Source organism: Lathyrus oleraceus, chromosome 1 (genome assembly GCF_024323335.1).
Source record: "Lathyrus oleraceus cultivar Zhongwan6 chromosome 1, CAAS_Psat_ZW6_1.0, whole genome shotgun sequence".
Lineage (NCBI taxonomy): Eukaryota > Viridiplantae > Streptophyta > Magnoliopsida > Fabales > Fabaceae > Lathyrus > Lathyrus oleraceus.
Window position 1 is genome coordinate 76,533,137 of NC_066579.1, and position 72,089 is coordinate 76,605,225.

A 72,089-nucleotide genomic window follows, 5' to 3' on the forward strand; every position below is an offset into this window, starting at 1 on the left:
GTCTTATTGAAGCTGTTACTTTGAACCTGTGACTAATGCCTATCTCTGAGCCATTCAAGGAGTATGTCATCTGATACATGAGAGATTTTGAAGAAGATCATGAAGTTGCTAAGCTTGGATGTGTATTGATGCCTTGCTCTTTATCTTGCTATTTGTGTATTGATATTGCTTGATTCTAAAGTCCAAGGGAAATTTAGGTTTCTATATGACATTCTTGTCTATTGGATTGCATCCCATTGGTCAGATCTTTTCAACTCTTAACTTTTAATTTTTGCTTAGGATTAGTCTCTTCATCTCCTCCCACTTCTTTAATTTCAAATCTCTCCCTCTTTTTAAAAATCTTCTTTGCTTGTGTTTTCTAAACTTAGACTTTATTTCAAATTAGAAACTTTGGCCTTATGTCATTGCATTTTCAAACTCTTTTCTTAATCAAATTTGTTAATGAACTTAACTATACTTGACTTAAAATTTCAAAAGGCAAAAAGAACTAACACCCATTCAAACTCTTTTAGGCCTTTTGTGCCTTTGTTAAACCTAAACTTTTATTAAAAGAAACTCATTCACTTTGAAATTGTTACCACGAACTACGAGGTTTTGATCCCTCATTTTGTGTTGGTACGTAGGCACAAGTCCGAAGGTCTTGTCAAACACAAAAATATAATTAATTTATTCTTTTCTCATCCCCACACTCTATTTATTGCAAACATCTTTTATACCAAAACATATGTACACACAAAAAATGGCTCCCTAGGAATACCTATGACACTTTGGGTGCTAACACCTTCCCTCTGTGTAACCAACCCCCTTAGTTGTAATTTATGGCATTTTATTAGTTTTGATTTGAAAACTTCTTATCTTTGGGTTTTGTTCGTACTTTTCCCTTTTCCCTTGGAAACAATAAAAGCGCGGTGGCGACTCTGGTTTTAGTGACGTCAAGCTTATCCATAGCTTGATGGTCATGAATTTACCGCTACAACTTTCTCAAGACATCTAAGAATTGATTGGTCTCATCACCATTTAAGGTAGCACTACCTATGACTAGACGATTTAGTCCGTCATCCAAAAACTCGTATCTCAGATTCTTAGGTAGTTCCTTAAGCTCTATTGATGGTTTCTTAGGACATGGAATATGGTTTGGGGTGAGTGCTAAGCATTCATAAAGACTGTAATCTATATAAGGTTCCATTAATCTTTTGAATCCGTCATCCTCCATTATGGGGGTCGAGGGTAATTTAATTGTTTCGGTGGGTTCTTCTTAGTCTAACTCTCTTAGGCACCCATCAATGATATCGATGAAATAACATGAGTCATCTATGGCTGGTGCCATTAGGAATTTGGATAGTACAAATTCTACTTTTTCATCACCTACTTCAAAAGTCATCTTTCCTCTCTTGACATCTATTATGGCTCCAGCTGTTGATAAGAATGGTCTACCTAGGAGGATTGGGATTTCGTCGTCTTCTTTAATGTCCATGACAATAAAATATGTTGGAATATAGATTTGGCCAATCCTAACTGGAATGTCTTCTAATATGCCTATTGGATATTTAACAGATTTATCGGCTAATTGAAGGGACATCCTAGTTTATTTCATTTCTCCTTGGTTTAACCTATTACAAATGGCTAAAGGCATTAAGCTTACACTGGCTCCAATGTCCCGAAGTGCTTTATCGATAACATGATTTCCTAAAACTCAAGGTATAGAAAAACTTCTAGGGTCTTTCTACTTTTTAGCAAGTTTATTTTGAACAATATAGTTGCATTCTAGAGGGTTTAGGATCATCAAGTCTAGGTTTGTTGGTTAAGATATCTTTAAGGAATTTAGCATAAGATGGTATTTGGGTAATAGCTTCAGTTAATGGAATCTCAACATGGCGTTTCTCAATCACTTTTACGAACTTTTTGTATTGGTTATCTAATTTGGTTTGTTTTAGTCTTTGTGGATATGGAATTGGTAGTTTATAAGGAGGGGATGGTACATATACTTTGTTATCCTTCACTCTTTCCTTATCCTTAGCTTCTTCATCTTTTTGTTTCTCAGGCTCTACTGGTTCCTCTACTTGTTTCTCAGGTGTAGTCACAACATTTTTCTTTGGGGTTTCTGGTTTATTCAACCTAGGGTTTACAAGTTTATCGTAAGTGGTTCCACTCTATAGGGCAATAGCGTTGGCGTTACCCTTGGGGTTGGGTTGAGGTTGTCCATGAAATTGTCCTCCTGGTGTAGCTTGAGCATCTTATTATTGTGCCACTTGAGAGGTTTGGGTTTCAAGCATCTTATTATGGGTAAGCACATAATCGACCTTGGTGCCTAATTGTGTAATCAGTCCATTTATATGAACGTTCTGGTTCATGAATTCTTTGTTTTGCTAAGTTTAGACTGTAATGAAGCTCTCCATGATTTTCTCAAGATTTGATTTCTGAGCAGTAGCTAGCATAGGCTGGTTTGGTATTTGGGCTTGGAAATCTGGTGATCTTTGAGGTGTAGAGTTCCGAGTAGGGTTGTTATTCTTATAGGAAAACTTTGGGTGATTCCTCCATCCATGGTTATAAGTGTTTTAATAAGGGTTTCCTTGGGTAGAATTGACCTGATCTGAGTTTGACTCAGCTAAAATATTGCATTGAGCTATGATGTGTCCTTGAGTTCCACAGATTTTGCATCTGGGTTGAATTGCAGCTACCATAGCTGTAGGGTTAACAGATAAACTTTCTACTTTTTGGGCTATGGCGTGCATTTTGGCATTCATATGATCTAGGAAACTAACTTCGTAAATACCTCATTTGGTTTATTTCTTTTCTACTGATGCTCGTTCCTTTCCCCACTGGTAATGGTTTTGTGTCATATCTTCAATGAGAGCGCAAGCTTCGGGGTATGGTTTGTTCATCAGGGCACCACTGGAGGAAGTTTCGATGGTTATCTTTGTGTTATAGATAAGTTTGTTATAAAAGGTATGAATAATAAGCCATTATTCTAAACCATGGTGTGAACAAGCTCTTAATAGATCTTTATATCTCTCCCAAGCGTCGAAAAATGATTCTCCATCTTGTTGACTGAATCTAGTTATTTGGTTTTGTAGGACAGCGGTCTTACTCGGTGAGAAGTATATATCAAGGAATACTTACTTTAGGTTATTCCAAGTGGTTATTGAATTTGCTAGAAGGCAATCTAACCATTATCGTGCTCTATCTCTGAGGGAAAAGGGAAATAGTCTTATACGTATCGCCTCAGGAGAAGCACTATTGGGTTTTAAGGTATCAACTAATTGGATGAAAAATTTTAAATGTTGGTTCGGGTTCTCAGTAGGGAGACCTGCAAACTAGTTTGGTTGCACTATTTGCAACAAATAGGGTTTTAATTCAAAGTTATTAGCTGGGATATGGGGTGTACAATACTAGAATGGGTTTCTTCATTAGAAGGTAGGGCGAAGTCTTTAAGAGGTCTTTTTGTTCTTCGGTCATTGCTCTGCTAATCTTTTGGAGCAAAAGACGAGCGTGAGCGTATATTTTGGGTTATTCTATTAGATCTACTAAATTTCTGATACTGTGAGTTATTTGCATTGACAGACGAAAAAAGGGTGTCTTAATCTAGACGGTGTAACAACAGGGTACAAAATACTTCAGAGTAATATAAAATATTATCGATCCCACAGAGACCAATGACAATCTATCTATTACTATTGTTACGGTGTTTATCTAAGGCTAATCAAACAGGTGTATAAAGTGCACATGAATTAAAAAATAGTGAACATAAATTCAGAGAAAATGATACTGGAATGTAATTCACATCGATTAAACAGTACCCCTATTGTTTCTAAATAAAATTACTTATGGGGCAATATTTTCTTCCTTGAAAAAGAGTTAATTAAAAATGAACTGTCGCGCTAGCGTAACAGGAACCAGACCTAACCTCTAATCTATACCAGTCGCTCACGTTGCACCGGTCGCGTGTTGCGTTAAAGTGAAAAATCCTTTTTTATATAATTACCTCTATGGCTCAGTTGAAAAGTGCTTTTGATTGGAAACTTTTAACATAAAAGGGTTTCCGGCATATGCTCCGTCAACCAAATCCTAAACCAATAAACGCGTCCGAAAATAGTTTTAAAATCACTTTCTAATAATATTAAAATCTCCTAATTAATTTAACAAAGCATTTTTCGCTATTTTTATCAATTAAAAACTAACCAAGTTTTATCTTAAATGTCGGACGAATTTCGATCTTACCCGACTTATCACGGATCTACTTTCATAGTAACCGATCAAATTAAACACAAAAAACTTGTATTAAAATCAAAACAGCCCCTAAAGTATTCCTACAAATACAACATGCATAATATCTTTGAAACGACGGTCCTCACATTCAAGCACTAAGGATTTACCTAGACATGGTTACTTTAAACAACATAGCATATAATTGATTCATGGAATAAGTCATTTGGGGAAATAAAGTGTTAAGTGTGCAAATGGTTTTAAAAGTAAACAACAGGAATGATACGTTAAAAGTATGGTTTGAAAACGAATCTTTTGCGATGATAAAATAAATCTGACAACTAATCGTGCAAGGAAAATAAACAAGATAAAGCAGAGCAATGAAGTAAACAAATTAAAGGAAGTGCGAGGAAATAAACAATTTAAAAGTGAAGCGAGAAATAAATAATAATAATGAAAATTGTATTAAAAACATGCTCCAAATCGGAGACTTGAATCTTGTACAAACTTGAAATAAATCTGACTTGAAAGTAAAATGACGGCAAGATTAACTTCTACTCTACGATGCTCCAAACCCGATTACAACAATGGTGTAATAATCATCCGATGTGAAGAATTATTGCTTTAACAATATGATTTTATGTCCTATGCTGCAACTAGACTTGGATGCCTATAACTAAAGATTTAAGTCATATTTATAGGGTAACAATGCCTTGGAAGTTGCATAGCATCTTCAAAATTCGTGTGGAGGAAATGTCTCTGGTCATGGCCACTTTCTACAACCGTCCTTGACTGGACGTGAAATGGGAAGATGGCGCCCGCCATCTAGGAATGACATCTACCATGTGTACAAAGGGTGGAAGACGTGCTCTAGTGACCATTGGAACATGGGTAAGTGTTTAAACATCATGGCTACCCCCATGGCCAATGCCATGTGGAATGGCATATGTGTACTTTCCACTGAAAATATCTGATTCTTGCTTCCTTTTTCTGTGAAAGGCTTTATTTAGGCAATGCACCTAAAAACAAGACAAAAGACAAGCATAACAAAGTAAAAAAAAAATAAAACTATAATAATCATGTGCAATCCGAGTCAAATACGCAGTTTGTTTCAGTGTTATTGCGTCACAGTCCCCTCTTTGAACTAGGCCGCCCCAAGGTCCTCTATCTGAACTGGGAAACTCTGAAACTCATGAATGCATGTAATGCAACTCAACTCTATCAATGTTCATCACTGCCTCTCTTTTAACTGGACTCATCACTCCTCACCCACTACTTTTTCATGGCCACTCACCATGAAACTCAATAATTCTCATTATCAATTAATTGATCACAAATCAACATAAACTCCACCATCTCATGCATAATCATTATTAATTCAATAAAATGCATCAATTCACATCAAACAGAAACACATAATCTCAAACAGTACTTGACAACACCTATTAATCGTCAAATAACACAGTGTTACGAAATTAAATTGAAATAGCTGAACTTTATGTTGTCACCCTCACTAGATGAGCTCTTCTCTCGCAGACCGTGCATCTCAGAGACCAAAATATGTCACTATGCATATCTCGATGGGTGAGACATCACTCGTTTGGCGAGTTCTCACTAGGGGCGAAGTTCATCCTTGCTGGGTGAGATTGCTCAGACCAGAACCTAGAAAACACGATTTTCCATCATTGAGGCCCTATCAAAACTTCGATGTCGACCCCAATCGATCCCATACACATCAAATTCAATCATATATGTTAATACCGCATTAAAACACTCAAATAGGCATATATTAACATACAATACATTGATTTGATTCAAAATCATCATCAGCTTCAACAATGGCAACACAACCCATAAGAACACCAAACTTCAGAATTCAATCAGGTAGATTGACACGAAATTGACATGAAATCAGTACACTAATATTCATATCAAGACACAAAGATCATGCAAGAGTTCTACAAAAAACTATCTCAAACTCTAAACCATTCAACAATGGTGAAAAGGGAAAAAACCCAAAAGGAAGAGGGTAAGGAACCCTCTTTATCCTCTTTGCCTAAGCACCCACATATGAACAATCCTCTCCCCTTACCTTAGAATTGCACACTCACTAAGCTTTTTAAATGGTGACTTATCATATCTCTTCCTCTTCGAAACCCTTATTTGCCTCTTTTCTCAAAATTGCTATTGTTTCAAGTACTGTAAAAAAACCAATTATCTCCCAATTTTATATTTAAACAAAACAAATAAAACCTAATTATTTACTTATAATATTTTCCATGATACCCTTATCTCTCTTGCCAATTACTCCCACATCCAAAATTTCAACTAACTTCTAATTTTCATACAAACTCTATTTTTCTCAATTTAAATAATTAAATCAATTAAAATTGAATAAAACTCTCATGTTATTTCTAAAGGGCATGCTCTCTCCTCTTAGGTCCTCTACCCCCAAACACATTAAAAAGAATTTACAAGCACATCACAAATTTAATTAAAATAACACATATTAATCAAATACAAAAAATGAGGCGTTACATTTGTAATCACACATCTCTTGTATAACCCACACAAATCATGAAAACTTAGGGCCCTCCCGTAAGCCTAGCACCTGGATCCAATATATCATACTTCCATCCATAAGATCTAGTTTGTGCATAACCCTAACATCTGAGAGTGAGTCGGGAGTGTAACCATCCCCTCTAGCTCGTAGTTCAATGGCTACACATGTAGTACACTAATGTTAAGTGTGATGTAGATACCATTGATCGTCGTACATTATCTCATGAAAACTCTACTCCTATTATATTCGAACATAAATCATGAATTATACTTTGTGACCAAAATCATCATAAATCCCCAAATGAATAATGAGACAACTCAATTATCTAATGCTCTATAGATATGTCATTGCACTACATAAGTCTAGTAAACCCATGTTATCTAAGTGAATCTCCCAACATTATTCATCATATGACCCACCCATCCTCTATAGGCGTAATAGAAGTCAATTGGACAAGTATCCTTGAGGTAGTCACCTAATAAGCCTTCTAGTACCATTCCTTATGGATCTAACATCCCATCATAGTGGCAAGTACTTTCATCATGTAACCATAATCTCCCGGATTATGTTACTCACTGCGATAATAACCAAAAAGGGTTTATCCATCCCGAGCAATTCCAGTCATATCCTTAGTGATTTCAAAGCTCTTGCTTACTTCACAGGTAGGACTTATTTTCAATCATTAACTAGATGTCACCATTGAATATCAACCTGAGTAATCGATAAATCTTACATGACACATTCCATCCCACTAACCAATAATTGTCCCATACCTAAGCTTATGGTTTATGATTGGTCACTCGCCACTTAATCGAAATCCTACATCCATGATGACCTCTTGAATCCTATATATCCTCTCTTAGGGACAAGAGTAGGATAATATTTTTCCAAACCCATATAAATCTATGTGTCATCTCTTTAATCGTATCTCTTTACTTTATGTCATTTACTGTATTCTTTTGTTTCTTTCTGTTGTTTTTCTTTATGCTATTTCAAGAATAATGCAAATTATTGTTCTAAGTAAATAATTTATAAATTAATTCACCAAGTAGCTCACTGAAAATGGTTTGAATGAGTTAGTTCTTTTTGGCTTTTCTGAAAGTTTAAGTCAAGTATAGTTAAGTTTATTTATAAGTTTGATTTAAGAAAAGAAGTTTGAAAATGCAATGACATAAGGCCAAAGTTTCTATCTTTTTGCAAAGTGGTCAAAGTTTAGGACAAAATAAGTTCAATCAAAGAAGATTTTGAAAAGGGAGGGAGAGATTTTGAAATTAAAGAAATGGGGAGAAGATGAAGAGACTAATCCTATGCACAAAATTAAAAGTTAAGAGTTGAAAAGATCTGACCAATGGGTAGCAATCCAATAGACAAGAATGTCAATAGAAACCCAGAATTCCCTTCGACATTTTAGAATCAAGCAACACACAAATGCATAATTATATTATCTTAAAGAGCAAAGGCATCAAATAAAGATAGCCACATACAAGCTTTAGCCACTCCATGATCTCCTTCAAATTAGCCCATGAAACAGATGAATTCCACAAGTCACAGGTTCAAAATGACAGCTTCACAGTGATCATGTTGTAGATGAACTCAGAGGGATCTTGAATGATGTATCAGATGAAGTTTCAAATTGCAAGCACTTGGTTTCACAGAAAGTTGGTATTGGCCAAGTTCTTGTTTGTGTATACTTTGCTTGTTTGTGTGGTCTTTGACCATTAATGTACATAATAACAACAAAAACCCTAAAAAACTTTTGTGTGGACAAGATATATCACACAATATGGTCCAAATAGACAAAAATGAAAATTGCATTAACATAAACAATTAGAATGGTATGAATAATGGCAAATGAATAAATACTAAAATTAAACGACATTAAAGTAGATGGCTTGAAATTAAAAGTTAGTTGTTAATGAGTTAGAAGTTAGTATTGTTTTGCTTTTGCTTTTCATTTTTAAGTCATTCTTTGGAGAACACTCAACCCACTTATCACAAGCATGGATCCTTGAGCCAAGACATCTTCCAAAGGAAGGAAAAAAGGCCATGTTTCCACACAATACCATGAAAGAGGGGAGACTTACAATCTCACTAACTAGAATGATATGCCTTTTGTGTCACAAATTTAGCGCTATGTTAAGCAATCATAATTGGAATTATGTAGAAGTCATAACTATTTGAGGTCGGGCAATAGAATTTTGGTGTTAATGCATGTTAGAGACATAGTATAATGGACTATGCTCATGAAACATACCACACACAAAAAGAATATGCAAAAGAGATGGCTTAATCTCATCCATACTTATGTTGATTTTTCAATCAACTAGCTTTAGGACTTTGAGATATCATAGGCCAAATGAGATTGGTGCATAAAGAAGGGGAATAAGATGAAAAGGGAGGGGAATGGATCAAAACTCAAATTGGTCAAAGGAGGACTTTTACCAAATTAATATCATCCATTCATTTTGGGAGATGGAATTTACATTCCATCAATCCCCTAAATCCAATGATATTAACTTGATAAAGTCAAATCAACCTTGACCAAGGCCCAACAACAAAAGTCAAACTCAAACAAGTCATCACAATTGGTCAACAAAATTATTTGGCATTTATTCAAATTAAAAATACTAAAATAATACATTTAAATTAAATATGGTTTTCCAAATTCCTAAAACCTCATCAAAACACCAAAGAAATGGCCATGAGATTTATCATAGGTCAAACAAGGTCAAAGGACCTTGGAGAAAAAATTTCAGAATTTTTAAAGACTTAAAAGTATTTTTAAACAATTAAAAATAATCACAAAATCAATTAAATCATGAAAAATATTAATAATGATCCAAAAAATAATTTTAATTCAGAATATGAAAGAGGAAATTATTTGAAAATTTTTGGTGAAACTCTCATATCTTTTGGATCAATATTAAAATTAATATGAATTAATGAAAATAAAAGGCATAAAACAAAAAATATGAAAATATGAAAAAACGTGAGCCACTTGATCTCCCTCATTAATTGAGGTGGCGGATCAAGTGGCCTGGAACGTGCATTCCATGATGCACGCTAGTCAACTCATCCACACGCCTGGTATTCACAATGGACGCGTGAGATTAAAACGTTTTAAAACAGATCAATGGCTCTGAACACTTCCAGCGCATCGCCGGAGTCTAAAGGTCGGTCATCTTTTCCGATGACCCTGGCCGGACTGGTTCAGTCATCACCATTAAGAAAATGAAAAAGGAGGACATGATCTGAAAGAAAAAATAGAGTAGAGCATGAATTTGACCTCAATTTCAACTAACTCCATATATATAGAAAGATATGAGGAGTTGAATTTTGAGGTGTGTCATCTGAGTTGCTTCAATTTGACCTCTAAGCAACTCAATCTTCTTGCCTACATTGGTAGGACTTCATACAACCAAAGATCCAAGAGAATTGAGTAGAATTGAGTGAGAATCGAAGAGATGAAGTTTTCTGAAAATTACCTTCAATGTTATGTAGTTCTTGATGTTGCTTGCTCCAAACACGATCTGATCACACTTGAGAAGCTAGCAGGAAGTGATTAGAGAGGTTGCAAGGCTTTGGATCCTAGAGTTCTTGAATCTCCAACAGTTGAGATTCAAACTCAAATTTCAAATTGAAATTTATCAGGTTTTCCTTTGGAATGTGAGGTTTTCAATGGGGGCAAAGTTGGCGCGCAAGGGGTGATTCAAATGAGCACAGAGGTCATGTATTTATAGCATGAATGAATGATATTTGCACACTTCAAATTTTATCCAATTTTAGCAATGTTGATGGCACGAGTGCATGGGCATATGCAGGCCCATGATGCAATGCAAAAAGGTCCAAAATGATTCTAAATGAAGTCTGAATGGAAGCTTGATTGGCGAGGCAAAGTAAACTGAAGTTTTGAGTTTGATTCTTTCCAATTATGCAGCTCTATTAATGCCATGCGCAGACCTAGCAATCTTTGTCCAAAATGCATGAACTTGGGTTCTTTGCAAAGCTTCGATCAAGGGGAACAAGTTTGATGTTCATAACTTTTTCATTTGGATCTTGGAACATGGATAATTTTGAGGTGGAAGTTTGGAAATTTCAACATGTTGAAAAGTTTTCTAAGCGTCAAGCCATATATCTCAATATTCCACCTTGCTTCACTTTTTATGTGAGCTTCAAATGAAAAAAGTGTATTCATCAAAGTTGTAGCTATTTCAAAGACCTTAAAAATTGTCACAAATTTCATGTCATTTGGATTTGGAATGACAGATTTATGAATTTTTTAAGTTTGGAAAAATGACTTGTTCGACGGTATAGGTAAAAAATGACCTATAATGTAACCTCATATCACATGCTCATAAAAGTTGAATTAGATCTCACTCCAAGCATAAGAGTTAAAGTAGACATCTTGAATTTGATTGTGCAACTTGGAAATATTTAATCTCATAAAAATTGAGAATGTTATGGCCTTGGGAAGTTGACTTTCAAATTAGGGTTTGGACAAAATGACCTTTAATGTTTCAACATAGAAAATGATTTTCAAAGAAAAACTAGATCTAGGTCTTAACATGAAAGTTGTTTGGAATGTCATTTAGAGTAACTTTGCTCTTGGAATAATTCTAATATGGTGAAAAGTGTAGGAGATAGGGTCTAGGGAGACCTAGTTTTGATTAGATGAATTTATCTGTCCAACCACCATCAACCAACTTGCTAACCTTCAATTCTTCGGACTTTATTGGCTCATGGTAGATCATATATGAATAAGATGATGAAGTTTTAAGCTTCCCTTGAGAAGTTTGATCAATTGGTGAGATAGCTTGTTGGAGAAGTTACTCAAGATACCCAGTCAAATTAGGGTTTCCAAGGCAAATCACCTCCACACTCTTGAAGAAAACTTGATCAATATAACATGTAGGAATCAATGGAACACATATATGATGCTCATAACCATTATTGGATCAATTCATGGTTGTTCTCTTTGTCATGAGGGTCTTAAACCCTAGATATGAACTTGATGAATCAATGGAGATCATGCCCTACCTACAAAAGAGTTAGGCAAATGCAAAAGACATATATTTTTGGCATTTTGGTTTGTAAAATGATAATATACAAGTATGATACAATCACATGGTGCTTGGTGATCTCTCCCAAAACAAACCCAATGAAAGAGGGGTAAGGAGGATACCAAGGTATGATCCTAATGCTAATGCTTATGATGAAATTGCATGAGGGATCTTAGGGTCAAAATTGGGGTCTTACAGCTGCCCCTATTTAAGGACATTCTAACTGAGGAGGCGAAGGTTAAAATCTTCATGTCAACTCAGTAGATTGGGCTTAAATAAGAACATATAGAAATAAATTTTGGTCCCTAAGAGACCTCATGGTTCATATGATATGAATGCAAAAATAAATTCTTTATGGGGAAATATTGCCACAAAGGAAAAGAAATCCGAGAGACCGAAATTCTGCAGGAGTATAATGTATTCCGTAAGGAAAACTCACTGGGGAGACAAAGACTTTGGAGGATAAAGGAGTTATGTGTAGGCCAGGCTACAACTTAAAACTGCTGAGGGACTCGAGGAATTCCATACAAAATGGAAAAGACTCAGTCGGGGAACAACAACATCTGCAGGGGATACGAGTAAGTCAGGATAAAACTGAAGTACTTGAATCATGCAGGTGTCGCAACCTGAAAAATGGAATGTGAAAAAAAACAACCGGCAAAGAAATACAGGAGAGTCGCCACCGTGCGTTATTTATCCCAAAGGAGGGAAAGGAAACGCTTGAAGTAAACCTGGAAAAAGGAAAGGACAAGACAGGGTCTCGGAACCAAATCTTGGGTTCGGGAGTCGATTATGCGAAGGGAAGGTATTAGCACCCCTACGCATCTGTAGTACTCTACGGGATCCACTTTTGTAGTTCTTGTCTAAAGGGTGTGGGTTTATCTAATGTGTTATTTACTCAAAAAGGGACAAAAGAAAATGACTCGCACGGATGTCGCATCCACTGCATACGTATCTCATCTGAATATGAAAATCAGAGTCTTCGTAGCTCGGCTACCTAGGGGTTAAGGGTAATTGTGCTCGCTAAGACATCGCGTCTTATGCCTACGTATCTCATCTGGAATGAGAATCAGAGCAAGCTATAGTTCGGCTAACTATGGGGTTATGGATTGGGTTTTGGACGAACGACGTCACTAAGCAATCTACCGGATGCTCGACCTTTGGAGACTTACTCGCCTGTAGTAGAAGGAGATAACGTGTTGCTTTGGGTTTTAGGGTTTGGGATGCTTATGCAAAAAGGCAGTCCTCGACGAAGGAACCGCGCTACCTGTTGGGATACGAACACATACAAAACAAACATGTATAGAGTAAACGTGCCAACAAGGCAACAAGTCAGTATAGGTAATAGGAATAGATTTCCCAAATGGTATCCCTGCAAAAGTCATGTGAGCCTTCACAAAAACTCAACAAAAGGGTTAGAGTAACAAGATAGGGATCATGTGAAAACATGCTATGACAAACACAAAACGGGTTAGAGCAAACAAAAAAACAAAACAAAAAACAGTTACTGCCACACTCGCTGCTGCATCGCCTAGCGAAGGCTAGGCGAAGCTTCGCTGCAGGCTCGCTTAGCGAAGCGGCTAGCGAATTCCTGCGGGTTTTGGGTTCTTCATTAATAACAGTCTAATCTCGGCAACCCCCAAACCCTATGGTATCCATCTTAGAAAACGAAATGGTTAAACATTCAAGGTATTGTTAATAGTCATGCATACCTAAACCCGTGGGCAAAAACAAACGATACCTCATACATTCATAATTCAAATTGAGAGCATAAGAGTAATGGGAATATGGGCAAACCTGGTCGGAGAGATCGGTTGAAATCGAAGGGCACGGCAGGGTTTGCAACGCACTGTTTAGGGTTTGCGTGAGACGGAGGTGAAAAAGTGTGTGAGTCAGAGTGAACTTCTCAGAGCTGCCTGAAGGTTGCTACAGATTGGTTCTTAGGTTTCTCCCTCTCAAGCCTTTTCTCCAATGAAACTCCAAGGTTTTGTCCACTGTTCTATCCAAGGCTTTTGTTCTACTGAACCTCTAGTATTTATAGAGTGATTTTGTGACTTTGTGGGCTTTTGAGAGAGGTCCAAGTCTATTTTACTGTCTGTTACTTTCTGAAACGCGTGCCCTTCGCCTAGCGAAGGATCTACTCGCCTAGCGAGCATGACAAGTCAGTTCGCCTAGCGAACCAAGCTGCTCGCCTAGCGAGCATGACAGCTCAGAAGCAGATTTTTGCTCCTTCAAAACCAGTGTTTGGAATGATGAATAGCTTATATTTGCACCTGTTGGCAGTAACTCAAGTCTTTCCCTTGTGTGGACTACTCACCTGGATAGATCCCACAAAGTGTCCTGGATGATGTTCAAGCTTCTTGGAGCTAATCCCGATTGACATGATGAAATGCAATGTATATAATGTTAAATAACCTAAAAATGAATGCGTGAATAAGGAGGGCAAATTTTGGGGTGTTACAGCTGCCCCTATTCAGTCATCAGCTAACCCGAGCAGGATGAAAGCGTACAGCTTATCAGACAAACAGGGTGAGCTGTTATTGAATACCAAAGACAAACCAAAAATTTGCGCTCTGAGAACACCGCGTTGTTTTATTTTTCTTCCGATCCTCTGGCTGAATCTGAATCAGTCTTCTGACTTAATCTGGAGTTTCGATCCTCTGGCTGAATCTATACTCAACTTAGTCCTCTAGTTGGATATTAACTTTGATCCTCGGGCTCGATACGATTTTGATCCTCGGGCTGGATACGATTTTCGGTCTTCGGGCGACTTCACTAGGGATCGATTCTCTGGCTGAATCTATTCTCGGTCTTCGGGCTAGACCTGACTCGATCTTCTGGCTAGATCCGGATTGTCGTGATTCTCTGGCTGAATCTATATTCTGTGATTCTCTGGCTGAATCTATACTCTTTGATTCTCTGGCTGAATCTATTTTCGGTCTTCGGGCTAGACCTTACTTCGATCTTCTGGCTAGATCTGGATTGTTGCGATGATAAATTCCCATCATCAGGATCTCGCATCTGAGGCATGCGCTGGTTGACCCTCTTTCGGAATCTACAATCTTCATGTTAGATATGCAGTTTCGAGAATATCCCACTTTTGGGCTTCGTACATATTCTTCAGGTTAGAACATGTTGTAACGACTCTTCGATTAGACTTTGTTTTTTTAATGCGATCCGCGGGCTGGATCCTCTTGTAGGTTGATTTTCTGTTGAGCTGCCAATCTACTCCCCTAGCTGGCTTGCTGGGGAAATGACGCTTGTAGGCGACTCTCTGGCTGAATCTTCAAAACGAACCTTAGGCTGACTCTCTTGGGAAAACGATTCTCAGGCTGAATCTTCAAAAATGACCCTCAGGCTGGATCCCTGGAAAACGATTCTCAGGCTGAATCTTCAAAAATGACCCTCAGGCTAGATCGCTGGAAAATGATTCTCTGGCTGAATCTTCAAATGACCCTCATGCTAGGTCACACACACACTTGATCCTCTGGCCGAATCTCATGACTTTGGTTGTAAAGTAATTTTTCAGTCTACTTTAAAGAACCTGTTTATCAGCTTATGTGTATGTTTGATATGCATGCAAATGCAAATGCAAGTGTTATGCATGGTGCAAAAAAAAAAAGAAATCTGCTTGGGGAAGCAACTCTGGCAGGGAGCGGATCGCTGTATCAATCCTTGAATGCTCTTGTGGGGAACGATCCGTCTGCCAGGACCGGGGAGCCACCGAAAATAAATCAGCCTTTTTCGAAAAGTTGACCTTGTTGGGGAAGTATCAACTATGGAAACTTTGCTTGGCGAGGCTCTGCGAGGAGAGTCTGTGAGGAAAGCACTTCCTGGGGAAATGTCGTAGGAATCGACCTTTGTTGGGGATATGAACTTGCTAATCGTCCTCAGGCTGGGGATTAAAACAAATCTGTTAAAAATAATAATCTACTCGGGACGAGATGAACACTGGGAACACCACCCTCTTGTCTGTTGGGTATGTGACTACTCCGCTGTTGTTGGGAAGATACAGTCTGGCACTGTCGACTCCGCTAGGGATATACAGTCTGGATACTGTCAACTCTACTAGGGATATACAGTCAGGATACTATCAACTCTACTGGGGAACCTGCTCTGCAGAGGAGAGACTTGTCAACCGCTTGGGGATGAGGATTCATGACTTGGCATCCGGTTCCTGTGATCTGTAACAAAAAAATACACGTATGCCCCGGGGGATTACTCGGTTTGAATTCACCGTCCGGGATTAAGCACATTCAAAGCAATTTTGACTGTTTTCCTGTGCAAATCACCTGTAAAAGCCACCATTACATTCAGATGCAATATGTTTCCTCAAGAATTCAGACATCTTTTGCAAACAAACTGATAAATGAAAAGTAAAGAGGCTTTTTAACTGAATTATTCGACTTTTGTTGGTTGAAAAATTTGTGCCAGGAATAGGCGAGTACATCAGGAAGCTGATCTCTGGAAAGAGGCGATCGCTATAAATTGAACAAGAGAAACTATCCTAATGGCAATGTGGAAACGGGGTCCCACTGAGTTTTGACTCTGCTATGGCTCGTATGTCCTCAAGACGCTCTGCTCCTCTTGCTTTCTGAAGTGGATGATTAGTCGATCTTTTACCTTCGAAGATTGTCGGATTGAATGAAACGGTGATATAACACGGATCAACTCAGATCGCAGTTATTCGCTTATTCCCTAGCTTTTGCGTGGACCGCCCTTTTGGGTTTTCAATCCACCGGGATACCCTTTTTTGCCTGAGCCGCCCTTTCGGGTTTTCGACTCACCGGGTGTACATTTTTTATTTTTATATCCCTAATTTTTGCCCGAACCTCTTCATTCCTTCTTTTTTTGGTTCGTCGGGATGCCCCTTTTTTGCCTGAACCATTCTTTTTACTTGTCCAGCGGGTCTATTATGCGAAGTATTTTTTAACTGCGTCTGAGTTGACAGGGGACGGGAAGTCTTCGCCATCCATGGTTGTTAGCATCAGAGCTCCGCCAGAGAAAACTCTTTTAACCACGTATGGATCCTCGTTGTTCGGTGTCCATTTGCCCCAGTGATCTGTGTTGGGAGGAAGAATTCTTTTGAGTACCAATTCACCGACTCGATACTCCCGAGGGCGCACTTTCTGATCAAATGCTCTCTTTATCCGTCTCCGATATAGTTGGCCATGGCATATAGCTGCTAGTCTCTTTTCCTCAACTAGGCTTAGCTGATTGTATCGAGAACGGACCCATTCTACTTCGTCCGGCTTCATTGTTGGAGCAGGGAAAAGTTATTCTGGCACAAAATGGCATATGAACCCCCTCCGGTGTGATCAACACTGCACCAACTCCGCGACCATTGATGTTGACCGCCCCATCAAACATCATAATCCATTTTGGATTCAGGGTCAGGCCCCTTCTCCGGGAGTGGTTCCTCGCAATCTTTTGATTTGAGAAACATGATGTCCTCATCAGTAAAGTCGAACCTCATAGGTTGGTAATCATCAATCGGTTGCGCGGCAAGATAGTCTGACAAGACACTTCCTTTGATGGCTTTTTGTGAAGTGTATTAGATGTCATACTCTGTCAGCATCATTTGCCACCTAGCAACCCTGCTGGCTTTTCAAAAATATACTTGACTTAATCCATCTTTGATATCAATAGAGTCGTGTGAGTCAACATATACTGTCTTAGTCGGCGAGCAGCCCATGCCAAAGCGCGGCAAGTTTTCTCGAGCAGTGAGTATCTTTGTTCACAGTCGGTAAACGTTTTGCTAAGGTAGTATATTGCATGCTCTTTTCGACCTGACTCGTCATGATGATCGAGCACACAACCCATTGACCTTTCTAACATAGTCAAGTACATGATCAACGGTCTTTTCCTCTCGGCCTGTAGACTGGCCCCGATCTTGATCTCTTTCTTGTCGTCTTCGGTACCAATGTTGATGGTCTCAACCACCTCCTGATAAGGTGTGATAGCTCGGTCCTCCTGTTTCAACAACCTGGCTAACTCCTCAGGCAATTCACAATCTTCCTCAACCCCTTCTTCGGCTTGATAGATAGGATTGTCGAAGTCATACTTGGCCATAGCAGTGTCGTTAGCAGTGAGATCCGGGTATTCAGTTTTACGAGGTGTTTTTTGGAAAGAAAAACGAAAAAGAAACATGAAAAAGAAACATGAAAAAGAAACATTGTCGTTTTTGTAAAAGTAAAAATAATTGAAAGAAAGAGAACACAAAATTGTTTGCAAAAGTTGTCCTTTATTGATGATGAAAATAATTGCGAAATGTAACTAAATGGATGGCCCTACAGATGAGTCATTACACCTTGGTCAAAGTGTAAGACTTTGTTATGCATGTAATAAAAGGAAAACAATAAAAATTACTCCTTCAGTAGAGTAAACTGGACGACTTTTTCAGGCGACCAATTGTCGAGCTTTTCTCCTGGGACACATGGGCGAATCCAGCTATCTAAGTCACAGTCGCTGTCAACCTTGTCTTCATCTGCAGCATTGACGGTGTGGGGAGAAACCAAACCCCCGCTGGAGAAAGTATCAGCTTCATTCTTCTGAGACCACGGAGTATACCCCAATCCAAACTTGTCTTCTTTTATGATTGGCTCCACAAATTTGGCCCAGCCTTGGGCATTACCAGCCTTAACCACTTCAACAGCTTGCTTGTATGAAGAGATAGAAGTCCCGACCTTCTCAGACTCAGGTGAAAAGACAGCTTCGGGCGCAACCTCACTGATGTTTATGGCTTCGAAGCCCTGACACAGCATCTCATGCATCTCGCCAACCATCTCCACATACTTAAATGTAGACAGGTGGCTAACAAAAATATCCTCTTCACCACAGACAGTGACGATCTGACCTTCTAGTCCATATTTGAGCTTCTGGTGGAGAGTAGAAGTAAAAACACCGGCAGCATGAATCCAGGGTCGACCTAGCAGACAACTATAGGCAGGCTGGATATCCATCACATAAAAGGTACTCTTGAATACCTGCGGTCCAATCTTAACTGGCAACTCAACTTCGCCACAAACAGCTCGCTTAGAGCCATCAAAAGCCCTTACAACTAAATTACTCGGCCTCAGGGTGGCGTCATCGCAAACCAACTTCGTTAAGGCTTTCTTTGGGAGAACATTCAGAGAAGAACCTGTATCAACCAAAACATGGGAAAGCACCGTCCCTTTGCATTCCATTGTGATATTCAAGGCTTTGTTGTGATTCCTGCCCTCAGATGTTAGGTCATAATCGGTGAAACCTAGCGCATGGCTAGTGTGTACATTCGAAACTACCGACTCCAGCTGGTTAATAGTTATCTCTGGTGGAACATAGGCCATATTCAGTACTCTCAACAAGGCTGCTCTGTGTGCCTTAGAGCACATCAATAGTGAGAGAATAGAGATCTTTGAGGGTGTCTGATTTAGCTGGTCGACTACCTTGTAGTCACTTTTCTTGATAATCCTCATAAACTCGTCCACTTCCTTCTCGAACGCGGTCTTAGGAGGAGCTTCCTCAGTAGTAACCTCTTCGGTGGATACCTGTTTTCCTTTAGCCTTGGCAGCTGCCTTAGCTTCAGCGTTCGTGCGCAATGTTGATGGTGCAAATAGGCGTCCACTACGAGTGAAGCCACCAACTCCTCCAACATTGTCTACAACGGAGCTACCAATGTCAATGTCTTCTTCGTTAACTTTCTGCCCCTGGCAGTAGATATCAGCCCCATAGTGCCACGGGATAGCACTGTCTTTCTCATACGGAACAGGTCCTGGTACCGTGATAGTGACCGGACCAATCAAAGTCGGTTGAAGGTTGTCAGAGTAAATTGGTGTTGGACTTTCTGGGAAATATATTGTCATCGGAGCGGGTCTCTCGGGAACATATATTTCTTCAGGAGTGAAATAAAACGTTACTGTCGACACATCATTCTTCACCGGACGATTCTGATCGAACTGAAGACAACCTTCATCTATCAGTTGCTGAATACCCCTTCTCAAACTATCACATCCGTTCTCGGTGTCTTGACAATTTCTGCACTCTTCCCCACAGCCCGGGAAAATCTGTCCTTTCAAGAGCCGGTCTTTGACCACCGATAGCGAAGTCTTCACTTTAGTCACATCAGAAACCAAATTCAAAGTTTCCCCAATATCAACAGCATTAATCCTCTGCCCGCCGTGAGCTGGCATCGGGTTTTGGATAACATTAGGCACCGGTGAAAAATTGATAGCCTTGGCGTCTCTCAAATATTGCACCTTTAGCTGGAGAGCCTTGCAATTATCTGTAGTATTGCCAGGTGCGTTAGAGTGAAAAGCACATATGGCGTTGACATCATAACCTCTAGGCAAATTATTGGGATCGATTGGTGGGGCCAGAGTTCTCAACGTAACCAGATTCATGTCAATCAGCCTGGGAAGTAACACAGAATAAGGCATTGGGATTGGCTCAATGACCCGGTCCGTTTGCCTTGGATGTTATTGATAGTGTCTCTGCTGACCCAGGTTACCTCCTTGTTGTTGATTGTTGTACCTGGGTTGCTGTTGCGGATGATACTGCAGTTGATGAACAGGTGTTGGAATAGTGACTGCGGCCACTTGATCTTGATAATAATTAGGGCGTCCTCTGCCCCTGCCTCTGCCGGCATATACAGCTCATCCATACGGCGAGTGGTCTCGTGGGCCTCGTCGTGCACAAAAAATTGATCATACTGACAATCTTTAGTAACGGGGCGCCCGTTAATCCGAATCCCTTGATTCACATTGTGTCGTCCGCCAATACCATTCCCAACATTTCTCGTGTTGCCAACATTACCCGGGTTTCCATCAACATTTGCGTTACCCGCGTTTCCAATGTTCACAGGGTTATAGCGTTCCCCTCAGTATTTGGTATCTCCACCTCTGGATCGGGCCTCGGTTGCTCAACCAATTCCCTCAGCTTCGCCTGGCCTTCTGCCATACCAGTCATCAATGTCATGAACTGATCCATCCTTTCACGCATATCAGCCAATTCTTTCTGTATCTGGTCCATTGCTAGTCGTGGACGGTTTTCCTTTGTCGGGTACCTGTGAACTCGCTTGGGACCAATACTTCCTGAAACAGGGAACAAACATTAGACACTGCGGTGACACCTGTAAAACAAATAAGGGTTAGTATGTATGGTATGCGATGCACTGCTTATTCGATTTTAAGGCCCCCCGTTAAAAAGGGAATACCCTGCAAATGAATAAGCATGAGATGTTGGATTTAAATATGCAGATGATGTTATGCAATGCAATGGCATGTCAATCAGGATGGCTGGATCCGCTTGAACATCTGTCAGGTTACACTGCCTGGATAGAAATTAAGCGGATCAAGCAAAGCACCCCAAATAAAGGTCATGGGATGGATCATGTTATCCTTAATATCAACCATCCATTTTGGTGGATTATGGTTTACACCTTATCGGCACCCAAGTTTCATTGATATTAAGGATACCTGAACGGATCAACCATGAATAAAGGGTTTGTTGCAAGTCACGAGCATGGAGTTTAGGTTAAGAACCACCCAAAGGGAGTGTACTAAGGTTTAAACCTGCCAAACATGTTCTACAAAAGGTTCCCATAGTCATAATCCCATCTTTCGGATATTATCGGAGGAACGACTACTCGTATTCCAAAAATATTCTCAAGAGAGACTCTTATGAGTGTAGTATCGCGTAACAATCGTATCAAATCTTACACTTGAACGACTTTCGCACTACGTCCTACGAATAGGCCAAGATGGGTTTGGTAAACTAAGGTCCTTGGCTTCTAAGGTCTATATTGGAAAAAGTAATGTCTAACCACAACTTACTTGTGTGACATTATTGATCCCAACATGACCTCCACCAAGTGAATGGGCTTGCAAGTCAACTTGCTAAGGAATAACTCCACACAAGTCGACAAGACTATGTCATTCTCCTATCCTAAGTGCACTCGAGTTCGGGTATAGAACTCATCTCACAAACAGAACCAGCAGATACGACAGTCATATGTACACAATGCAATAAAGCAGGTAAATGCTGAAAGATAAATAACTGTACAAAAGAATAAACACCCAATAAATAAACAACCTACAAAAGCTAGGAGGGACTCGCTTAGGGAAATCGTATGTCCCCAGCAGAGTCGCCAGTTATCGCAACCTGAAAAATGGAATGCGAAAAAAAACAACCGGCGAAGAAAGACAAGAGAGTCGCCATCGTGCGTTATTTATCCCAAAGGAGGAAAAGGAAACGCTCGAAGTAAACCTGGAAAAAGGAAAGGACAAGACAGGGTCTCGCAACAAATCTTGGGTTCGGGAGTCGATTATGCGAAGGGAATGTATTAGCACCCCTACGCATCCGTAGTACTCTACGGGATCCACTTTTGTAGTTCTTGTCTAAAGGGTGTGGGTTTATCTAATGTGTTATTTACTAAAAAAAGGATCAAAAGAAAATGACTCGCACGGATGTCGCATCCACTGCATACGTATCTCATCTGAATATGAGAATCAGAGTCTTCGTAGCTCGGCTACCTAGGGGTTAAGGGTAATTGTGCTCACTAAGACATCGCGTCTTATGCCTACGTGTCTCATCTGAAATTAGAATCAGAGCAAGCCGAAGTTCGACTAACTACGGGGTTATGGATTGGGTTTTGGACGAACGACGTCACTACACACTCTACCGGATGCTCGACCTTTGGAGACTTACTCGCCTGTAGTAGAAGGAGATAACGTGTTGCTTTGGGTTTTAGGGTTTGGGATGCTTATGCAAAAAGGCAGTCCTCGACGAAGGAACTGCGCTACCTGTGGGGATACGAACACATACAAAACAAACATGTATAAAGTAAACGTGCCAACAAGGCAACAAGTCAGTACAGGTAATAGGAATAGATTTCCCAAATGGTATCCCTGCAAAAGTCATGTGAGCCTTCACAAAAACTCAACAAAAGGGTTAGAGTAACAAGATAGGGATCATGAGAAAACATGTTATGACAAACACAAAACGGGTTAGAGCAAACAAAAAAACAAAACAAAAAACAGTTACTGCCACGCTCGCTGCTGCATCGCCTAGCGAAGGCTAGGCGAAGCTTCGCTGCAAGCTCGCTTTGCGAAGCGGCTAGCGAATTCCTGCGGGTTCTGGGTTCTTCATTGATAACAGTCTGATCTCGGCAACCCCCAAACCCTATGGTATCCATCTTAGAAAACGAAATGGTTAAACATTCAAGGTATTGTTAATAGTCATGCATACCTAAACCCGTGGGCAAAAACAAACGATACCTCATACATTCATAATTCAAATTGAGAGCATAAGAGTAATGGGAATATGGGCAAACCTGGTCGGAGAGATCGGTTGAAATCGAAGGGCACGGCAGGGTTTGCAACGCACTGTTTAGGGTTTGCGTGAGACGGAGGTGAAAAAGTGTGTGAGTCAGAGTGAACTTCTCAGAGCTGCCTGAAGGTTGCTGCAGATTGGTTCTTAGGTTTCTCCCTCTCAAGCCTTTTCTCCAATGAAACTCCAGGGTTTTGTCCACTGTTTTATCCAAGGTTTTTGTTCTACTGAACCTCTAGTATTTATAGAGTGATTTTGTGACTTTGTGGGCTTTTGAGAGAGGTCCAAGTCTGTTTTACTGTTTGTTACTTTCTGAAATGCGTGCCCTTCGCCTAGCGAAGGATCTGCTCGCCTAGCGAGCATGACAGGTCAGTTCGCCTAGCGAACCAAGCTGCTCGCCTAGCGAGCATGACAGCTCAGCAGCAAATTTTTTCCCCTTCAAAACCAGTGTTTGGAATGATGAATAGCTTATATTTGCACCTGTTGGCAGTAACTCAAGTTTTTCCCTTGTGTGGACGGCTCACCTGGATAGATCCCACAAAGTGTCCTGGATGATGTTCAAGCTTCTTGGAGCTAATCCCGATTGACATGATGAAATGCAATGCATCTAATGTTAAATGACCTAAAAATTAATGCGTGAATAAGGAGGGCAAGTTTTGGGGTGTTACAGTAGGAAAAGCGATTTCACTAAGGAAATGCACACTCAACTCAACTGGGGAAGAAATAAACTTCAACACAGGAGGAGAAACATCTATTATCTACTACCTGTTATTGGGTAAGGAGATAATAAAGATCTGACAGAGAGAACATCCGTCATCGGTTAGGATGAACATATCAAGGATGACTCGTTGATAAATTCCAGGAGGGAGTACTCAATACCGGTTACTGCGTAAGAATAGCCCTTCTGGGGAAAACTGCAAAAAATAGGATTTACAACTACCAGTTACTGGGTAGAAGACCAAAGATGAGAATATCAGTCATCGGTTAGGATGAATATATCAAGGATAGGCTCAACAAGGAAGAAGATCCGTCATCGGTTAAGATGAACATATCAAGGATAAACTTGCCTGGGATTGTCAAGGAGGATACCCGTCATCGGTTAAGATGAACATATCAAGGATAAACCAACTGAACAAGAAGTAGGAATTACATCTATCGAATGTTGGATAGAAAACCATCAAAGAGAAAATTTGTCATCGGTTAAGATGAACATATCAAGGATAGACTCTGAGAGGGAAGAAAATAGGAATTACATCTATCAGTTACTGGATAGAATACCATCAAAGAGAAAATTCGTCACCGGTTTGTAAGACCCCAATTTTGTCCCTAAGATCCCTCATGGCATCATATCATATCATATCATTGCCTCAAGGATCTTTGTGCACCTTTGCTTCCATCCTAGTGGGTGGGTTGTCTTGTGAGTTTGATTCTTGATCACCAAGCATGTTTTGCATTTGTATATCATTGCTCTTCATCTGTCTATTAACCAAAGGTACAAAAATATTGTCATCTAACCATGTTACTTGCAGATGAAGCAAACTAGGTCAAGACAGTCAAATCAGCCATTGAACAGTGGATGGTGGCCATTCTTGAAGAATTTGGGCACCATGATCATTCATCAAGAGTTCATATGAGTTGTGACATCCTTTTGAATCAAGATATCAAGTGATTAGGGGCTTGGAATTCATCAGAACATGGTTCAGTCAACCAAAACCCTAGCAAAGTCAACTATGGTCAACTGTGCATTTAATCAGTGATTTGATGGTGGGAATTGGTTTGAGAGGTCTCATCCATGTCCATATAAGCCTCATATAACATGTCAAACATCCACAGTGAAGAATTTGAGGTCAGACAAAAAGTTGCCAAAAATAGAAAGTTGATCTGTAATTGGAATTTGCTAAAAATGGAAAGTTCTTCTCCCCAAAATTACTTCATCATACAAGCTTCAAATTAATTTTTGTCCAACATGAAAGTTGAAGATCTTGTTCTCCCATTTCCAAAAAGTCCAAGAACACTCATTTCTCATGTGTGGTTGGCAAGTTATGATCAAATCATTCTCAAGAATTTTTGAACTTCAAAGTGGCATAACTTCCAAACCATTTGGCCAAATTGAGTGAGGTTTTTTGCTACAAGTCATATTTGATATGCTCTATCCAAATCCTTCATCACATTTCACCAAAAACCTTCCAATCAAAATGGCCTTTTTTCAAGTGCATTGAATTAAAATGAGGGAGGTGAAAAAGTGACTTTTCAAATTAACCATTTCCAATTCATTCTACCAATTACAAGTGTTCAGAAATCACATTTGGAGATTGGTTTGGGCCCATTTCGCACTGTAGCTCATGCACATGCAACATTTGAGTGAATTTCACAAATTGTCAAAACACTTCATTAAGCTAATTTCCAATTACCACTTCATTAACCAAACTTAAGGACATTAAACAGAGTATATATTGCTCATTTTCTGATAGAAAACCCTAGCCACATTTCACAAAACAGATCAAAACTTCATTTTCAAAGAAAACTCTCATTTTCCTCACTTGAACTTTTTTTTCTGAAAATCTCAAAAGGACCCGTGTTCTTGAGCATTGTTTCATCATCTACCAACCTTTTGGAAGCCATTGCAAGCACCATTTCATAACTGTAAAGCATCAAAGCACCACTGTTCCATTAAGCTTTCTACCATGGCAGTTTTCGATTTGAGCTTAATCCAGCATTGTTGAGCTAAAATTCTTCTTCCATTCATCATCTGGAACTTGAAGGTGCATCTGTTTCAACTAAACACAACCAAAGAACCACGAATCAACACAGTTCTGCAAATCTGGTAAGAAATTCGAACCATGCTTTTGATAAAATCATGCTATGCTTTATAAAGATCTATCCATGCTGGTTTCAATGAGCTTTGAATCATAAAAAATGGTTGAATATTAAGGAAGATACAGTGATTTAAAGTTTGATGTTTAGATGTTATTTTGCTCAATGCTTCCATGATAGTTTGATTTAGGTTAAATGATGGTTGTATTGTTGATGTACTCTGTTAGATGAACACAATGGTATGTCGATTTTTGATTTTTGTTGCATTTCGTTCTTGCTGAAAATCTGGAAATGATGATGATGAACTGTAGCCCATGAACCCTAATTTCCTTCAACCCAGAAATCGCGTTTGGCTGTGTGGAGTTTTTGTTCTGCATGAGCTCACTGTTCCATTCCCATGTGACCATTGGCTGCGTGACACATCCTTAAGTGAAACGCAGAGTTTCACTTAAGGGACCGGCTATTTACGGTTTTGCCACTGCCGGTTTTATTTATTTCATTAAATCATTTCATTTTGCAATTTTATTTCATTTTGTGTCTCAATCTTCAAAAAATCATAAGTCACTCATTATTTGTCCAAATTTGCTGGGATTTTTGGTGAAATGCTCCTCTTGACCTCTAGTTTTTCATGGTGATTTTTCCAGATTTTTTGCATTTGTGGATTTTAAAATGTACTAGGGTTTGTTCATGTTGTCCATTTTGTGTATGCTATGCCAATTTGCTTGTGAAATGGTGATACTTTATCCAATGCTTCTCAAATTTTTTGTGCTTAAACTAGACATGTTCATGGTGATTTTGGTGTAAAGTTTGTGAATTTATCATTGCTGGTTGTGGAGATATGATTTTTTGAATAGGGATGTGACAATTTGTGTCACACCATTCATGTCCAACTTCGTGATTTTAACTACCATGCTTTTTGAACTCAAATTGGTCTGGATTTTTGCATGAATGTACTTGTGTATGTTGAGAATACATGTGATTTTTTCTGGAATTATTGATGTCATTTCCTATTTGATTGGAATTTTCTCCCCTGTTTGGTCATTTGTTGACTTTTTTGTGACACATGATGTTATATGATTTGTGAAATCCTCATGCATATTTGGATGGACTTGAAATTTTACATGTGAATTGTAGACATCTTAACGTTTGTCATGGTTTTGGTCCCATTCATTTATCATGTGTTGTCACTGTTTTATGATTTATTGAAGTTGGTGCATGTTTTGTTGCTTTGTATGAGTTTGCTTGAACTTGCTTTGACTTTCTGATTTTCATTGACCTACTTCCTTTGATCCAAATGAGCTGAAATTTGGTATGCTTATCATGTTATGGATGATGTTTGATCATGAATTATTTGAGAATTTTTTGAAATGTTTATGATTAGATTTGACTTGAATCTTTCTGTTGACTTCTTTGAGGTTCTATATGACATGCCTTGGCCTAATTTGTTTGTGAAATGATAATGATGAATGATATGAACATGAAACCACTTGGGTTTATTTCTTAATTGTTTTAACTTGATGTTGGATATCTTTCACTTTCTGTTTTGGATTTCTTATCTCTTTTTGACCCTAGGCTTGTCCTAGTGGTCTTGTTTCTCATGTTTAAGTTTGCTTTCCAAGTTAAGAAGCAAATGCCTTAAGGAGACTTATGCAAGTGATTAAGTTTGATTGATTACCATGAACTAATTTGTTTGTTTTGTAGGATGCTTAGCTCATATGCTTTGAGCTATGTGCATTGCACATTTGACTGATTGTGTTGACTATTGATCCTTATCTTATATTGGTTTTGAGTTGAATTGTATACTGATTTTGTTTGACTGGTTTCAGGTACCATTAGTTGCTCAGTTCTTTTAAGAACTTGCTTTTCTTTGCTTGATAGCATTTGCATTGAGGTAGAATCTCTTTTCTTCATGTAGTCTGGAAGACCTGGCCTGTTACTTGGCCAGGCAACTGTCTGAAGTCCTCCTTAAGAGGCGATGTTTATGCTTGTTTACTTTTGTCCCAAGCAGGAAAAGTCCTTTAAATAAGGCAATTGGTAGAATCCAAGAGATATGTAACCTATCTCCTACTATTCTGTGTGTCACTCACCTTGCTCACACCACATGTGTTGATGCATAGTGAGTAAAAACCCAAGATCTATAGAGTCTAACTTGTGGAGAGAGTTCCTACCTTCTGAACTCCCACACTTTCTGATATTCAATGCTCTCCCTGACCAGGGATAAGAGTGATGAGGCACACCCCTCATATCCTTTCATCTGCTTCACCTTGGCTCTCAATGTCAAGGTTAAGAGCACCATTAACCCTATTCCAGTTGGCTTTAATGCCTAACCTTTTGTATGAGCCTCATTGTTTGGTTATAGAGTGTGCTGAATGACTTTGGTTGATTGATTACTTAGTTCATGTGTACATGTATGCTTGCATGCTTTGTGCATTTATCATCATTAATTGCTCATTAGTGCATGATCATCTCATCTGTCTTTGTGACATATCTTTGTTGTTTGCCCATTGAGGACAATTGTAAGACCATTCATTGGCCATTGTTCCTATGATATGGAAGTGAGTATAAGACCATTTCATTGGCCACTCATCTTCTCTTTGCTTGATGCATTTGTTTGATTTATGTGAGGATGCAATTGTAAGTCCATGCAATTTGGCATTTGTTTTCCCATGATCATATGTTGGAGGTTAGAATAAGTCCAGATAGATTGGCATCTGACATCCAAGTGTTTGCTTCGTTGTTGGAGATTGGTATAAGCCCAGATAGATTGGCATCCGGTATCCACTTTTTATTTCTTTGTTGAGGAGATTGGTATAAGTCCATAGAGTGGCCTCTGATATCCAGTTTAGTTTTAGGAGATTGGTATAAGTCCAGTGATTGGCATCCGGTATCCGCTTTTGTTGACTTTCTTCCTTTGCTTCGCTTGTTTGTTATTGCTCATTGTCTATTCCAAAGGACACACTTGAGTCATCTTCTATATGATTTCAAGAGGTGAACCTTCTAGGAAGTTTTACACTCCATCTTCATCCATTCATCCATTTTGTCCTAAACCTTTTCACACATTGCTTTCAAAACTTGAGATAAATATTGTGCAAACATCTTCATGCTTTTAAATTAAAACCTGGACCCCAAGTCCTTGACTTTTTCAAACTCCATTTTCATAATACTTCTTTTGAATTAATCTTAATCATACTTTGACCCTCCTTTTGTGAATAATCATAATCAATTAACTTCACCAATTCAATTGTTTTGTGGCTTTGTCCATTCTTGCTAAGTTTTCATACATTAGCCGTAGGTTTGATTTATCCTAGTTGGTTGATGTCAATCTCACCTATTTGTCCTTAGTTGATTGAATTGTAAGTCTTCCTTGCTTATTATAGGGTTAACCCCTCACTAGCAAGTTGAAGCTTTTCTCACATGGTGGACTTGTTGTTTGTATAAGGTTGAGTTTTCTCCCGTGGATAACGTAAGACCTTAGGGCTTGTGTTTAAAATTGAATCCACTAACTTTTGGAAATCTTTTAGCCGAACTACGGCGTTTTGATCCTTACCTTTGATGGAAGGTACGTAGGCAACGGGTTCATCCGTTCGAACACAAAAACAATAAGGATTGTATATTCTTTTCTCATCATCCCAATCATGTTTGCACAATAAATATTTCATAACAAATAACAATTTTATACAACAAGTGTGAAAAGGGCTCCCTAGGAGTACCTAGGACGTGATGGGTGCCTAACACCTTCCCATTGCGTAATTTACCCCTTATCCAGATTCTCTGATCTTTTCATTAGTTTTCTATGTGTAAAACTTCTTAGGCTTTTGTTCGCTTTTTAGCCAGTCCTTTGGATAAATAAAAGTGCGGTGGTGACTCGAATTAATTGTATGCTTTGCTTATGGTTTAATCAATAAATCACATAGCGACGAATACACCGCTACAGAAAAGTGGCGACTCTGCTGGGGATATCGATCCTTGGTAGTATTGCCTACTTTTCACCCTTGTTGTGTGATATATTATTATTTGTTATATGACATATTTTTGTACCATTTGGGATAACTGTATTGATTGTAATGTTTGAATTGCTTGATATACAATTGTTGTTTGCTTTGGTGATCTGTGAGATGAGTTCTGTACCCGAACTCGAGTGCACTCTAGGATAGGAGAATGGCATAATCTTGTTGACTGGTGTGGAGTATTCCTTAGCCAGTTGACTTGCGAGTCCATTCACTTGGTGGAGGTCATGTTGGATTAATAATGTCACACAAGTTATTTGTGGTTAGGCATTATTCTTTCAATCATGTGCCGCAGAAGCCAAGGATCTTAGTTTACCAAACCCATCTTGGCCTATTTTTTAGGAACGTAGTGCGGAGGTCGTTCAGATGTAAGTTCTGATGCGATTGTCACGCGATACTACACTCATAAGAGTTTCTCTTGAGACTATTTTTGGAATACGAGTATTCGTTCCTCCGATAATATTCGAAAGATGGAACGATGATTATGGGAACCTTTGGTAGAACATGTCTGGCAGGTTTAAACCCTAGTACACTCCCTTTGGGTGGTTCTTAACCGAGACTCCATGCTCGTGACTCTCAACAAACCCGTGATTCGTGGTTGAGTCGTTCAGACAACCTTAATATCAATGGAACCTGGGTGTTGATCAGGTATAAAACCTAAATCCCCCAAAAAGGATGGTTGATATTAAGGATGTTCGAGCCGGTTCATGTACCGTTAATATCAATGGAACTTGGGTGTCGATAAGGTGAAAACCTAAATCCACCAAAATGGATGATTGATATTAGGAATGCAATGAGCTTTCCCATGACCTTTGTTTGGTGTGACTTGTTTGATCCTTGAGTGTGATTGTTGCATTCATGCATTCATGCATTCATCTGCACTTCATGTCATCAAAAAAAAAGGAAAATTTTCAAGGAACTTAAAAAGGGTTTATTTGCAAAATTTTCAGACATGGAAAGACCAAAAAGGCATACGAAGAAGTACAGCTTTAGACAGCCCGATGTAAAAGAGTTAAGGAATCTGACATCTTATGTATTAGATCCCTTGGGTTTCAAAGCTCGCTATGGGAAGATTCTACCTCTGCTGACTACTCAGGTTGATGAAGGACTGATGAGTACTCTAGCCCAGTTTTATGACCCCTTGTATCATTGCTTCTCATTTCCGGACTTCCAGCTATTGCCAACCTTGGAGGAGTATTCTCATCTCATTGGGATTCCGATTCTGGATCAAGTGTCGTTCAGTGGCCTAGAGAGTATTTCGACTGCTCGAGAGATCTCCAGCTTGTTGCACATAGATGAAGATCTGATTAGGGCTAATCTGACTACCAAAGGCGGAATTCAGGGTTTTCCTTCCGAGTTCCTCATCGCTCAAGCTACCTTTTATGGGAAGGCCATGAGTGAGGATGCCTTTGAGGCTTTGTTTGTGCTGCTCATCTATGGGTTGGTCTTATTTCCCAACTTCGACAAGTTCGTGGACATGAACGCCATTAGGATCTTCTCAGTTCTTAATCCCGTTCCGACTTTGTTGGGCGATGCCTATGTCTCTTTGCATCTGAGGAATGCAAAGGGTGGAGGAGTTATTGTCTGCTGTCTACCCCTGCTGTACAAGTGGTTTATTTCGCACTTGCCGCAGACAGTTGCTTTCAAGGAGAACAAGGGATGTCTACGGTGGTCTCAGAGACTCATGTCTCTCACCAATGATGATATCACTTGGTATGATTGCGTGTATGATACCGTCCAGATCATTGACTATTGTGGTGAATTCCCTAATGTGCCTCTTCTTGGCACATGTGGTGGAATCAGCTACAATCCCATTCTCGCACGACGTCAGCTTGGGTTCCCCCTAAAGGATAAACCTAATAACATTCTGTTAGAAGGTGTGTTCTTTCTGGAGGGTAAAGATCCCCAAGGCCCGAAAGCCAGATTTGTCCGTGCTTAGCGCAGTATTCGCAAGAAAAGTAGGAACGAGTTGGGTCCAAAGAACTGCATTGCTTTGGAACCATACACCTCTTGGGTCAGACAGAGAGCTGCCGTGTACTTGATGCCATATGATCATCCGAGACCTACACCGTTGGATGTGGCTGGGCCTTCAACCCTCCCTACCCAACGTGTAGAGGAGTTGAGAGAAGAAGACCTTTCACGTGCTTGGATCCGTGAAAGAGAAGAATTGCTTCAGCAGCTTAAGGAGAAGGACGCTATGATCGAGTTCCTCGAGCATCGAGTGATCGACGATCCGAACGACACTTGGACCTCTCTACTTCCTCAGTCTTCCAAATTCTGGAAAAGGAGGTATGATCGACTTGCAAAGGAGAAAGCAGACATGGAAGCGGCCTATGAGAGAGAGATCAAGAAGCTGTGCACTTCTCGTCTTCCAGCATCCCGAGCTTCTAGGGATCCATAGGATGTTTATTTCCCTTTTCTCTTTGTAATGATAAAAAATGTTGTACTTCTTTGTCTCGATATATTGAATGAAATATTTTCCGTGAGAAATTAAAATGCTTTAACTATTCAAAATATTGCAAATAATACCCTAAGGGTTCCTTGAAAATAAACAAAGCATCTGCACAAGCATTTCATGCATCATTTTTGCATAAGCAGGTACCCTTTGTTTCTGGTCTTCTTGTCCTAACTCTGTGTTCTTCATTTATTTTGAAGACAAGCTGACTCACCGGTATTATACGCGAGTCAATTCTGCGAGAGTTATGGAGCAGCTAGAACAAGAGAACAGAGAACTGAAAGAAGAGGTCGCCAGACTTGGCGCTTTGATAGAGCAACTCCTCGCTGCTCAAAATCAACCTACTCAATCGCCTGCAACTCCTGCCCAGAGGACGGTCATCTCAGAGGTCGTCACTTCGACTGTGCCAGTCAGTGCTCATCAGGTGCCCAATGCTATGCCACCCGGTTTCCCTTGGGGAATGCCTCCAGGTTTTATGCCTGATCAGCCTGCGCCAACCTTTGCTCATATGCCGGCATCTAGCCCGGTCCCTGTTCCCGCTCCTCCTGTCGTGCATACCATGCCAAGGGTAGACAACATTATCTATCACTCCGAGCCATCTGAGGGCTCAGACGTTCATGAAAAGATGGATGCCATGAACGACCAATTCCTGGAGCTGAGAAAGGAATTGAGGACTCTTCGAGGTAAAGATTTATTCGGCAAGTCTGCTGCCGAGTTGTGCCTTGTTCCAGGTGTGAAGATACCAATTAAATTCAAAGTACCTGACTTTGAAAAGTATAAAGGGAACACCTGTCCACTCGCTCACCTGGTCATGTACGCCAGGAAGATGTCTACCCAGACTGATAATGATCAGCTTCTGATTCATTATTTCCAAGACAGTCTGTCTGGTGCCGCACTCAGATGGTACATGAGCTTAGACAGTGCCAATATCAGATCCTTCAACGACCTTGGCGAAGCTTTCGTCAAGCAATATAAGTATAACGTCGATATGGCGCCTGACCGAGATCAACTCAGGTCCATGTCGCAGAAGGACAAGGAAACTTTTAAAGAGTACGCCCAGAGGTGGCGAGAGCTGGCAGCTCAGATCACTCCACCGCTGGAGGAGAAAGAAATGACCAAGATCTTTTTGAAGACTCTTGGCTCATTCTACTACGAGCGGATGGTGGCAAGCGCTCCCTCTGATTTCACTGAGATGGTGAACATGGGGATGCGTCTTGAAGAAGGTGTCCGTGAGGGACGATTGGCGAAGGATGATAGCTCTTCCTCTAAACGATATGGGACGTTTAAGAGGAAGAATGGGGAAGCACATGCTGTGCAATCCCATCCCAAGCACAGAAGACCCTCTGCTCAGAGGAAGCCTGCACGTCGTGCCGGTCATCAGCACCAGGTGGCTCATATAGCACCTGTCTTTAAAGACAATGCTTAGCAACATCAGCAATATCAGCATCAGCAACAATATCAACAGCCTCAGTATCAGCAACAACATCGTCCACATCAACAGGCCTACCAGCCTCGTGGCAGTACAACCAATCAAGCTAACGTGAATTATGATAGGAAGAAGATCAGGTTTGATCCAATTCCTATGACATATGCAGAGCTTTATCCTTCCTTGTTGGAAAGGAAATTGGTTTCTCCCAGGGATCCCCCTGCCATTCCTGCAAATCCACAATGGTGGTATAAACCAGACCAGCATTGTGTTTACCATTCCGGTGCTCCAGGCCATAACGTCGAAAATTGCTATCCACTCAAGACTAAGATTCAGGACCTTATGAGGTGTGGAATTTTGAGCTTCGAAGATTCAGGCCCGAATGTCACCAAGAACCCATTGCCTGCGCATGGGAAATCAGTTAATATGGTTCAGGAATGCCTTGGGAAGTACAAGGTCAGATATGTAAGCCACATTAGGCAGGCGTTGGTTGAATTACATCGTTTGCTGTGTCAGTACAGCTACTTGGAGCATAACCACGACAAGTGCCGCGTCTGCTCGATTAACCGCTTGGGTTGCGATCAAGTACGAAGAGAACTCCAAAAGTTGTTGGATGAGGGTACCATTGAGATTCTGCAGAATCGCAATGTTGATAAAGACGAGCCTGAGATTAATCTTATATCTCCAGTATTCAAGTTGCCTGAGCCTGTTGTTATTCGTTACAATAGCAGCAAGCCGAAGGCTTCCCCTTCTTTGGTCATTAAACCTGCAGGCCCTATGCCCTATTCATCTGACAAAGCCGTTCCCTTCAGATACAATCCTGTCGCTGTGCAAGATGGGGTAGAAGTGCCTTTGCCTTCAACTTCTGTGACCAACGCCGCTGATGTAAGTGGGTTGACCCGAAGTGGTCGTGTGTTTTCTGCGCCTCCTAAGGCTGTTGCTTCTGATACGGTTGAGCGTCCGGTTGGGACCGCTGTGAATGTTCAGAGTCAGGCACGTGATGTTGCCAAACCATTCTCCTCTGTACAAAAAACTCCCATTTCTTCAGTTGGCCCGAGTGGCATTGTAGATGAAGAATCTGATGAGATGCTGAGGCTCATCAGAAAGAGTGAGTACAACGTTGTAGACCAGCTTCTACAAACGCCATCCAAGATTTCCATTCTATCTCTGCTGCTGAATTCAGAACCCCATAGGGAGGCTCTGCAGAAAGTCTTGGATCTGGCGTATGTTGATCACGACGTCACCATTGAGCAATTTGATAGTATTGTTGCAAACATTACCGCTTGCAACACTTTGAGCTTTTGTGACGCGGGTCTCCCTGAGGAGGGACGAGACCACAACATGGCCTTACATATCTCCATGAATTGCAAATCAGATGCAATGTCCAATGTGCTGGTGGACACTGGATCTTCTCTTAATATATTGCCAAAGACCACACTCTCCAGATTGTCATATCAAGGTCCTCCTATGAGGCAGAGTGGGGTTGTTGTGAAAGCATTTGATGGGTCGCGTAAGACCGTGATTGGGGAAGTGGATCTCCCAATCAAAATAGGAACAAGTGATTTCCAGGTTACTTTTCAGGTAATGGATATCCACCCATCTTATAGCTGTCTCTTAGGCAGACCATGGATTCACGAGGCTGGCACCGTGACATCCACCCTACACCAGAAGCTGAAATTTGTCAAAAATAAGAAACTGGTTGTAGTAGGGGGAGAAAAGGCTCTCCTGGTTAGCCATCTGTCTTCTTTCTCGTACATTGACGCTGAGGATGAAGTTGGAACGCCATTCCAAGCTTTATCTATTGATGAACCAATCGAGAAGAAGTCTCCTTCATTCACTTCCTACCGTGATGCGAAGCTGGCCATTGAATGTGGTGCAGTTGCTGGATTAGGGAAGGTGATTGAGCTTGAAGATAATAGATCCCGGGCTGGCATTGGCTACTGTTCTGGGGTGTAAGACCCCAATTTTGGCCCTAAGATCCCTCATGGCCCATACCATATCATATCATGGCCTCAAGGATCATTGCATGCCCTAGCTTCCCTCCTAGTGAGTGGGTTACCTTGTGAGTTTGGTTCTTGATCACCAAGCATGTTTTGCATTTGTATATCTTTGCTTTTCATATGTTTACTAACCAAAGAGTACAAAAATATTGTCATCTAACCATGTTACTTGCAGATGAAGCAATCATCAGTCAAACAGTCAAATCAGCCATTTAACAGTGGATGGTGGCCATTCTTGAAGAATTTGGGCACCATGATCATTCATCAAGAGTTCATATATGTTGTGTTATCATTTGGAATCAAGATCTCAAGGAATTAGGGTTTGGAATTCATCAGAAGGCGGTTCAGTCAAGCAAAACCCTAGAAAGTCAACCTTTGGTCAACTGTACATTTAATTAGTGATTTGATGGTGGGAATTGGTCTGGGAGCTCTCATTCATGTCCATATAAGCCTCACATAACATGTGAAACATCATCATGGAAGAATTTGAAGTCAAACAAGAAATTTCCAAAAATAGAAACTTGACCTGTAATTGGAATTTGCCAAAAATGGAAACTTCTTGATCCCAAACTTACATCATGATACAAGCTTCAACTGAATTTTTGCCCTACATGAAAGTTGAAGATCTTGTTCTCCCATTTCCAAAAAGTCCAAGAACACTCAATTCCCATGTATGGTTGGCAAGTTATGATCAAATCATTCTCACAAATTTTTGAACTTCAAAAGGCCATATCTCTCAAACCATTTGGCCAAATTGGGTGGGGTTTTTTGCTACAAGTCACATTTGATGCCCTCTTTCCAAATATGTCATCATCATTCACCAAAACTTCACCAATCAAAATGGCATTTTTGAACTAGCATGAATTAATTTCAAGTGAGGTGAAAAAATGAATTTCCAGGTTAAGCCATTCCAACACATTCTACCACTTGAGAACATTCAGAAATTGCATTTTTGACATGTTAGAGGCCCTTAGAGGCCCAATTTCGCAGCTGTAAGCCTTGCACATATCACTTAAGTGAAAATGATCAAATTAGCAAAACACCTTCATTTTACAAAATTCCAATTACAACTTAAACTAATCATGCTTAGAACCTTAAACAACATAAATATAGTGCATTTTCTGCTGAAACCAACCCTAGCAGCCACAATTGAAAACAGAAAAAACTCTTTTCTCTCAAAAACCTCTTTTCCTCATTTTGGAATTTTCTGCTGAAAACTGCAAAGGACTCGAGCTTGGTTTGGTTTTGTCATCATATTCCATCATTTTTGGAGCTGTAGCAAACACCATTTCTCCACTGTAAGCAAGGAATCCTCGGCTGCTACTCAAGAACATTTCCATGGCAGATGTTGTTTAGAGCTGTTTTGAACCTTCTTGAGCTGAAATCCTTCGACCATTCATCATCTAAAGCTTGAAGGTGCATCTGTTCCATCACATCATAGCCAAACAACCACTGTAGCTCAACTGCTCTCCAACTTTGGTCAGTTTTCGAGTCTCTCATTTCTCTAAATCATGCTATGCATTATGTAGATCTCACTTGGCTGGTCATTTTAAGCTTTGAACCATTGAAAATAGTGGTGTATTTTGGAAGATATGTTGACATGAAGTTTCACATCCAAATGTGTTTTTGCTCTTTGCTTCTTTGTTAGCATGTTTTGATGGAAATGAATGATATATTCTTGATGTATTTGGTTTGCTGGTCATAATGGTATGCTCAATTTGAATTTCTGGGCACAAAATTAATTTTCGATTGGATGATGAAGATGAATGTTGTACTATTCCATAAACCCTAGTTGAAATGCCCAGAATTTTTTGCCCTGCTCGTGTTTGGCTCTTTCGGTGCATGCCTTCCAATGTTTTATCGCCCATGCCGTATCGCAATGTAACACGTCCCTAACCAATGCACTGCGTTTCATTTAAGTTTCCAATTATTTACGGAAATGCCACTCCGTGCCCAATTAAACCATTAAACCATGTTTATTTCAATTATTTCTTCAATAATTATTCCATTTTTGTGCTCACCTTCCAAAAATCATAAGTCAACCATTTTTGATCCAAATTTCATGAGATTTTTTGCTAAATGCTCTGCTTGGTCTCTAGTTTTTAATCATGATTTTTCCAGAATTTTTGGATGAATGGATTTTTAATTATGCTAGGGTTTGTGACATGTGATCATTTTATGTACACTTTGCCAAATCAATTGTGAAATGATGATGCTTTATCCATTGGCTTCCAAATTTTTTGTGCTTAAACTAGACACATTCATGGTGATTTTGGTATAAAGTTTGTGAATTTATCCTTGCTGGTTTGTGAGTTGTGATTTTTTGAATTAGGGTGTGACAATTTGTGTCACACCATTGATGTCCAACTTCATGATTTTTTATACCTTGCCTAATGAACTCAATTTGGTCTGATTTTTTGCATGAACATACTCTTGGATGTCTACTTTACATTTGATTTTTCTTGGAATTATTTGTGGCATTTCCTAATTGTTTGAGATTTTTCTCCCCTATTTGGTCATATGTTGACTTTTTGTGACACATGTTCTCATATTGTTTGTGAAATTCTCATACTTAATTGAATGAACTTGAAATTTGACATGTGATTAGTAGACATCTTAAGCTTTGCCATGGTTTTGATCCCATTCATTTCTCATATGTTGTCACTGATTTATGATTTTTTGAAGTTGATGCATGTTTGGTTGACTTCTTTGAGCATGTTTGAACTTGCCTTGCCTTTCTGATTTTCATTGACCATCTTCCCATGATCCAATTGAGCTGAAATTTGGTGTGCTTACCATGCTATGGATTATGTTTTTTCATGATTTATTTGATGATTTTTGGAATTGTTTTATGATTGGTTTTGAGTTAAGTCTTGTTGTTGACTCCTATGAGCTTCTATATGCCATGCCTTGACCTAATTTGTTTATGAAATCATGATGGTGAATGACATGGACATGAAACCAATTGAGTTTGCTTCTTGATTGTTTAAACTTGATTTTGATTGGATATCACTTGCTGTTTTGACTTTCTCATCCCCTTTTGACCCTAGGCTTGTCCTAGTGGTCCTGTTGCTCATGTTTGAGTTCATGTTTTCAGGTTAAGCAACATTGCTTCAAAGAGATCATACAAATTTGATTAAGCTTGATTGTTTATCATGACTAATTTGTTGTTTTTGTAGGTTGCTTGGTTCACAAGCTTTGAGTCTTGTGCATTGCACCTTTTAATCAATTGTGTTGACTATTGATCTTATCTCCTTTTGATTTATACTTTGAGTTGTATACTGATTCTGTTTGACTATTTCAGGTACTCTTAGTTGCTTAGTTCTTTAAGAACTTTCTTTGCTTTGCTTTATAGCAATTTGCATTGAGGTATAATCCCTTTTCTTCATGTAGTCTGGAAAACCTGGCCTGTTACTTGGCCAGGCAACTGTCTGAAGTCCTCCTTAAGAGGCAATGCTTGTGTGTGTTTACATTTGTCCCAAGCAGGAAAAGTCCTTCAAATAAGGCAATTGGTAGAATCCAAGAGATATGCAACTTATCTCCTACTATTCTGTGAGTCTTCTCCTTGCTCCCATTACATGGTTGTAGCATTGAGATTCAAACCCAAGATCTATAGAGTCTAAATATGTGGAGAGAGTTCCTACTTTCTGAACTCCCACACCTTCTGATATTCAATGCTCTCCTTGACCAGGGATAAGAGCAATGAGGCACACCCCTCATATCCTTTCATCTACTTCACCTTAGCCCCTCAATGGCAAGGTTAAGAGAACCATTGACCCTATTCCAGTTGGCTTCAATGCCTAACCCTTTTGTGTGAGCCTGGTTGTTTGGTTATAGTGTGTGCTGAATGACCTCATTGATTGATTGATTATTTCATATGCACGTGTTTGCTTGTATGCTCTATGCATTTATCATCATTAATTGCTCATCAGTGCATGATCATCTCATTTGTTTTTGTGACATCATATCATTGTTGTTTGCCCCATTGAGAACAATTGTAAGACCATTCCTTTGGCCATTGTTTCTATGATATGGAAGTGAGTATAAGACCATTTCATTGGCCACTCATCTTATCTTTGCTTGATGCATTTGTTTGTTGTATGTGAGGATGCAATTATAAGTCCCTGTGATGTGGCATTTGTATTCCCAGGACCATACTGTGGAGGTTAGAGTAAGCCCAGATAAATTGGCATCTGACATTCATGATTTGCTTTTGTTTGATTGTATGAGAGGATGCAATTGTAAGTCCCTGTAAGTTGGCATTTGCTTTCCTGTGATCACATGTTGCATTGTTTGATTGTATGTGAGGATACAATTGTAAGTCCGTGTAATTTGGCATTTGTGTTCCTATGATCATATGTTGGAGGATAGAGTAAGCCCAGATAAATTGGCATCTGACATCCAAGTGTTTGCTCCCTTTGTTGGAGATTGGTATAAGTCCAGATAGATTGGCATCCGATATCCACTTTCTTTCATTTTCTTTGTTGAGGAGATTAGTATAAGTCCATTGAGTGGCCTCTGATATCCATTTCTGTTTTAGGAGATTGGTGTAAATCCATCTATTGGTATCCGGTATCCGCTTTTTGTTTGTGAGATTGGAGTAAGACCATTGAGTGGCATCCGGTATCATTTGTTTGTTTATTTTGTTATTGCTCATTGCCCATTCCAAAGGACACACTTGAATCATCTTCCATGTGATCTCAAGAAGTGAACCTTCTAAGAAGTTTTAAATTCCATTTTCATCCATTCATCCCCATTGTGTCCTAAACCTTTTCACACATTACTTTCAAACTTGAGATAGATATTGTGCAAACATCTTCATGCTTTTCAAACTGAAAACCTGGACTCAAGTCCTTGACTTTTTTTCAAACTCCATTTCATAATACTTCTTTGAACTAATCTTAACCATACTTTGACCTACTTTCATGAATACTCATAATCAATTAATTCCACCCATTCAATTGTTTTGTGGCTTTGTCCATTCTTGTTAAGTTTTCATACACGAGCTATAGGTTTGATTTATCTTAGTTGGTTGATGTCAATCTCACCTATTTGTCCTTAGTTGATTGAATTGTAAGTCTTCCTTGCTTATTATAGGGATAACCCCTCACTAGCAAGTTGAAGCTGCTCTCACATGGTGGACTTGTTGTTTGTATAAGGTTGAGTTTTCTCCCGTGGATAACGTAAGACCTTAGGGCTTGTGTTTAAAATTGAATCCACTAATTTTTTGGAAATCTTTTAGCCGAACTACGGCGTTTTGATCCTTACCTTTGATGGAAGGTACGTAGGCAACGGGTTCATCCGTTCAAACCCAATAATAAAATTGTATATTCTTTTCTCATCATCCCAATCATGTTTGCACAATATTTATGTCAAAAACAAATAACAATTTTATACAACAAGTGTGAAAAGGGCTTCCTAGGAGTACCTAGGACGTAGTGGGTGCCTAACACCTTCCCATTGCGTAATTTACCCCTTACCCAGACTCTCTGATCTTTTTATTAGTTTTCTACGTGTAAAACTTCTTAGGCTTTTGTTCGCTTTTTAGCCAGTCCTTTGGATAAATAAAAGTGCGGTGGCGACTCGAAAATCTTTGTATACCTTGCTTATGATTTAATCGATAGATCATATGGCGACGAATACACCGCTACAGAAAAGTGGCGACTCTGCTGGGGAACCTCATCGATCCTTGGTGGTATTGCCTACTTTTCACCTTTGTGTGATATATTGTTATCTGTTATATGACATATTTTTGTACAATTTGGGATGACTGTATTGATTGTAATGTTTGAATTGCTTGATATACAATTGCTGTTTGCTTTGGTGATCTGTGAGATAAGTTCTGTACCCGAACTCGAGTGCACTCTAGGATAGGAGAATGGCATAGTCTTGTTGACTGGTGTGGAGTATTCCTTAGCCAGTTGACTTGCGAGCCCATTCACTTGGTGGAGGTCATGTTGAACTAATAATGTCACACAAGTTATTTGTGGTTAGGCATTATTCTTTCAATCATGTTCCGCAGAAGCCAAGGACCTTAGTTTACCAAACCTATCTTGGCCTATTTTTAGGAACGTAGTGCGGAGGTCGTTCAGATGTCAGTTCTGATACGATTGTCACGCGATACTACACTCATAAGAGTTTCTCTTGAGAATATTCTTGGAATACGAGTATTCGTTCCTCCGATAATATTCGAAAGATGGAACGATGATTATGGGAACCTCTGATAGAACATGTCTGGCAGGTTTAAACCCTAGTACACTCCCTTTGGGTGGTTCTTAACCGAGACTCCATGCTCGTGACTCTCAACAAACCCGTGATTCATGGTTGAGTCGTTTAGACACCGTTAATATCAATGGATCCCGGATCAGGTGTAAAACCTAAAATCCACCAAAGCGGCTGGTTGATATTAAGGGTGTTCGAGCCGGTTCATGTACCGTTAATATCAATGGAACTTGGGTGTTGATAAGGTGAAAACCTCAATCCACCAAAATGGATGATTGATATTAGGGATACAGTGGGCTTTCCCATGACCTTTGTTTGGTGTGCTTTGCTTGATCCTTGTATGTGTTTGTTGCATTCATGCATTCATGCATTCATCCGCATTCATGTCATCAGAAAGAGAAAATTTTCAAGAAACTTAAAGGGTTTATTTGCAAAATTTTCAGACATGGAAAGACCAAAAAGGCATACAAAGAAGTACAGCTTTAGACAGCCCGATGTAAAAGAGTTAAGGAATCTGACATCGTATGGATTAGATCCCTTGGGTTTCAAAGCTCGCTATGGGAAGCTTCTACCTCTGCTGACTACTCAGGTGGACGAAGGGTTGATGAGTACTCTGGCTCAGTTTTATGATCCGCTGTATCATTGCTTCTCTTTTCCGGACTTCCAGCTGTTGCCAACTTTGGAGAAATATTCTCATCTCATTGGGATTCCGATTCTGGATCAAGTGCCGTTCAGTGGCTTAGAGGATATTCCATCTGCTCGAGAGATTTCCAGCTTGTTGCATATAGATGAAGAGTTGATTAGAGCTAATCTGACTACCAAAGGCGGAATTCAAGGTTTTCCTTCCGAGTTCCTCATTGACCAAGCTACATTTTATGGGAAGGCCATGAGTGAGGATGCCTTTGAGGCTCTGTTTGTGCTACTCATCTATGGATTAGTGCTATTTCCCAACTTCGACAAGTTCGTGGACATGAATGCTATCAGGATCTTCTCAGTTCTTAATCCAGTTCCGACTTTGTTGGGCGATGCTTATGTCTCCTTGCACTCCAGGAATGCGAAGGGCGGAGGAGTTATTGTCTGCTGTCTACCCCTGCTGTACAAGTGGTTTATTTCGCACTTGCCGCAGACAGTTGCTTTCAAGGAGAACAAGGGATGTCTACGGTGGTCTCAGAGGCTCATGTCTCTCACCAATGATGATATCACCTGGTATAATCGCGTGTATGATACCGTTCAGATCATCGACTATTGTGGTGAATTCCCTAATGTGCCTCTTCTTGGCACATGTGGTGGGATCAGCTACAATCCTATCCTCGCACGTCGTCAGCTTGGGTTCCCCCTAAAGGATAAACCACATAACATTCTGTTAGAAGGCGTATTCTTTCTGGAGGGTAAAGATCCCCAAGGCCTGAAAGCCAAATTTGTCCGTGCTTGGCGCAGTATTCGCAAGAAGGGTAGGAACGAGTTGGGTCCAAAGAACTGCATTGCTTTGGAGCCATACACCTCTTGGGTCAGACAGAGAGCTGCCACTTATCTGATGTCGTACGATCATCCAAGACCTACACCGTTGGATGTGGCTGGGCCTTCAACCCTCCCTACCCAACGTGTAGAGGAGTTGAGAGAAGAAGACCTTTCGCGTGCTTGGATCCGTGAGAGGGAGGAATTGCTGCAGCAGCTCAAGGAGAAAGACGATATGATTGAGTTCCTCGAGCACCGAGTGATTGACGATCCGAACGACGCTTGGACCTCTCTGCTTCCTCAGTCTTCCAAATTCTGGAAGAGGAAGTATGATCGACTTGCAAAGGAGAAAGCTGACATGGAAGCGGCCTATGAGAGAGAGATCAAGAAGTTGTGCACTTCTCGTCTTCCAGCATCCCGAGCTGCTAGGGATCCATAGGATGTCATTTACCTTTTTTCTTTGTAATGGTTAAAGAATGCTGTACTTCTTTGTCTCAATATTTTGAATGAAATATTTTCCACGAGTAATTAAAATGCTTTAACTATTCAAAATATTGCAAATAATACCCTGAGGGTTCCTTGAAAACAAAGCATCTGCACAAGCATTTCATGCATCATTTTTGCATAAGCAGGTACCCTTTGTTTCTGGTCTTCTTGTCCTAACCTCTGTTCTTCATTTATTTTGAAGACAAGCTGACTCACCGGTATTATACGCGAGTCAACTCTGCAAGAGTCATGGAGCAATTAGAGCAAGAGAACAGAGAATTGAAGGAAGAGGTCGCCAGGCTTGGCGCTTTGATGGAGCAACTCCTCGCTGCTCAGAATCAACCTACTCCGCCTCCCGCAACTCCTGCTCAGAGGACGGTCATATCAGAGGTAGCCACTTCAACGGTGCCAATCAGCGCCCATGCGCCCAATGCTATGCCACCCGGGTTTCCTTGGGGGATGCCTCCAGGTTTTATGCCTGATCTGCCAGCTCCAACCTTCGCTCATATGCCGGCATCTAACCCGGTCCCTGTTCCCGCTCCTCCTGTCGTGCATACCATGCCAAGGGTAGACGACACTATCTATCACTCTGAGCCATCTGAGGGCTCAGACGTTCATGAAAAGATGGATGCTATGAACGACCAATTCCTCGAGCTGAGAAAGGAATTGAGGACTCTTCGAGGCAAAGATCTATTCGGCAAGTCTGCAGCCGAACTCTGCTTAGTTCCCGGTGTGAAGATACCGATCAAATTCAAGGTCCCTGACTTTGAAAAATACAAGGGGAACACCTGTCCACTCGCTCACCTGGTCATGTACGCCAGGAAGATGTCTACTCAGACAGATAATGATCAACTTCTGATTCATTATTTTTAAGACAGTCTATCCGGTGCTGCGCTCAGATGGTACATGAGCCTGGACAGTGCCAATATCAGATCTTTCAATGACCTTGGCGAAGCTTTCGTCAAGCAGTATAAGTACAACGTCGATATGGCGCCTGACCGAGATCAACTCAGGTCCATGTCACAGAAAGACAAAGAATCGTTCAAGGAGTACGCCCAGAGATGGCGAGAGCTGGCAGCTCAAATCACTCCACCGCTGGAAGAGAAGGAAATGACCAAGATCTTTCTGAAGACTCTTGGCTCATTCTATTATGAGCGGATGGTGGCAAGCGCTCCCTCTGATTTCACCGAGATGGTGAACATGGGGATGCGTCTCGAAGAAGGTGTCCGTGAAGGACAGTTGGCTAAGGATGATAGCTCTTCCTCTAAACGATATGGGGCGTTTAAGAGGAAAGAAGGGGAAGCACACGCTGTGCAGTCTCAGCCTAAACATAGAAGACCCTCTGTTCAGAGGAAGCCTGCACATCGTGCCGGTCATCAGCACCAGGTGGCTCATATAGCACCTGTATTCAAAGATAATGCTCAGCAGTATCAACATCAACAATATCAGCATCAGCAGCAATATCAGCAACCGCAATACCAACAACAACAGCAACGTCCACAGCAACAGGCTTACCAGCCTCGTGGAAGTACAACCAATCAAGCTAACATGAATTATGATAGGAAGAAGATCAGCTTCGATCCAATTCCTATGACATATGCAGAGCTTTATCCTTCCTTGTTGGAAAGGAAATTGGTTTCTCCCAGGGATCCTCCTGCCATTCCTGCAAATCCACAATGGTTGTATAAACCATACCAGCATTGTGTCTACCATTCCGGTGCTCCGGGCCATAATGTGGAAAATTGCTACCCACTCAAGACTAAGGTTCAAGACCTTATGAGATCTGGGATTCTGAGCTTTGAAGATTCAAGCCCGAATGTCACCAAGAACCCATTGCCTGCGCATGGGAAGTCTGTTAATATGATTCAGGAATGCCTTGGGAAGTACAAGGTCAGATATGTGAGCCATATCAGGCAGTCGTTGGTTGAATTACATCGGATGCTGTGTCAGTACAGCTACTTGGAGCATAACCACGACAGGTGCCGCGTCTGCTCAGTTAACCGTTTGGGTTGCGATCAAGTACGCAAAGAACTTCAGAAGTTATTGAAAGAGGGTACCATTGAGATTTTGCAGAATCGCAATGTTGATGAAGTCAAACCTGAAGTGAATGTGATTTCACCAGTGTTCAAGTTGCCTGAACCCGTTGTTACTCGTTACAATAGCAACAAGCCGAAGGCTTCCCCTTCTTTGGTCATTAAACATGCCGGCCCTGTGCCCTATTCATCTGATAAAGCTGTGCCATTTCGGTACAATCCTGTTGCTGTCCAGGATGGGGTCGAAATGCCTTTACCTTCCACTTCTGTAACCACTGTCGCTGATGTAAGTGGGTTGACCCGAAGTGGTCGTGTATTTTCTGCACCTGCCAAAGCTCCTGTTGTTTCTTCTGAATATGTTGAACGTCCGGTGGGGACAGCTGTCAAAGTTCAGAATCCGGCACTTGATGTTGCCAAACCATCCTCCTCCGTACAGAAGACTCCTGTTTCTTCAGTTGGCCCGAGTGGCATTGTTGATGAAGAATCTGATGAGATGCTGAGGCTCATCAGAAAGAGTGAGTACAATATTGTAGACCAGCTTCTACACACACCATCCAAGATTTCCATTCTTTCTCTGCTGCTGAACTCAGAACCCCATAGGGAGTCTCTGCAGAAAGTACTGGATCTGGCGTATGTTGATCACAACGTCACCCTTGAGCAGTTTGATAGTATTGTTGCAAACATTACCGCTTGCAACACTTTGAGCTTTTGTGACGCTGATCTCCCCGAGGAGGGAAGAGACCACAACATGGCTTTACATATCTCCATGAATTGCAAATCTGATGCAATGTCCAATGTGCTGGTGGACACTGGATCTTCTTTAAATGTATTGCCAAAATCCACACTCTCTCGACTGTCATACCAAGGTCCTCCTATGAGGCAGAGTGGGGTTGTTGTGAAAGCATTTGATGGGTCGCGTAAGACCATGATTGGAGAAGTTGATCTCCCAATCAAGATAGGACCAAGTGATATCCAAGTTACTTTTCAAGTAATGGATATCCACCCATCTTATAGTTGTCTCTTGGGCAGACCATGGATTCACGAGGCTGGCGCCGTGACATCCACCCTACACCAGAAGCTGAAATTTGTCAAAAACAAGAAACTGGTTGTAGTAGGGGGAGAAAAGGCTCTCCTGGTTAGCCATCTGTCTTCTTTCTCGTACATTGACGCAGAGGATGAAGTTGGAACTCCATTCCAAGCTTTATCTATTGATGAACCAATCGAGAAGAAGTCTCCTTCATTCACTTCCTACCGAGATGCTAAGCTGGCCATTGAGTGTGGTGCAGTTGCTGGATTAGGGAAAGTGATTGAACTTGAAGATAACAGATCCCGGGCTGGCATTGGCTACTGTTCTGGGGCATGCAATGAGCAAGGTTTGTTCACGAGTGGAGGATTCATCCATGCTGATCAACCTGAAGAGGAGGAAGTTGCTGCTATCATTGAAGAAGATGCAGAGGACGTGAACAATTTTGTTATTCCTGGTGGTGTCTGCCACAATTGGGTCGCTGTAGATGTTCCTACGGTCATCCATAGATCAGAGTAATTGTTCACTTTGTTTAAAACCCTTCTCCCATGCCAAAAGGAGAAGTGATGACATTGTTGGCAAAGCATATAAACAGTGATGTTTTCATTCAATTAATGCATTGTTAAACATTTGTTTTTCCATTTGTTTTCACTTTTTGCTTTTGCATGAAATCAGTGATCACAAAAAAAACCCTGAAAAACAATAAAACAGCTTTTTCATCTGCATAAATGATTTGTTTGTTCAAATTCAAAAGCTTTTCGTTATCCAGAATCATTATGCAGGGATTTCTAAACCCATTGAACATAATATCCAACGCCATCTCCCAATCTTGAATTCTTTGTATTCGAAGCAGAGGAAGATGATGTTGAACGGGATTCCTGATGAGATTACCCATTCTTCTCGAGCACGAAAAGAGGCTCATTCAGCTGTATTATGAGAATCAGCAAAACAGTCAAACTGGGGCATTGCAAATGCAAGCAAAAAAAAAGGAGAGGGTGAAAAAGATGAAAAATCAAAAATCAGCAAAAAAAATTTCAAAATTTCTTCAAAAGAAAAAAGAAAAAGTATACCCTCAAGTCCCAAGTCGACTGATGCTGAATGGATTCAGAATCGTTATGACCAGCTGAATTTGATTGAAAAGAAACGATTAACTGCCATGTGTCATGGTCAGTTATATCAGCAGAGAATGAAGAAAGCATTCGACAAGAAGGTCAAGCCTCGTGTGTTCAGAGAAGGTGACCTCGTGCTCAAGAAAGTTTTGTCTTTCGCGCCCGATTCCAGGGGCAAGTGGACTCCAAACTACGAGGGTCCATATGTTGTTAAGAGAGCCTTTTCAGGCGGTGCTTTGATGCTTACAACAATGGATGGGGAGGATTTCATTCGTCCTGTGAATTCAGATGCAGTCAAGAAATACTTTGCCTAAAAAAAAGTATATGCAAAAAAAAAAAAAAAAAAAAAAAAAAACAGAATAGCTCGCTAAGTTGAAAACCCGAAAGGGCGGCTTAGGCAAAAATGAGTGTCTCGGTGGAGAACCCGCAAGGGTAATCCAGGCAAAAATTAGAGACTTGAAAAAAAGAGAATCTTTGCATCCCGCTAGGTTGGGTACCTCACTCTGGGGCAATCTAGGCAAAAATTAGGGATTTGGCAAGTAACTGCATCCTGACAAGACTTTCTGTTTCACCAGTCGTCATTTCGTCAGAAGATTCTCGATTCGTCGTCAACTGAAGCTTCGGATACATCGAGATTCAAATTGGTAGAGAAAGGATCATTATGTTCAATGTAGCCCTCTTCCAATATATATCACTGATTTCAAATTTGTACAGATCTATGGAGTCTTGCCATTTGCAGGCTACCATTCCATCAAATCAATTTGAGCTTTTTATCTAATTATTTGCACTCTTATTTGTTTCAATTCAACAAATGTTTTGCATGTTTTTAAATTGATAAAATGTCATTTTTTTAAACAAATAATTTTTTCAAAAAAATTGTCATTTCAAACAAAGTGAACATTCACAAGATTGAAAGGATACTCAAGAATATCTCAGTGCTCTCCCGAGGGTGGCATGATCTCCAACAGGTAAGACATTTGTTCATATTCCTGGTTTGGTTGTAATATTCTTTCTTCAGACCTTTATTGGGGTTGTTCCTCAAACAGAATTATTGTTGGGGTTGTTCCCCAGTATAGTCGTGAGCAGAGTGTTGTTGAAGACTTCGTTTTCTCCAGCAGCAATCTTCCCTAGCATGGATGCTTTTCTTGTGGAAGTTTCGGCGGTTGATAGTTTGTCATCTTGGTGCCCCGTCACTTTCTCCAGTGGGTTGACATCCCCAAACTTTATTTGTTTCCTCAGCACAGTCACGAGTAGAGTTGTTGTTGATATCCCCATCGGAGTCGCGAGCGGAGTTATTGTCACTCTTCCCAGTGCAGTTGCCAGCGGAGTTGTCTGTCTCCTCAGCACGATCGCTTTCCTTTTGAAGACTTGGGAAGTCAGTGGTTTGAGACCCGGTACTTTACCTTTTCCCCGGCAAAGTCGTCCGCGGAATTGTTGTTATCTCGCCATCAGAGTTGTTCTCTTCAGCAGAGCAGGATTTATTTTCCTATTCGGTGTTTGATTCGGGTTGATATCCCAGTATGTTCATCCATCTTTTCCTCAGCATAGTCTGCAGAATGTTTGTTGTGGCAGTTTTGCCTGTTGAATACTCCTTCAATCCCCAATATGGTCGGATGATGGCTTTGGCCTCCAGTGAACGGATTAATTTCCTGACTGTTTGTGATCCCCAGTAGAGTGGCTTATATTGCAGAATCTACTTGTGTGATCTGTCCTCCCTCAGTGGGTTGTTCCCCAAGAGAGTAGCCGACATTTTTCCCCAGTAGAGTTGCTTATGCAGTTAGATTCTATTTGGATGATATCATTCTCTCTCAGTGGGTTGTTCCCCAGTGGAGTTTTGTGGATTCGCTTCTACAGCAGTTCGTGCTTGTGCAATGCCCTTTTGTTTCTCAATTGACACTGGGATCCCCTGCAGATATCTTGGATTTTCTCTTGTTCCCCGACAGATTTGTCTTGGTGGCTGCTTTGCCCGTTGTGACTTTCTGTACCTGGATTGGGTTGTTTCCTGATATCTCTGACCCTCTGCTTCTTCAGCAGTACTCGCAGATCTTTGCTTCTCAGCATATAGATCTCCGCAGATTGGCTCTCCAACTGGTTTTTCCCCTGGAAGTATAATACCGGGCGTTTGGTTCCTGGACCTGTTTGTGTTAGAACTGTCTGTTTTGTCAGCATTCATCAAACATAAATCACGCATATTCATGCATATTCATAAAATATTCAGATATTCATGTTGCATTTCTTGCCATATATCCTTTGTTTGTTGTTTCCTGCAACGGGTGATACAGATCTTCTTTATAGATCTTCCCTTAGCAGATGTCGGGTGTTATAAATCTCTCCATATAGAGTCAGCCCCATAAGCAGAAAATGTTGTCTTTCTTTTTGCAGTTCCCCACTGAGATATATCCTCGTGGATGACGGTTTCTTCCGTTTCCTCCCAACACATATATTGGGATGGATTTTCCTATTTGAGTTATATCCTCATTAGGACGTGTCTTGATTCAGTCGGTCCTTTCGGATTATTCCCGAATTGGCTATTTGTCAAAAGTCTTGCGCTTCCCAGTGGGTTGTTTCCCCAGCGGAATTTTTTTCTGGCCTCTACCCTTATACCGGTAGTTATAAGTCCTATTTTTCCTGGCTTCTTGGCAGAATTTGTGGTTATACACCTTTTATTCCCCAGCCAAATTTGTTGGTTTTCTACCTCAGTCGGTAGTTGTAAATCCTACTTTCCTGCTTTCCAGCAGTTTGTGGTTTGTTATAAACCCTATTTTGGTTTCCCGTGCGGATTTGTGATTTGTTCTATCCCCACACGGAGTTGTTGGTTTTCTACCCCGTATTCGGTAGATGTAAACCCTAAATTTGTGGTTATCTCCATCTAATTCTTGATGTTGAGTTTCCTTTGCTCGGATAAGTTGCTCAGATGAGCACTTATATCCCCAGCAAATCTTTTGCGGATAATTGCCGTATGCTAGCAATTTTATCCCCAGTGGGTCCTTTCACCTTTTGTCAGTGATTGCGTTCCCCGGATAGTTGATTGTCATCATTGTATCCCCAGCCTGTTGTTGTGGATAATTGCTGTTTATGCAATTCATCCCTGGATCATTGATTTTCATCAATGTATCTCAGCAGATCGCCTTTCATTTACCCTCTTGCTGGTAATGTCTGTTGCCCCCTTTGATTGGTCATCATTATATACCTAGTTTGGTATCCCGATGCCTTTCTTTTCGGTTGATTTATCCTTTATTAACCCAGTAACCGGTTGTGGATAATCTTCCATGCGAGTATATTATTCACGGTCTGCCGGTAATGAATAATATATCTCATGCACTCTTCAGTCGAAGCCTTTTGTGTTTTCTTTGTTGAGTAAGATTCGTTATTTCCCCTTTGTGGAATCGAATATTTCTTTTTTGTCGGATAATTGTCGGATGCTCGCAGTTTATCCCTTTGAGTTGTCTTTCGTTTACCCGGATGCTTGGTATCGATTGTCTCTCTTTTTGGTTAGTCACCTATTATATACTTCGGTATCTCTGGTGTCTTTTCCTTTCGAGTATATTATTCACGGTCTGCCGGTAATGAATAATATGTCTCATGCGCTCTTTAGTTGGAATCCTTTGATTGATTTTCCCCAGCTGAGCAAGATTCGTATTCTTTGTAGAATCGAATATCCATCCTTTAACCAGTTTGTGTTTCGGATGATGAGTGTTTTGGCATATATACCAATTCACGTTTTCGGTAGATCACCTATTATATACCCAGTAACCGGTATCTCTGGTGTTTCTTACCATGCGAGTTTATTATCTACGGTCCGCCGGTAATAGATAATATGTCTCATGCGAGTATTCTTATCCACGGTCTGCCGGTAATGGATATTGTATCTCATGCACTCTTTGGGTTTGTGTCCCCATTAGAGTAAGGTTCGTTTTCCCGTTGCGGACTCGAATGTCCATCCTGTAAGTCGATTTGCTTTTTCAAGCCCTCCTTTCGGATGATGAGTGTTTTGGCATATATACCAATTCACGTTTCGGTCGGTCACCTATTACATACCTCGGTATCCCTGGTGTTCCTTCCTTTCTGCTCCCTATTATGACCTTGGTCCCTTGTGGAGTCAGATTTTCCTGAGTTTATGTACCTTTTTCAGGTCTTTCTCAGATGTTGGTTGATTGATATCTCTCACCCTTATACCGGTCTTAGATATTCATTCTTCCTGAGCTTGTTACCCTTATACCGGTAACATCTCATTTCTTTGGTACTTCCTCAATGAAGTTTCCTGTTGCTTCTCCCCAGGAGTCAGCTTGTGTCTTTCCAATGGATTTATTTTCCTTTGGAATTCTTTTCCCCAGTAAGGTCTCCAGTCTGATTTTGTTCTTCTAATCAGAGTCGTGTCTTGTTCACGCATTGTTTTTCTTTTGCTATCCCCAACAAGAGTCTTGTTAGAATCTCTGTTCCTGGTGAGTGTATCACTCCGATGGATCGTCTTTTCTTCTATGTGAACCATATTCCCCACAGAATTTGTGTCTTTTGCATGCATACATTTGCATCATTAGGTTTCTTAGGGACCAAAATTTGTCTCATTACTGTTATTTAAGCCCATTCTACCGCGTCGAGATGAAGATTTCTAAACTTCACTTCTCCGGCTAGAATGACCTTAAATAGGGGCATCTGTAAGACCCCAATTTTGGCCCTAAGATCCCTCATGGCCCATACCATATCATATCATGGCCTCAAGGATCATTGCATGCCCTAGCTTCCCTCCTAGTGGGTGGGTTGCCTTGTGAGTTTGGTTCTTGATCACCAAGCATGTTTTGCATTTGTATATCTTTGCTTTTCATATGTTTACTAACCAAAGAGTACAAAAATATTGTCATCTAACCATGTTACTTGCAGATGAAGCAATCATCAGTCAAACAGTCAAATCAGCCATTTAACAGTGGATGGTGGCCATTCTTGAAGAATTTGGGCACCATGATCATTCATCAAGAGTTCATATATGTTGTGTTATCATTTGGAATCAAGATCTCAAGGAATTAGGGTTTGGAATTCATCAGAAGGTGGTTCAGTCAAGCAAAACCCTAGAAAGTCAACCTTTGGTCAACTGTACATTTAAATAGTGATTTGATGGTGGGAATTGGTCTGGGAGCTCTCATTCATGTCCATATAAGCCTCACATAACATGTCAAACATCATCATGGAAGAATTTGAAGTCAAACAAGAAATTTCCAAAAATAGAAACTTGACCTGTAATTGGAATTTGCCAAAAATGGAAACTTCTTGATCCCAAACTTACATCATGATACAAGCTTCAAATGAATTTTTGCCCAACATGAAAGTTGAAGATCTTGTTCTCCCATTTCCAAAAAGTCCAAGAACACTCAATTCCCATGTATGGTTGGCAAGTTATGATCAAATCATTCTCACAAATTTTTGAACTTCAAAAGGCCATATCTCTCAAACCATTTGGCCAAATTGGGTGGGGTTTTTTGCTACAAGTCACATTTGATGCCCTCTTTCCAAATATGTCATCATCATTCACCAAAACTTCACCAATCAAAATGGCATTTTTGAACTAGCATGAATTAATTTCAAGTGAGGTGAAAAAATGAATTTCCAAGTTAAGCCATTCCAACACATTCTACCACTTGAGAACATTCAGAAATTGCATTTTTGACATGTTAGAGGCCCTTAGAGGCCCAATTTCGCAGCTGTAAGCCTTGCACATGTCACTTAAGTGAAAATGATCAAATTAGCAAAACACCTTCATTTTACAAAATTCCAATTACAACTTAAACTAATCATGCTTAGAACCTTAAACAGCATACATATAGTGCATTTTCTGCTGAAACCAACCCTAGCAACCACAATTGAAAACAGAAAAAACTCTTTTCTCTCAAAAACCTCTTTTCCTCATTTTGGAATTTTCTGCTGAAAACTGCAAAGGACTCGAGCTTGGTTTGGTTTTGTCATCATATTCCATCATTTTTGGAGCTGTAGCAAACACCATTTCTCCACTGTAAGCAAGGAATCCTCGGCTGCTACTCAAGAACATTTCCATGGCAGATGTTGTTTAGAGCTATTTTGAACCTTCTTGAGCTGAAATCCTTCGACCATTCATCATCTAAAGCTTGAAGGTGCATCTGTTCCATCATATCATAGCCAAACAACCACTGTAGCTCAACTGCTCTCCAACTTTGGTCAGTTTTCGAGTCTCTCATTTCTCTAAATCATGCTATGCATTATGTAGATCTCACTTGGCTGGTCATTTTAAGCTTTGAACCATTGAAAATGGTGGTGTATTTTGGAAGATATGTTGACATGAAGTTTCACATCCAAATGTGTTTTTGCTCTTTGCTTCTTTGTTAGCATGTTTTGATGGAAATGAATGATATATTCTTGATGTATTTGGTTTGCTGGTCATAATGGTATGCTCAATTTGAATTTCTGGGCACAAAATTAATTTTCGATTGGATGATGAAGATGAATGTTGTACTGTTCCATAAACCCTAGTTGAAATGCCCAGAATTTTTTGCCCTGCTCGTGTTTTGCTCTTTCGTTGCATGCCTTCCACTGTTTTATCGCCCATGCCGTATCGCAGTGTGACACGTCCCTAACCAATGCACTGCGTTTCATTTAAGTTTCCAATTATTTACTGAAATGCCACTCCGTGCCCAATTAAACCATTAAACCATGTTTATTTCAATTGTTTCTTCAATAATTATTCCATTTTTGTGCTCACCTTCCAAAAATCATAAGTCAACCATTTTTGATCCAAATTTCATGAGATTTTTTGCTAAATGCTCTGCTTGATCTCTAGTTTTTAATCATGATTTTTCCAGAATTTTTGGATGAATGGATTTTTAATTATGCTAGGGTTTGGGATATGTGATCATTTTTTGTACACTTTGCCAAATCAATTGTGAAATGATGATGCTTTATCCATTGGCTTCCAAATTTTTTGTGCTTAAACTAGACACATTCATGGTGATTTTGGTATAAAGTTTGTGAATTTATCCTTGCTGGTTTGTGAGTTGTGATTTTTTGAATTAGGGTGTGACAATTTGTGTCACACCATTGATGTCCAACTTCATGATTTTTTCTACCTTGCCTAATGAACTCAATTTGGTCTGATTTTTTGAATGAACATACTCTTGGATGTCTACTTTACATGTGATTTTTCTTGGAATTATTTGTGGCATTTCCTAATTGTTTGAGATTTTTCTCCCCTGTTTGGTCATATGTTGACTTTTTGTGACACATGTTCTCATATGGTTTGTGAAATTCTCATACTTAATTGAATGAACTTGAAATTTGACATGTGATTAGTAGACATCTTTAGCTTTGCCATGGTTTTGATCCCATTCATTTATCATATGTTGTCACTGATTTATGATTTTTTGAAGTTGATGCATGTTTGGTTGACTTCTTTGAGCATGTTTGAACATGCCTTGCCTTTCTGATTTTCATTGACCATCTTCCCATGATCCAATTGAGCTGAAATTTGGTGTGCTTACCATGCTATGGATTATGTTTGTTCATGATTTATTTGATGATTTTTGGAATTGTTTTATGATTGGTTTTGAGTTAAGTCTTGTTGTTGACTCCTATGAGCTTCTATATGCCATGCCTTGACCTAATTTGTTTATGAAATCATGATGGTGAATGACATGGACATGAAACCAATTGAGTTTGCTTCTTGATTGTTTAAACTTGATTTTGATTGGATATCACTTGCTGTTTTGACTTTCTCATCCCCTTTTGACCCTAGGCTTGTCCTAGTGGTCCTGTTGCTCATGTTTGAGTTCATGTTTTCAGGTTAAGCAACATTGCTTCAAAGAGATCATACAAATTTGATTAAGCTTGATTGTTTATCATGACTAATTTGTTGTTTTTGTAGGTTGCTTGGTTCACAAGCTTTGAGTCTTGTGCATTGCACCTTTTAATCAATTGTGTTGACTGTTGATCTTATCTCCTTTTGATTTAAACTTTGAGTTGTATACTGATTCTGTTTGACTATTTCAGGTACTCTTAGTTGCTTAGTTCTTTAAGAACTTGCTTTGCTTTGCTTTATAGCAATTTGCATTGAGGTATAATCCCTTTTCTTCATGTAGTCTGGAAGACCTGGCCTGTTACTTGGCCAGGCAACTGTCTGAAGTCCTCCTTAAGAGGCAATGCTTGTGTGTGTTTACATTTGTCCCAAGCAGGAAAAGTCCTTCAAATAAGGCAATTGGTAGAATCCAAGAGATATGCAACCTATCTCCTACTATTCTGTGAGTCTTCTCCTTGCTCCCATTACATGGTTGTAGCATTGAGATTCAAACCCAAGATCTATAGAGTCTAAATCTGTGGAGAGAGTTCCTACTTTCTGAACTCCCACACCTTCTGATATTCAATGCTCTCCTTGACCAGGGATAAGAGCAATGAGGCACACCCCTCATATCCTTTCATCTGCTTCACCTTAGCCCCTCAATGGCAAGGTTAAGAGCACCATTGACCCTATTCCAGTTGGCTTCAATGCCTAACCCTTTTGTGTGAGCCTGATTGTTTGGTTATAGTGTGTGCTGAATGACCTCATTGATTGATTGATTATTTCATATGCACATGTTTGCTTGTATGCTCTATGCATTTATCATCATTAATTGCTCATCAGTGCATGATCATCTCATTTGTTTTTGTGACATCATATCATTGTTGTTTGCCCCATTGAGAACAATTGTAAGACCATTCCTTTGGCCATTGTTTCTATGATATGGAAGTGAGTATAAGACCATTTCATTGGCCACTCATCTTATCTTTGCTTGATGCATTTGTTTGTTGTATGTGAGGATGCAATTATAAGTCCCTGTGATGTGGCATTTGTATTCCCAGGACCATACTGTGGAGGTTAGAGTAAGCCAGATAAATTGGCATCTGACATTCATGATTTGCTTTTGTTTGATTGTATGAGAGGATGCAATTGTAAGTCCCTGTAAGTTGGCATTTGCTTTCCTGTGATCACATGTTGCATTGTTTGATTGTATGTGAGGATACAATTGTAAGTCCGTGTAATTTGGCATTTGTGTTCCTATGATCATATGTTGGAGGATAGAGTAAGCCCAGATAAATTGGCATCTGACATCCAAGTGTTTGCTCCCTTTGTTGGAGATTGGTATAAGTCCAGATAGATTGGCATCCGGTATCCACTTTCTTTCATTTTCTTTGTTGAGGAGATTAGTATAAGTCCATTGAGTGGCCTCTGATATCCATTTCTGTTTTAGGAGATTGGTGTAAATCCATATATTGGTATCCGGTATCCGATTTTTGTTTGTGAGATTGGAGTAAGACCATTGAGTGGCATCCGGTATCATTTGTTTGTTTATTTTGTTATTGCTCATTGCCCATTTCAAAGGACACACTTGAATCATCTTCCATGTGATCTCAAGAGGTGAACCTTCTAAGAAGTTTTACATTCCATTTTCATCCATTCATCCCCATTGTGTCCTAAACCTTTTCACACATTACTTTCAAACTTGAGATAGATATTGTGCAAACATCTTCATGCTTTTCAAACTGAAAACCTGGACTCAAGTCCTTGACTTTTTTTCAAACTCCATTTCATAATACTTCTTTGAACTAATCTTAACCATACTTTGACCTACTTTCATGAATACTCATAATCAATTAATTCCACCCATTCAATTGTTTTGTGGCTTTGTCCATTCTTGTTAAGTTTTCATACACGAGCTATAGGTTTGATTTATCTTAGTTGGTTGATGTCAATCTCACCTATTTGTCCTTAGTTGATTGAATTGTAAGTCTTCCTTGCTTATTATAGGGATAACCCCTCACTAGCAAGTTGAAGTTGTTCTCACATGGTGGACTTGTTGTTTGTATAAGGTTGAGTTTTCTCCCGTGGATAACGTAAGACCTTAGGGCTTGTGTTTAAAATTGAATCCACTAATTTTTTGGAAATCTTTTAGCCGAACTACGGCGTTTTGATCCTTACCTTTGATGGAAGGTACGTAGGCAACGGGTTCATTCGTTCAAACCCAATAATAAAATTGTATATTCTTTTCTCATCATCCCAATCATGTTTGCACAATATTTATGTCAAAAACAAATAACAATTTTATACAACAAGTGTGAAAAGGGCTCCCTAGGAGTACCTAGGACGTAGTGGGTGCCTAACACCTTCCCATTGCGTAATTTACCCCTTACCCAGACTCTCTGATCTTTTTATTAGTTTTCTACGTGTAAAACTTCTTAGGCTTTTGTTCGCTTTTTAGCCAGTCCTTTGGATAAATAAAAGTGCGGTGGCGACTCGAAAATCTTTGTATACCTTGCTTATGATTTAATCGATAGATCATATGGCGACGAATACACCGCTACATGGGGCATTTAATGAGCAAGGTTTGTTCACAAGTGGGGGATTCATCCATGCCGATCAACCTGAGGAGGAAGCTGCTGCTATCTTGGAAGAGGATGCAGAAGATGTGAACAACTTCGTTATTCCTGGTGGTGTCTGCCACAATTGGGTCGCTGTAGATGTTCTTACAGTCATCCATAGATCAGAGTAATTGTTCACTTTGTTTAAAACCCTTCTCCCATGCCAAAAGGAGAAGTGATGACATTGTTGGCAAAGCATATATATACAATGATGTTTTCATTCAATTAATGCATTGTTTAACATTTGTTTTTCCTTTGTTTTCACTTTTTGCTTTTGCATGAAATCAGTGATCACAAAAAACCATAAAACAAGAATAAAAGCAATCTTTTTCATCTGCATAATGGTTTGTTTGTTTAAATGCTAAAGTTTTTCATTAACCAAAATCATTATGCAGGTTGATCCTAAGACCCATTGAACATAATGATCCAACGCCATCTCCCAATTTTGAATTCCCTGTATTTGAGGCAGAGGAAGATGACGTCGAAGGGATTCCTGATGAGATTACCCGTCTCCTTGAGCACGAAGAGAAGATCATTCAGCCGCATCTCGAAGACTTGGAAATAGTCAACTTGGGGTCTGAGGATTGGGTTCGCCTGGTGAAGATTGGGGCACTTCTTGAAGGGTCTGTCAAGGAAGATTTGATCAGTTTGCTACGAGAATATTCAGATATCTTTGCTTGGTCCTATGAAGATATGCCGGGTTTAGATACAGATATTGTGCAACATTTCCTGCCTTTAAAGCCTGAGTGCGTGCCTGTGAAGCAGAAGCTCAGAAGAACTCATCCAGATATGGCAGTGAAGATCAAAGAGGAAGTTCAGAAGCAAATTGATGCGGGGTTTCTGGTGACTTCTACATATCCTCAATGGGTGGCCAATATTGTGCCTGTTCCTAAGAAGGACGGAAAAGTCCGTATGTGCGTTGATTACAGAGATTTGAATAAGGCTAGTCCGAAAGACGATTTTCCTCTACCACACATTGATATGTTGGTAGACAATACAACCAAATTCAAAGTCTTTTCCTTTATGGACGGATTTTCCGGATATAATCAAATCAAGATGGCACCCGAGGATATGGAGAAGACAACATTCATCACACCTTGGGGAACATTCTGTTATCGAGTGATGCCCTTCGGTTTGAAGAACGCCGGAGCCACGTATCAACGAGCTATGACTACCTTGTTTCATGATATGATGCACAAGGAGATAGAGGTCTATGTTGATGATATGATTGCTAAGTCCCGAACGGAAGTTGAACATGTTGAACATTTGTTGAAGCTTTTCAACGTTTGAGGAAGTTTAAACTTCGCCTGAATCCAAACAAATGTACATTTGGAGTCCGTTCCGGCAAATTGTTAGGTTTTGTGGTAAGTGAAAGAGGTATTGAGGTTGATCCTGCAAAGGTCAAAGCAATACAAGAGATGCCTGCACCCAAAACTGAGAAGCAAGTCCGAGGTTTTCTTGGCCGCTTGAACTACATTTCCAGATTTATATCCCACATGACTGCCACATGTGTGCCGATATTCAAGCTCCTCCGGAAAGATCAGTCTCATGATTGGACCGAGGATTGCCAGAAAGCTTTCGACAGTATCAAAGAATATTTGTCTGAACCTCCGATATTGTCTCCGCCTGTGGAAGGAAGACCTCTGATTATGTATTTGACAGTTCTTGAAGACTCGATGGGTTGTGTACTCGGTCAACAAGATGAATCAGGGAAGAAAGAATTTGCTATATACTACCTCAGTAAGAAGTTTACTGATTGTGAGTCTCGATACTCTATGCTTGAGAAGACGTGATGTGCCTTGGCTTGGGCTGCTAAGCGTTTGCGCCAGTACATGATAAATCATACAACTTGGTTGATATCCAGAATGGATCCAATTAAGTATATCTTCGAGAAGCCTGCTTTAACTGGGAGGATTGCCCGTTGGCAGATGCTGTTGTCCGAGTATGATATTGAGTATCGAGCTCAGAAAGCTATCAAAGGTAGTTGTAAGAACAAAAATTGTTCTACAACAGATTCCTTGATTTTGATGATAACAAAGGATGAAACCAAAAATGGAACCCTAACGAAAAGTTTCTAAGTATGCAGGGTTCTAAAGAAAGAAGGAAGAAATCTGATGACATCATCAGATACAGAACCAGATCAGATACAAATTATTAGAAGACCAGAAGCATCTGAAGTAGAAACACGTTCAAGAAAGTCTAACTCTGAGCAAAACAGCAAAGTATCAGAAACATCTAAACAAGAAGTAAGCTCTAGAAGTTCTGACTCTGAACAATGGTATGTCTAACTCCAGAAACTCTCAGCGCTATCTGAAGAATCCATCAGAACTCAAAAGAGATCTACATCAGAAGCAAGATTCCAAGATTCTCAGATACACGAAGACTCTGATCATGGAATTGCTAATTATGAAAGAGTAACGTTAAAGTCAAGTAAAGATTTGCAAATGGATTTCCTAAAACAGAAAGAGACGTTAATCTCCAATTTCAATAAAGAAGGTACTATATGTGGTAAGTAGTCATTTCAAGGAGAGAAAGTTATCCTGGCAGAAGCTATTTATGTTATGGCGTAAATTCATTTTATTACTCATCAGTTTCAACTACTACCTCACTGATCTATATAAAGGACTGCAAATCAACATTCAGTATACAATATATACAAGCAAAAACTATACTGAAACATCAACGTTCAAGAAAACTCTCTTACTCTCTAAATCTTCACGAAGCTTTTGCTTATAACGTGAATCACTTTGTTCTTACTATTGTAATATTTGCTTTCTTAGAAGCACTCTAGATTACATAAATCTTTTATCTAGTGTTTGTTTATTTCCTCAAGTGACTCTGTGTAGTCTGTATACTTGAGAGGACTAAGAGATCTTTCTCTTAGACGTTGTTTGTAATCAATCTTTCAAGATTAGTGGATTAAGTCCTTGTTGAAGGCGAAATCACCTCGGTCGGGTGGACTGGAGTAGCTTTGTGTTATAAGCGAACCAGTATAAAATCCTTGTGTGATTTTCATTTTGAAAATGCGCTTATTTTTCCAAACAATTCAAGCCCCCCCTTTCTTGTTTTTCTCACATTCAATTGGTATCAGAGCTCCGGCTCTGTTATTGATTTTCTAATCAAACACTTAACAGTGTAGAGAGATCCAGTACGAGAAAAACTATGGCCCACTCAAATGAAAGAGATAGTTACAATGCTAAGCCTCCTGTCTTTGATGGAGAGAAGTTTGACTACTGGAAAGATAGAATCGAAAGTTTCTTTCTGGGTTATGATGCTGACCTCTGGGACATTGTCACAGATGGATACACACCTCTAGTCTTAGAAAATGGAGCTGAAGTTCCCAGAAATAAGATGTCAGAAGATCAGAAACGTGTCTTCAAAAATCACCACAAGGCTAGAACCATACTTCTCAATGCCATATCGTACAACGAATATGAAAAGATCACCAACAGAGAAACAGCCAAAGATATACTTGACTCTCTGAAGATGACTCATGAAGGAAACTCCCAAGTCAAAGAGACAAAGGCTCTGGCGCTTATCCAGAAATATGAAGCCTTCAAAATGGAAGATGACGAAGCTATAAAGGCAATGTTTTCTAGATTCCAAACTCTTATTGCAGGTCTCAAGGTTCTAGACAAAGGGTATACAACTGCAGACCACGTCAAAAAGATAGTCAGAAGTCTGCCAAAGAAATGGAGACCTATGGTTACTGCTCTGAAGCTGTCAAAGGATCTGAACAATATCAGCCTTGAAGAACTTGTCAGTTCTCTCAGAAGCCATGAGATAGAACTAGAGGAAGATGAGCCTCTGAAAAAGAACAAGTCTGTAGCATTAAAGTCCAGACCTGAAAGACGCAAACCTGACAGAACCAAAGCTCTCCAGGCAGAAACTGAAGATGCTGACGACTCTGAACCAGAAGACTCTGATGATGAAGAAGAATTGTCCCTACTAACTAGAAGAGTTAAGCAACTCTGGAAAAAGAGGAACAACAACTTCAGAAGACCAAGACCCAGAGGGGATCGATCAGAATCAACTTCAAAAGGTAAATCTAACAAAGATATTACCTGTTATGAATGTAAAGAAACAGGTCATTACAGGAATGAATGCCCCAAGCTAAAGAAAGACAACTCTAGAAAAGAAAGCTTCAAGAAAAATACCTTCAGGACAAAGAAAGGACTGATGGCTACCTGGGATGATAGTGAATCTGGATCATCAGAATCTGACTCTGATGAACAGGCCAACGTGGCACTTATGGCTACCACATCCAGGAGTAGCTCAGATGAAGAATCTGAAGAGGTATTTTCTGAACTCTCTCGATCTGATCTAGAATCTTGTTTGTCAGAAACTCTTAGCTCATATCAGAAATTAAAACAAAAGTTTAAAAACATTAAAGGCTGTCTTAAAGCAAAATTTGAAGAATGTAGTGAACTTGAGATGACAATTCTAGCACGAGAAGATACAATCAGATCTTTAACATTAGAAAGAGATGGAGCAAAGAGAAACAACTTAGAATTAGAAGAAGCGTTGTCTCAAGCACCACAAACTTCAAATAAAATAATTTATGAATATGAAGAAGCCTTTCAAGAATTTCTGAAGAATGGGATAGATAGGAGTATTATGGCATCCATGATTTATGGAGTAAGTCGGAACAATAAAAAGGGAATTGGGTATGATCCTAAGGAAGATAAAACTTCTACCAGTGACCAACTTAAATCTCCCTTTTCATATCATTACACACACACACACACAAGAACAAAAATTTAAAATTGCTAGAAAACCCAAAGTTATAAGAAACTCTGGGAAAACTAATCTGAAAGGACCCAAGAGATTCTGGGTACCGAAAGATAAGATTATCTATGTTGCAGATATCCTATGCAGCAAAGTTCAGACACCAGTCATGGTACCTGGACTCTGGATGCTCGCGACACATGACGGGAAGAAAGTCTATGTTCCAAAGTCTGGAACTTAAAGACGCTGGATTTGTAGGCTTCGGAGGAGATCAGAAAGGAAGGATCAGAGGCTCCGGAACTATTGGTAATGGTACTCTTCCCTCTATATCTGATGTCCTTTATGTAGAAGGATTAATGCATAACTTGTTATCCATAAGTCAATTAAGTGATAACGGTTATGATGTAATCTTTAATCAAAAAACATGTAAAGCCATTAATCAGAACGATGGCCCTGTCCTTTTCACAGGCAAGAGGAAAAACAACATTTATAAAATTAATCTTTCTGATTTAAAAGAACAAAATGTTAAATGTCTGATGTCGGTTCACGAAGAGCAATGGGTATGGCATAGACGCTTGGGCCACATTAGCATGAGGAAACTTTCTCAGCTAAATAAACTCGAGTTAGTCAGAGGCCTACCTAAACTGAAGTTTTCTTCAGATGCTCTGTGTGAGGCATGTCAGAAAGGAAAATTTTCAAAAACGTCTTTCAAAAAGAAAAATGTTGTTTCTACCTCTAAGCCTCTGGAACTTCTTCACATTGACTTATTTGGTCCTGTGAAAACAGCATCAGTCAATGGAAAGAAGTATGGACTAGTCATTGTTGATGATTACAGTCACTGGACATGGGTGAAATTCCTAAAGCACAAGAGTGAGTCTCACTCTGTATTCACCAGTTTCTGTTCCAAAGTGCAAAAAGAACTTGACTCTAAAATTATTAGAGTCAGAAGTGATCATGGTGGGGAATTTGAAAACAAAGATTTTGAGGAATTATTTGACTCTAATGGAATATCCCAACAACAAAATGGAGTTGTAGAGGGGAAGAATAGGACACTCCAAGAGATGGCCAGAACCATGATCAATGAAACTAATGTTGCAAAGCACTTTTGGGCAGAAGCTGTAAATACAGCGTGTTACATTCAGAATAGAATCTCTATAAGACCTATTCTGGAAAAGACTCCCTATGAACTGTGTAAAGGAAGAAAACCAAACATTTCATATTTTCATCCTTTTGGATGTTCTTGCTTTATCTTAAACACTAAAGAACATCTGAACAAGTTCGATTCCAAAGCACAGAAAGGTATTATGTTAGGATACTCAGAACGCTCTAAAGGCTACAGAGTATACAATACAGAAACCAAAATTGTGGAAGAATCTATTCATGTCAGATTTGATGATAAGCTTGACCCTGAAAAGTCAAAGCTAGTTCAAAGTTTTGCAGATTTAGAAATCACTCTTGCAGGATCTGATAAAACTCCAGAAGCAACTGTCACTCAGAACTCTGAAGAAATTAAATCCCCAGAAATCCCAAAGAAAGTTAAAAGTCGTATCAATGTATCTGAAGATTTGATTCTGGGAAACAAGGACGAACCTGTCAGAACCAGATCTACCTTCAGGACTTCTGAAGATACTCCTCTGGGACTAGTCTCTCTGATTGAGCCTACGTCTTGTGATGAAGCACTTCAAGATAACGACTGGGTTTCAGCCATGCAAGAAGAATTAGATCAATTCTCAAAGAATGATGTCTGGGATCTCGTTCCTAAACCCAGAGGCACTCACGTCATTGGAACCAGATGGGTTTTCAGAAACAAGCTGAACGAGAAAGGAGAAGTCGTCAGAAACAAAGCTCGACTGGTAGCTCAAGGTTATAGTCAACAAGAAGGTATTGATTATAATGAAACCTTTGCTCCAGTCGCAAGGTTAGAATCTATTCGTCTTCTTGTATCTTTTGTTATTAACCATTCTATTAAATTATATCAAATGGATGTCAAGAGTGCATTCCTTAATGGTTATATATCAGAAGAAGTGTATGTCAACCAACCTCCAGGTTTTGAAAATCCAAACTTTCCAGAACATGTTTTTAAACTCAAAAAATCTTTATATGGACTTAAACAAGCTCCCAGAGCTTGGTATGAACGTCTAAGCAATTTTCTTCTGGAACAAAACTTTATCAGAGGGAAAGTTGATTCCACACTCTTCTGTAAGAACCTTAATAATGATCTCATGATATGCCAGATTTACGTTGATGACATTATTTTTGGTTCTGCTAATATCTCTGTTTGTCAAGAATTTTCTGAGTTAATGCAGGCAGAATTTGAAATGAGTTTAATGCAAGAACTAAAGTTCTTTCTGGGAATTCAAATTAACCAAACCTCAGAAGTTACATATGTTCATCAAAGCAAATATATTAAAGATGTTCTGAAGAAATTTGACATGGCTGACTGCAACTCTGCAAAAACTCCAATGCATCCAACATGCATTCTTAAAAAAGAAGAAGTAAGCGCAAAGGTTTGTCAGAAGCTCTATCGAGGTATGATAGACTCTCTTCTCTATCTGACTGCTACTCGTCCTGATATTCTCTTTAGTGTCTGTCTATGTGCCAGATTCCAATCAGATCCTAGAGAATCTCATTTAACAGCAGTGAAGAGAATTCTCAAGTATCTGAAAGGAACTCCTAACCTGGGCCTGATGTATGAGAAAACATCAGAGTATAGACTCTCGGGTTACTGTGATGCAGATTATGCAGGAGATAGAATAGAACGAAAAAGCACTTCTGGAAATTGCCAGCTTCTGGGAAACAATCTGATATCCTGGGCTAGCAAAAGACAGTCAACAATCGCTCTATCAACTGCAGAAGCAGAATACATCTCAGCATCACTGTGCACAACTCAGATGCTCTGGATGAAGCATCAGTTAGAAGATCTGCAAATCTTTGAGAGTAACATTCCTATCTTTTGTGATAATACTGCTGCTATTTGTCTAAGTAAGAATCTCATTCTACATTCCAGAGCCAAACACATTGAAATAAAACATCATTTTATCAGAGACTATGTTCAGAAAGGGATAGTAACATTGAAGTTCATTGATACAGATCATCAATGGGCAGATATCTTTACTAAGCCTCTAGCTGAAGATAGATTTCTTTTTATCTTAGAAAATCTAAACATTCAAAATTGTCCTGAATGAATTGTGCCTCTGAGAATGTAAAATGAGACTCTGATGTAAACAAATGTATTTCTGCCTCTGACTCTGATACTTCTACCAGTTAAGAAGATATCTGAGTTAGAAATCTCCAGGAACCAATCCTTTGGTATTCCTGAAGATCAGATATATCAACACGTGGAGCACTTAGCGTCTAACCCTAGAACTTCTAGACAGCTGTCCAGAAGAAAATTAAAGGTGAAACGTTTGAGATCTCCTCGAGCAGTGTGCGTACTGTTGGGATTAGACATTCATTAATTAGCCTTAATCATTTCTCCCCCAAGCGTGCTTACTTGAGCTTTGTGCTAACGCAATATTGTGTGTCGTTTTGCATGTGTTTTAACTTAGGGTATTTAAACACTTTTCTCACTTTTCACACACTTATCACTCTCACTCACTCTCAAACCCTCTCTAAAACCCTAAACCTCTCTGAAGCATTTCTGCAAACTCTTCATCTTCTTCTTCAACCATGGACGCTCAACAACAACAAGTTTTCAACTTTTCTCAACAAATGGAATCAAGCTCAACTGCTCAAACTTTAAGCATTCCAACTCCAATTGTTACAGGAGTCTCCATCACCCCAGTTTACAAAGAACCCCATGTTCTTGACCGTGCACCCCACATTAACCTAGCAACTCCCTTTGAGGGCCTGGATGTGTTATGTGAAACACTGGTGGACTTTGACAACTTGAGAAGAAATGGAGTTGATCTTACTGAAGAACTTCGTCAACAAGGTTGGGGAAACTACTTCCAAAGGCTCTATGGCCCTGTTTACCCACTTCTCATCAAGGAGTTCTGGAGATTTGCAGATGCTGATGATCATTTCATCGTCTCCTATGTTTTGGGGGTAAAGATAGTAATTACTAAAGAGTCAATTGCTTCTTTGTTGAACATGGAGAAAGATGGAGGAAAAAGGATTTACAACATCAACCCTAGATCAAGGCGCGTTGCTGAAGTAATCAATCCAACCATCTTCAAACCCAAACTGAAGGAAATCCTTCAAAGAACAAAGAGATGCATCAGAACCTCAGAGTGTGGCTTAAGATCATTCTGGGAACTATTCACCACCGCCCAACCTCAAACTCCTCTGATTACATCAATGCAGATCAGAAGTGCATTCTGTATTGCATTCACAAGGGTGTGAAGATCTGCCTTCCTGCACTACTCTTCAGATACCTAAGAGACTCTGTTAGGGAGACCAGAAACAACATGAAGCCCAAATCCTACATCCCTCTGGGAAGATTGTTATCTGATGTTTTCATTGAGAATGGGCTGGTAGATCATCTGGAGAAGGCCAAGCTGATGCAAGATCTGGCAATAGATACTGGGAAGCCTCTGAACGCCAAAAATCTCAAGAGTATGGGAATAATAAAGAAGATTCAAGTCAGACCCTCGCTGGACACATCCTGGGATTCCTTGAAAGATCAGAGGAAGCTGCCTCATGGTCTTGCTAGGTTCTACAAGAATGAACCCAGAGATGCGATTGCTATCTATCTTAATCGTCTGCTGGATGAAGGTGTTGACATCTCTGACTTCAGCCTTGACGATTGTCTAGATTCAGAAGAAGACTTCGTCAGGTACAAGAGAGGTCTCTCTGAGAAGAAGATAGCATCACAGGCAAAGAAGGCAAGACTTGGAGAATCTTCTGGAAGCAGATCTCCAGCTCCTCTGCAAATTTCTACTGGTACGTCTGTTCCTCCTCTTTCCTCTGAACCTCTGATGGTTTCCTCTACTCCTTCCTTTAATCCTCTCCCAACACCACCCATTTATACAACCTCTGAAATCCCACCTTCTACAACCAGAACCTCACAACCTTCACCAATTTTAAATATCGCCCGTACATTCATACCTCCTTCTGAACCTGAACAAATGAACCAAAGCACTTCCTCTTCATCATCTTCAGAACCAGAATCACCACCATACCTTCAAATCTCCTCTGACCAAGAATACTCTGACCCTGACTCTCCAACCTTAGCCCAAATTCAGGCTCAAAACCTTGCTTCACAACAACCAACACAAACACAATCTGAAGCAACTTCACCTCCACCAGAACAAACAACCAACATTACTTCTGAAGACCAACCCTCTGAAACTCAACCTTCTGACCTCCACACCTCTGATATCACCCCTCCAAACACCTCCGCAGAATCTGAACCTTTAGACTTAAACCCTCTTTACGCTTCACCCCAAAGATCTGAACCTCAACCTGAAGCAGAATCTGAACCTCTCACATTAAATCTCAGCCCTCCAATTTCTTCACCTCAAACCTCTGAACCAAACCTTTCTGTACCTACCCTTGAGGAAGCCATCATGCTGGTCGCAGGGGCTTCAGTACAAAAGGTCAAGTCTCTGACCACTAACTCTGAAGTCAGTGATGATCCTGACTCTGTAAGGACACACTGGAACAGAGTCATTGGCTGGATGACCTCTGAGGCTTTTAGACTGAAGAACATCTCTGAACAAGTCAGAAATGGCTACATCAGAGATGCTGAGGCAAGACTTCAGGAAAGACTGGCAAGAGCAGCTGAAACCAGAAGGCTGGAAGAAGAGAGATTAGCAAGAGAAGCTGAAGAAGAGGCTAGAAGGCTGGAGGAAGAAAGAGCAAGAGAAGCTGAAATTCTAAGGATAAAGGAAGCTGAAGCACAAGCTGCTGCTGAAGCTGAAGCACAAGCTGCTGCTGAAGCTGAAGCGCTGGCTATTGCTGAAGCACAGCAGGCTCTGACTCGGGGGGAGTCTTCTTCTTCTGTTATCCCTATGGTTCTCCAGACGCTGAAAGAACTTAAGCAAGATCAGAATGAACTCCGTGCCAGAATGGATAAGCAAGACACTGTCAACGACAACATTCAGAACATGCTGGCTATGTTGCTTCAGAGAATGCCTCCGCCTCCGAACCCCTAGGCACTTAGGATATTTCTTTTGCTTGCCTGTTGTTTTGTTTGCTTTCTCTGATTCTGATGTTTTCCTGTTGCCTTTGTGCTTTTATCTGAATACAATGTTTTTCTCTTAACTTTTATTTCTGCTATGTCTTTTTGATTCTGACAAAAAGGGGGAGAAGTCATTAATAGCTCTGATGAAAATAATGTCTAAATACCTTAAGCACTCTGCAACATATTTTTCTTAAAAATAAAATTATCTAACTCTAGACTCTAGACTTAAGAAATTGCAGAAGGTATCAAGAAACCTCATTGCTTGGAAGCTCTGGTAAGAACTTCTGAACTCCCTAGCCTATCTCAGGGGGAGCTTCTGTCTATCTGATCTGATATTATTCATGTTTCATCTGCTAATTAAGTTTGTTTTGTCATCATCAAAAAGGGGGAGATTGTAAGAACAAAAATTGTTCTACAACAGATTCCTTGATTTTGATGATAACAAAGGATGAAACCAAAAATGGCACCCTAACGAAAAGTTTCTAAGTATGCAGGGTTCTAAAGAAAGAAGGAAGAAATCTGATGACATCATCAGATACAGAACCAGATCAGATACAAATTATCAGAAGACCAGAAGCATCTGAAGTAGAAACACGTTCAAGAAAGTCTAACTCTGAGCAAAACAGCAAAGTATCAGAAACATCTAAACAAGAAGTAAGCTCTAGAAGTTCTGACTCTGAACAACGGTATGTCTAACTCCAGAAACTCTCAGCGCTATCTGAAGAATCCATCAGAACTCAAAAGAGATCTACATCAGAAGCAAGATTCCAAGATTCTCAGATACACGAAGACTCTGATCATGGAATTGCTAATTATGAAAGAGTAACGTTAAAGTCAAGTAAAGATTTGCAAATGGATTTCCTAAAACAGAAAGAGACGTTAATCTCCAATTTCAATAAAGAAGGTACTATATGTGGTAAGTAGTCATTTCAAGGAGAGAAAGTTATCCTGGCAGAAGCTATTTATGTTATGGCGTAAATTCATTTTATTACTCATCAGTTTCAACTACTACCTCACTGATCTATATAAAGGACTGCAAATCAACATTCAATATACAATATATACAAGCGAAAACTATACTGAAACATCAACGTTCAAGAAAACTGTCTTACTCTCTAAATCTTCACGAAGCTTTTGCTTATAACGTGAATCACTTTGTTCTTACTATTGTAATATTTGCTTTCTTAGAAGCACTCTAGATTACATAAATCTTTTATCTAGTGTTTGTTTATTTCCTCAAGTGACTCTGTGTAGTCTGTATACTTGAGAGGACTAAGAGATCTTTCTCTTAGACGTTGTTTGTAATCAATCTTTCAAGATTAGTGGATTAAGTCCTTGTTGAAGGCGAAATCACCTCGGCCGGGTGGACTGGAGTAGCTTTGTGTTATAAGCGAACCAGTATAAAATCCTTGTGTGATTTTCATTTTGAAAAAGCGCTTATTTTTCCAAACAATTCAAACCCCCCTTTCTTGTTTTTCTCACCTTCAGTAGTATCTTGGCTGACCATTTAGCGCACCAGCCGATCGAAGATCATTATTCTGTTCAGTATGACTTCCCCGATGAGGAAATTCTGTATTTGAAGATGAAAGATTGCGATGAGCCTGCACTTGATGAAGGTCCGGAACCTGGTTCCAGATGGACGATGGTGTTTGATGGCGCTGTTAATCATTTTGGAAATGGAATTGGGGCAGTGATCATTACTCCTCAAGGTTCACACATTCCGTTTACAGCAAGGCTAACTTTCAAATGCACGAATAATATGGCGGAGTACGAAGCCTGTATTATGGGACTTGAAGAATGCATTGATTTGAGAATCAAGTATCTTGATGTGTATGGCGATTCGGCCCTGGTTGTCAATCAGATCAAGGGAGAATGGGAAACGAATCAACCTGGTCTCATTCCATACAAAGATTATGCAAGGAGAATTTTAACATTCTTCACAGAAGTTGAATTTTATCACATTCCTCGAGAGGATAATCGAATGGCAGATGCTCTTGCTACACTTGCTTCCATGATTGTGGTCAGACGGTGGAATGATGTCCCCAACATTACTGTGATGCGCTTGGACAGACCAGCTCACATATTTGCAATCGAAGAAGTGAAAGATGACAAGCCTTGGTATTTTGATATCAAGAATTTCCTCCAGAACCAGGTCTACCCGCCTGGGGCATCTGTGAAAGATAGGAAAACTTTGAGAAGGTTGTCAGGCAGTTTCTACCTCAGTGGTGAAGTGCTGTATAAGAGAAATTTTGACATGGTTTTGCTCAGATGCGTGGATAGACACGAAGAAAACCTGTTGATGACTGAGGTCTATGAGGGTTCATTTGGTACTCATTCCAATGGACATGCCATGGCTAAGAAGATGTTGAGAGCAGGCTACTATTGGCTGACAATGGAGTCTGACTGTTGCAAGTATGTGAAGAAATGTCACAAGTGTCAAATTTATGCGGATAAGATTCATATTCCTCCGACACTTTGGAATGTGATTTCATCACCATGGCCTTTCTCTATGTGGGGAATCGACATGATCGGCATGATTGAGCCGAAAGCGTCCAACGGACACCGGTTTATTCTCGTAGCAATTGATTACTTCACCAAATGGGTTGAAGCCGCTTCGTACGCGCATGTAACCAGGCAGGTGGTTGTGAAGTTTATCAAAA